This window comes from Rhipicephalus sanguineus, chromosome 2, assembly GCF_013339695.2.
Source record: "Rhipicephalus sanguineus isolate Rsan-2018 chromosome 2, BIME_Rsan_1.4, whole genome shotgun sequence".
Classification (NCBI taxonomy): Eukaryota; Metazoa; Arthropoda; class Arachnida; order Ixodida; family Ixodidae; genus Rhipicephalus; species Rhipicephalus sanguineus.
The window spans coordinates 85,227,380-85,298,490 of NC_051177.1; the positions used below are offsets into that span (position 1 = coordinate 85,227,380).

At 48.3% G+C, this 71,111-nt stretch overlaps 4 protein-coding genes across 5 annotated transcripts in view; 3 read left to right on the forward strand and 1 right to left on the reverse strand.

Annotated features, from left to right (window-relative positions):
- LOC119381711 (major facilitator superfamily domain-containing protein 6) overlaps nt 1-10,856 on the forward strand; it is an 85,014-nt gene extending 74,158 nt beyond the window's left edge. The window contains exons 4-5 of one of the 2 annotated variants that reach the window (XM_049412469.1): nt 1,742-1,891; nt 6,901-10,856. In XM_049412469.1, coding sequence (XP_049268426.1) covers nt 1,742-1,891; nt 6,901-7,028 — 278 coding nt within the window. In that variant the 3' untranslated portion in view covers nt 7,029-10,856. The remainder of the gene's footprint in view (nt 1-1,741; nt 1,892-6,900) is intronic. The other variant, XM_049412468.1, reaches the window with a different exon arrangement.
- A 16,303-nt stretch (nt 10,857-27,159) lies between these two features.
- On the forward strand, nt 27,160-50,375 carry LOC119381714 (papilin-like). Its single transcript, XM_037649480.2, has 6 exons — nt 27,160-27,308; nt 28,994-29,008; nt 31,152-31,411; nt 44,435-44,614; nt 45,307-45,486; nt 50,219-50,375. Exons 1-6 carry the CDS (start codon nt 27,160-27,162, stop codon nt 50,251-50,253), a joined length of 819 nt encoding a protein of 272 aa, XP_037505408.1. The 3' UTR covers nt 50,254-50,375.
- Nucleotides 50,376-52,455: 2,080 nt separating this feature from the next.
- Nucleotides 52,456-56,846, forward strand: LOC119383281 (xyloside xylosyltransferase 1). Its single transcript, XM_037651349.2, has 2 exons — nt 52,456-53,522; nt 54,971-56,846. The coding sequence occupies exons 1-2, from the start codon at nt 53,061-53,063 to the stop codon at nt 55,739-55,741; spliced, it is 1,233 nt and encodes a 410-aa protein (XP_037507277.1). The 5' UTR covers nt 52,456-53,060; the 3' UTR covers nt 55,742-56,846.
- Nucleotides 56,847-61,720: 4,874 nt separating this feature from the next.
- LOC119381715 (transient receptor potential-gamma protein-like) overlaps nt 61,721-71,111 on the reverse strand; it is a 28,831-nt gene continuing 19,440 nt past the window's right edge. Inside the window, 6 exon segments of the mRNA XM_037649481.2 lie at nt 61,721-64,415; nt 66,103-66,608; nt 68,780-68,963; nt 69,668-69,709; nt 69,841-70,035; nt 70,134-70,329. Of these exon segments, the coding sequence (XP_037505409.2) occupies nt 64,002-64,415; nt 66,103-66,608; nt 68,780-68,963; nt 69,668-69,709; nt 69,841-70,035; nt 70,134-70,329 (1,537 nt within the window). The 3' untranslated portion in view covers nt 61,721-64,001.

Here is a 71,111-nt window from a genome sequence, read left to right on the forward strand (position 1 = left end):
TCACGACGGTGCTGGCCAAGCAGCTGGGCATATCCGCCGCGCTGGCCGGGCTGGTCAACACGACCCTGCTGTTTCTGTCTATTCTCATGCGGTTCGCATCGGGCTCGCTCACGGACAAGATGCAGAGCTCAAGGGTCGTCTCATCGCCGTCCATCAGCGTGGAGAGCTTTCTTCCACTTCCTGCTCATATTCGTGCCGCCCATCAAGCCGAGCACGGTCGATATCGGCGTCCCAGCGACCGAGAGCGTCTTTCCCAGACGACCCACCAGGCTCCTCTGTTCTCCCACACGTACATCGACGACTGCCAGCCGTACAGTCCCGAGCCGGTGCCGCTGCGCTGTCGCTACTCGGCAAACGAGAGCAGCAGCGTAACGCAAGACATCGCGTTTCCCTTCAACTGCAAGCCTCATGTGCCACCAGGCGCGTGGTGACTGCCCGCGGACGAGCTCGCCGGCGACACGAACGGCTCGGCCTTCCTGGAGGCCGCCGACAAGATGTGCACGGTGAGTTGTCATTCGGCCCACGCAGCCGAACCCGATGAGCACGCCCAACCTTCTGGCTGTTCGCCATCTTCCGTGTGCTAGGCGGCACTGCGTTTGGCGTCGGCATCTCGCTCGCCGACGCCGCGGCGTACGCCATGCTGCGCGACCGCAAGGAGGACTACGGCAAGCAGCGGCTCTGGGGAACCATCGGCTGGGGCGCGCTGGCGCCGCTCATCCGGCTACCTGAACGAAATGGCCACGGGCGGCTCGCCCTACATCGACTACAGCCCCGGCTTTACATGCTGGCCGCGTTCACCGGTTCTAGACCTGGCCAGCCTGTGCTTCCTGGACGTGCCTCGCTCTGCGACGTCCAAGCAGCTGCTCAAGGGACCTGACCGAGGTGCTGGTGAACCCACGCGCGCTCTCTTCACTTTCTCGGTGCTCAACATGGGCTTCCTCATGGGCTTCGTCTGGAGCTACGGGCTCTGGTACCTCCAGGACTTGGGCGCCTCGCCCACTCTGCTGGGCGCCAACCTGGCGGTACAGTGCTTCGGCGGCGAGGTGCCCGTGCTCTTCTTCTCGGGCTGGATCATCAAGCGCATCGGGTACGGGAACGCGGTCAGCCTGTCCATCGCGGGCTTGAGCCTGCGGCTGGCCGTGTACAGCTTCGGCACCGACCCCTGGTCCATGCTGCCCGTCGAGGTGACGCACGGCCTGTGCTTCGGCCTCTTCTACGCCGCCATGACCTCGTACGCAAGCTCGGCGGCGCAGCCCGGCACAGAGGCCACCATGCAGGGTATCCTGGGAGGCACCTTCGAAGGGCTCGGTGAGTTCTAGCGACGGATGTCACTCCACGGCGTCACAGAAAAATGTTTGGCGTACAGATAAAAGCGACGGAAAACGGACAACAGAGACGCCTGTTTTTCTTTACTTGTGTCCCGTTCAGCGCGCCTAAGTTCTTGCTATGACGAATCTCTACAAATCAACTAAAGTTTCTGTCGTTACACACAATAGGCTCGTCAGAATGATGAATTGTTGGCAAGTTATGGTCATTTCTTTTCACTGCTCAATATTCGAGCTCTATATATTTGTTGGCATTGTATACCGGCAGAGAAGAAAGAAACAGCCGTCGTAAATAATATAGCAGCCCTTGTAGGCGTGTTTTAGTGATGAAGGAATAGTGACTGATAATATTATTAAATGTGAGCTTAAGTTACATGCCATCTTTCATCTCTTCCCCCTCCCCCCCTTGAAATTAGGAATAGCCAGCGGTACGCTCGTTGCTGGCCAACTCTACACCGAGGTCGGCGGCCGGCAGACCTGTTACATCTATTTCATCTACAGTATCATCTTCCTGGCTTTACACGTTGCGGTCGAGATGATCTTCACCATCAGGGAGGCCAGACGTGGTAAGTGCAGTATATTACGATGTCTAATCTTTTCTTACCCCTTATGGGGCTAGTGAAACAAACCTCGAAAATGTGAGGCCAAATCCGAGGAGCTCGAAACGGAGACAGGATGATTGCCACTACTAACTGTTTAATTAGAACGTCTAGCCTTCGGCTATATGCAGCGCCATACCAAGACGTGCGCAGAACCGCAGCCGTACGTGGAAACAAAGATAAAAGAAATGATTTTCAATTTCGTGCGACCACATCTAGCAAATGGCTTTCTGGCGTGTACAGCTTTAAAAACGAGTCACTGATCCAACTGTCACCAAATTGATTGATTTGGAAGGCCTCTAAGAGAGAGGAAACATTGGAAAGGTAGGGAGGTTAACTTGACTACGTCCAGTTTGCTACCCTACTCGTGAAGAGTGGAATAAGGAGGCAAAAGAGAGGCAGAGATTTCACACACGCACACACTGTGTGCTGGGTTCTCGTTTCTGCCTACAATTTCGATATATGAGAAGCGTGGTTCACACATGCGGAATTTACAATGTGTTGGCATGTGCGCACCTTCTTTATGACGGCTAAACTTCCGCGCTCGGTCGTTTATGGATCGGCCGTTTTGTCGTATGTAGAACTTGTCACAAGAGAGATGTATGCGCCAAACCACTCCGACAGCGCATTCAAGAAATTTTGAGGTTTTGCTCTTGCCACAGCCGTCTTTCCTTACTTTGTTTATAAATAGCGGGATGGATGCGCAGTCGGCGTTACGTTTCGCGAGAAATGAAAGGAAGCGCCATTTCGCGCCCCACGTGCCGGAAGCGAACGTGACTTCGAGTCTCTTTCCATTTCTCGGATGCATCGGTTTCACTAAGGAGCTATAGGCAAGACGCATTCTTCGCGTAACACAAACCGCTGGTTTTGACGCGAAGCATACCGCGTGATTTTTGTACCTGCGGCTTGTCAAGAGACGGGTTTCTTCCGGGAATGAAATGAAAGACTCGTCGGGCGTGATTACTGTCCCTGGAGTCTGTGGCCAGGGGGTAACGATATACGTCGAATTTCGTAGGCGTACTAGCCCGAACTACCGAACCTCGCCGTCAGTGAGAACCGCTCGTCAACTCTTTCGAGTAAGCCGGCGTCAATTCTCGCGAGCTGTTTACAGCGCACGAACTGTTCTGTGAATTCGACACCACGTATGAATCGGAACTTATCAAAAGATTTTAATTTTCGTTGAACAAATGTTATCATATTGCACTATCATATTTGAGTAGGTTAAACGAAGTAGCTCCATATCCTGTCTTAATTATTTCGTAGCGCTGCCCAAATATGATTTTGAAGCAGTTCACATATCGATTACAAGCACACGGGTAACTTGGACCAGGGGCGTATCCAGGAGGGGGGGGGCACACCGGGCCCGTGCCCGCCCACCCCCCCCCTCCCCCCCCCGAAATTTTTTCCCCCATGGGATACAGAGGACAAAATGACACTCGACCCCACTTATCTGCCCGGACCCAATGTCGAATCAAGCAGGAGGAGGTCCCCCCCCCCCCCCCCCCCCGAAAAAAAATTCTGCCTACGTACGTCACTGACTTGGACCATAAGAGAGCGTATTTTAGTATGTTTTCATCCTACAACAAACGTCGACACAGGTGAAATGAATACCCGCCACTGTGGTCTAGTGGTTAAGGTGCTCGACTGTTGACCCGCAGGTCGCGGGATCTTCGATGGAGGTGAGAATGCTAGAGGCCCGTGTACTTAGATTTAGGTGGACGTTAAAGAACCTCAGGTCGTCAAAATTTTCGGAGTCCTCCACTACAGCGTCTCTCATAATCATATCGTGGTTTTGGCACATTGAACCCAGCATTTAATATTATTAGGTGAAATGAATATGCCAGCCACCAGTGCGACACGTTGCAGGACTTCATTGGTCGTGACACATGACCTGGACACTCTAGCACGGAAACTGGTGTAACGTTAGCAAGTAGGAAAATAGCAGCGGGGATTAGAGAGGAAATGGACGTAATTGGTATTTAATTAATAACAACTGAAGTTAGCCAGGTCATGAGCGAGGTCATGTGACCCTTCGTGCAGGTAAATAGCTGTTCTGCTAAGTAACATAATGGGGTTACCGAAAGGAGATACGCAAGTCGAAGACTACATAGTGTAAGACGGTGCTGGGCGATAAAAAATGTTTGCAGAGATAAATCGCAGTGAGCTGACGCAGTACGAGCGTAATGGGACATCACAGGGAAAAGTCTTTCACTTAATAGGAATTAAACTGGCCGAAGATGCTGATAATCATGGTTATGGTGCTTCTTCGGGAAGTTCGGTGTGTAGCTAGTTAGGTGCTTCATGGGTATCTAGAGCGAAGACCAACGTTTTCTACTCTCTGGCACTTAGTGTTGTAGTTGTTTTCTGTATTGGCCCCGAGAAGTTGGGATGGCGCCACCTGGCGGGAGGCCTGGATGACGTCACGGCAGGGACTCTTCGACGCCCGCCGTGGCGCGCCTACATAACTGGCGCTCGCTTCGTGCGCTGTTCCACTGTTTGCGTTTGGTGTCTCTGAGTTTCAGACGAATGACGAAAACAGCATCGATAATGTTCCTAGTAAAAGGAGAAAAAGCTATACATTTTTGTTTTCTGTACAATCGCCAAGGGCGCCCGCACTCCATCGTGCGTGCACACTTCGAAAGGGGGGATCAGGTTGTGTTGTGTCGCGCTACTAACCTCGAAGATGGGTTTCATTCCTGACCACAGCAGCCTGCATTCCGACGAGGATGAAAAGCAAGAACATACCTGTGCTTAGATACAGCAGCACGTTAAAAAATTCGAGGTGGTCAAAATTAATTTACAGCATGCCTCACAATCATGTCGTGGTTTCTGACGTTATTAGGAAGCGTTGTTCACGGGTTAATCCTTAGGAGATGTGATGGTTTCGCCTCCACAAGTGTTATTTGCATTGGACGCGTCCGCGATATGCGGAGAGCATTTCTGCCGGTCTGCCAATTAAGCCCCGCGCGCGGTTACAAAAAGGCATGCAGTATCGAGTCTCGCGAAATATATTTAAGCGCTCGCCCCAGAATACCGCCGAAGCTGTCATTTTAGTTTTTCTTGTGTACTTGCTCTCTGATCGTAGTTTCAAGTTCTTCTTGCAATAATTTCGGTGCTTCATTTCACTACAAAAACAAGTTGAGGTTAATTGCGGAGACTTCTTATTGCTGTCAGATTGTGTCTTCATGCAGCATTATTGCAACGGCGCAGTCACGCAGTTTAGATGTCACTCTTACATAAATGTTCCATCCATTTCATTACCCCTGAGCAGCATCAACCTGTATGTATAGACACGACGTGCGGGACCAGTCGTCGCTACATTGAGGCGAAGGACGTTTAATTATTACGAATGTTTGAGTGCGTCGTCGGAACACTGCAGTACGCCCATTTTGCATTCTGGCGTTTGTCTGGCAAGCGATTGCTATCAGAAGTGCTCGCTCATGAAATGAACATTAACGTTTGTGACGCGGTGGTTCATCGGATCAGCAGTTCAAGCAAATCAGGGTGCACGACTACATTATCCCTGACGACTGTTAGGAAATCTGTACATATATCCAAGTATACCAACATCTCAGCATTTCCGAAACAGTTGTGTGTGTGGCACCGCGATTCTGTCGAATCGCCTAGATTATTTACAGAAGCAGACGCAACTTTTACGACCGACCGAAATGTGCTTAGTGAATTGAAAACGCCGTAATTTCATTTGTAATACTTCCGGAAACGTGTTTTAACCTTGGAGTCTATGTCGTGTTGTAATAAGGTTAGAACTAATTGGCATACATATTTTAGCACCGATTTCTTTGAGTATAGGCAGTGAAATCAACTATGCAATGTCTTGCTGGCATAACCCTTCTCAGTTTGTTTTTTCGTTCGGACGAGAGTTTGCCTATCCAAAGCTATATCATCGAAACTTTACATGACTTCGTTAACTTTCGCTAGTAAAAAAAGCTTCCACCTTCTGCCTTAGGAGATTTGCATCGTAAAATTGAGGTGTAATCGCCACTGCATCGCGAAAGAGCGGTAGACGGCGGGCTCAGGAAACTGTAATAGCCGGAGACGGAGCAGGCGAGTCCTTGCCGTGACGTCACATCGGAGCGACTGCAGCGACGCCAGTGTTCGTTCTCGAGGCTAATAGACCTTCTTTAAGCTGCACTTGCGCTTGGTGCTGACTTTATGCCACTGATAGAGTACTGACCGCAAAAAAACCAAAAAGCAAAAAAAAAAATCGACGACTTTTTATTTCTTTGATTGCTAGACTTGTATTTGCGATTAAACAGATCTGATACATTTATAAAGAGGCACTGAAGGCAAATAACCTTTTATGTCAGAGTAAAAAGTCAATGTGTCGTAAAGTCTAAAGCGTCAGTATAATACACAGGAGTGCTTTAGTCATCGAGAAATTAAGGTAAATGTAGGACACGATTCGCACCACCAGCGGAACAATCTTGAACACAAGCCTGATGACGTAGTAGGGCCTCAGTACAATTAATCACGAGTACTCAAACTGCCCATGACAAACATTTCATTTCATTACAACACGAAATGAAATGAAACTTGTGCATTTCGGTCCCATCCATGCGAAAAAGAACTTCTCGACGTTACCCTTGAGAACGACGCAAGTTGCGTTTTTTCCTGGATGTGCTCCGCTAAAACCTATTTTTTCCCGCTGCACCGATGCGCCGCTTGTCAGGCAGTGCGGGCATGGCGGCTGCTACGCCAGAAGGCCGTTCTCAGATGCGGGCGGTTTGAATTGCTCTAACGATATGATGACCGCTAAAGTGTGATTTACTTTCAAACTAAGCGTTTCCTTGGCCCGAAACAAGCACTACGAGGTTTCTGGAACCCTATTTCGACAATCGACGTCGACATAGTTATTTGCCTTTAGTGTCCCTTTACGGAGTTTTGCGCGGCCTGCCTGCGTGAACGCTTACAATATCATCTGTTTTTTTTTTTTCCTCTTCCACGCGCCTGCGCAGAATCCGTGCTGAGTGGCTCTCAGCAATCGCAACCAGAAGCGGAACAGGACCCCGTGCTGACGACGAAAGGTCGGCAGCCGGATGACTCCCGCAATTCCAAAGAGGAAGAAGATGAAGACGTCGTTTGAACGGTCTCGCCTCGGGACGCAGAGTTGTTGGCGCCGTACTCCCTGCCACGGACTCGTTAACTGGGCGTCACACTATTAGGACGCCCGTGCGAGAAGGTTGTTCTCGCCTTCTGAAGGCACCTTCTCGACCACGACTGCAGGGCGCGCGGCCTGTTGCGAAGCGCTGCGCCGCGCGCTATCTTTATTTTGCCGCCCATAGACGGCAAAGTGTCGTCGGTGGCTCAATGTATTTGATAAGCCTGTATTTTTTTGTTGTGCGTCGTTTTCGTATGTTTTAAGTGTACATTTCAATATAAAGCGTATGATTTTTTTTTCTTCTAGTTTTGGTTCGGCATGGCCGCGTTGACGGTACACAGCCGAATATGTTTGGCGGCTTTGTTTAAATGTAGAAGACGCGAGACGAGCCATACAAAAAGAGGATGTTATCTGCTTAGCGTTATATTGCCTGAGAATCGAGAAATCGGGGCATAAATGTTGTACTTAGTACATATTGAGTCAGCGCCTGCTTCTTCTGATGCCATTCTCACAAATTAGACAGCAATGAAAATCGTGCGAGGCTCGATAACGAAAAAAAAAAAAAAAACCGTGTTCAACGTCAACGTAACGTATTATATTATTCGAACGCCTTGTCAGCTTCACGGAAACTAGGAAGTGCGAGAAGTGTAAATCAAGTGTAAATCGGGTGTTTACGAACGATGGACCTTAATTGTTGAATTTTATTGTTTCTACCTAATACCGTTCTTAATTTTTACTGTTTCTTACACCAGTAGCTATTCTGTAGTTTGCACTGCTTTAGTTTATCGAGCGCATTTACCAAATCCATGTACCTGCGGCTAAAGGTGTAACACTACACGCAGAAGCAAAGTACACAGCGGATTATCTGTGATCCTTTTGTATCGCGTTGCATAGTCTGTTTTAGTATCTTAGTTGCTGTTCGATGAATGTAGATTTAGCATTTACGATGTGATGAACATTTATAGGGGACTTGTATTACCTACATCCCGACTTCCTGTCACTGTGGAAACACAGTAAATAAACATTGAGATGGCTTGTCTAATGCACTAGATTCTCATAAATGTATGGTACCATTGTTTTGAACATAGTCAACTCTGTAAGCCTCCTTTTTTATGCAGTCGCTCATTATTCGCCACCATGGGGAAGCTTCATTTTTTCTATAGTGCGACTATACTTTCAAGCGTTGCGCCGTAGTTTACAGTCTGCTTAAAGCTTTCGCCTAAAGTGTAAGCTTTGTGCCAATATAAAGTTGCTCTCGGTTTGAATATTCTTTGCAGCCCTTGAAGAGAGGGGTGGTTCTGATACTCGATCAAATCTCGTACTTTCCTGCATTATGAAATATTTTTCTTCTTTACTTCAAGGGTCGCTACGTATTTACTATTAGATATTGTCATAGGGACGTATAACAGCAAGAACGTGAATGACTGTGCAACACTGTCCGCTATGACCGAGAACACATGGGTTTTAGCCATATTTTGGAACCTGAGCGTATGCTTAAGCTGTTAAAAGGATGCTCGTCTTAGTGGCAATTACCTGCTTATAACTGTTTCTCGTAGCACCTCAGCAGTTGTAAGTACAGACAATCTATCCCATTGCAAGCATATCGCATCGCGGTCAGTTGTAACTTGTATGATATAGCCGAGAAGTTGTTACACTCAGGTTCAGTTTGGTTGTGAATTACGCTCACACTTTTTTCTTGGGCAGGCATGCACGCATTCGCCGACACTTTCGTCTCTTGGAGAGCTCGTCAGTTGCGGCTAATCGAAGCCTGCTTTATTATTATTATTATTTACACTTAGGTTTTACTGCTGCGATTTACTTGCGCGTCAGGTTTTAACAAAACTATCTTAACCTTGTGTCTGTGTGTGTGTGTGTGTGTTACGAGTGTGGGTGTTGTGACGACGGCAGTGTGAGAAGATTGTAATATATAGCCTACTTCGCACGACAGTGTTTTCAATAATCCTTGCAAGCACTGGTTTACTTCAATAGCATGAAAGTACAAGTTTAGCAGGCTTCTACTTGACCTCGCTAACGTTCCCAGAGTCGAGCAAGATTGCGATAAACATGCTCTTACAACTTGCGTATACACCATTGTTTTCTGGACTATAAGACGAACAGTGTCAGACATGCGCGTAATTTTGCCTTGCACACTTCTGCAGGGCGGTGACTGGTTGCAAAGAAAAAAGTTAAATGCAGAGCCTTAAGCGTTACTTGGTTTCTAAGCGGCACATTGGCACAGCCACAATATGTTATCATATTGCACGGTGCGCTGAAACCGCTAGTCGACGCGTACAGTGCTGATATACCTTCAGCAGATGTTCTGCGTCCGTGTGCTGACACGCTGACCTGCGTGAAAACCTACTTGACTACTTGATTCGGATTTTGTCTCGAGGAATGAAGACTAGATCTTGCGACAGAGTACTGCGGCGGGTCTCGCGTCTTAAGCCAGCCTTTTGTTTTTTATACATGGAACACTCTAGGAATGCTGAGCCCACTTTGGAAACAAGGCGATCGCGCGAATATATATCAGTTTGGCAGATCGAGGCGCTGTAAATATGTCGTCGAGGATAGCTGCACTTGGTGCCCGTGAATAGCACTTTATGTAGACTTGCACGCAACGCTTTGGGTCGCCATGAAGGAAGTCTCAGCAAAAAAGGCATTTAAGCTTGCGCTGGGCGATTATTTGCAGACTTTAATTAATTAGCTTGTCACTACGGCGTACTCTGTATACGGTGATGCATAGTGTACGCGCTCTCTTGGGGACCTTACGCGAGGCGTGCTTAGGTTTGCGTGCACAGATTTAACATGTAATATTAAGTTCCGAACAGTAAACTTTTACTACGGAACCACTGTGAAATTGTTTATCATGTCAGCGCGCTGCGCAGTGGCGCTGTTCTTGCGGGCCGAGCCGCATCGCCACTGTAATGGCGCATGTACCGCGTGATCCTTTCAGTAGTCGGGACATGCCCATTGTTGGTCTCGTTTTCTCTATACCACACCTTACCTCACATTTTTCTAATGCGTCGCGAACTGACGTAATACGAAGAGAAAAAACAAACTCGATGGTTCGTTCGTCCCGCATGGCGATCTTGTTGCAAAGCCGCGATAGAATGGAGCACGCCAGGAAGTGTCGGTGGGCGTCCTCGATTATTCGTCCCTCATAATACCACACCGCCTGTGGTGGAACGTTCAGCCAAAGATCGTTGCGTGCGCATAGGGTCAGGTGGTGCAGGACTTTCGGAGATTGATAATCGAAGACGCTCAGTGTTCGTGTGGTACCTTCAAGACAAATCCTACGAGACTCGCGTGGGCGCATCACTTTTCCTACCCAGCCAGTACGCTGTCAATATGTGCAGCGCTTGCTCAATCGACGTCTATATGGTGTAGTTGCCGGAGTGGTTTGGGGTTGGGGGTAACTAGAAATGGTCAAATCTGTGTCATACTTTCAGATCAGTTTATGAAAAGGGATGTGTGTGATGTGCGATTCTGAGATCGCGAGGTCAAGTTAAACATTTTTTTTGTGGTATATTGTGTGTGATTTGAGTGACACGAATGATCTCGAAAGGTGTCCGGCTATGCAGCAACTTATATTGCCCAAATCTGTGTAGTATTCACCTGCGAAACACGGCGTGGCGCAGCGCGCACTGCCGCGTACAATACACGTGCCTGTAGTTTCGCCTACGCAATTATCGGACCATGCTGTATAGCGAAAGAAGGAAGGAACGTTTTGGGAACTCGTGTGGTCACGAAGTCCTGTGGCGAACTTTTCGCCCGAGTGTGTTTGTACACAATAAATTTTCTCCTTTTTTTATACCTGCTGTCTCTTATTTGCTGCATCGCTCGATGGGCCTGTAAAGGCTCCTAAACTTGGATTCATCCCGCATATGAAGCAGCTGTCGGGAGTGCGTAGCGCTGTGTATCACAAGGTCTAAATCGCGCAAGGGCAGAGCGGCAACCTGCGCGCCTCGAGGCCTTTGGAAATCTAGGTGATGTGGAAGACACAATTTCCGGGGTTTTACGTGCCAAAAACATGGCATGATTATGACGCATGCCAGTAGCGGAGGGCTCCGGAAATTTCCACCATCCGGTGCTCTTTAACGTGCGCTTACATCGCACAGTACTATCGAAATGTTAGATGAAACATTCTTGAAAGATCTTCGCGAGGACATATTTTCGATAGTCATGGAAACAATAAGTTCAAGGTGAGGCTTTGTTTTGGAGTGCAGGACCTAAGATGACGCATAACGTTAATGGAGCGTGACGCATGCAGTCCGTTCATTTGGCGCTCAAAGCTATAGGTTCCTCGTCGCAATACGCAGGCATACCTTCTGCCCTCAACGCAACCGGAGTAAAGATAATTGGTACGCTCTAAGTGTTTGTGAATGCCGTCTTCAGTCGAAGCCACTGGTACAATGTGTCCGACTGAAGAAGCACGCACCGTGGAATTCTCGATCTGAAGTCAATCGACAGAGGCGATTCTTTTTTATAGGCGTAATTTTTGTCATGCTTTAGGCATTTGCCTCCGTCAGGAAAATCAACATCTTACAAAGCTTTTCAAGTATACTTTGGGCAGCCTCAACTCGGCCAATTAATTTACTTCACGAAGCTATCGCTTCGCCCAGATTCCAACTTGTGCACTGGATCTGCTCTGTTTTGCGCTTGTGCTGGAGGCTACATTGGAAAGGAGGAGGAGGAGGAAGAAGAAGAATAAATGTTTACAAGATTGCGCTGTCGCGTCCCAGAATTAAACTTTTATATGCACAGATCCGGTCTGGCTCGTTCCCCCCGGTGTTCATTTTGTAATAAGGAGGAATGAATTGAACACAGTTTTCTTACCATGCAGTGTCTTCCGTTTGCTAGGGAAAAACACTCGCAAAGAAGCATTTAATCGAACTGAATTGAATTTCGCTACTTCAAATATTTTGTCCTTGGGAACCTCCTCATTACGCCATTCTCACAGGGACGTCTGCTCCGCTGTTGAAAAATATTTTATTTTTATTTCTACATACCGCAGTCCATCATGGGCTATGTAAGGAATGGCAATAACATCACATGTCAATTGCAGACAGAAAATCGGTCATTGGCAAAACGCGAAAAATTCTGGGCAATGCATTCAACCGTTCAATTTAATTTAATTTAGTTTAATTGAATCAGGGCGGTTTGGACTCGGAGTTCGTAAATTACCACTATTAAGGCGAAAGCCTTAAATGCCTCATAAAGCACGAAATTTGACCGTCGGCGTCCTCCGGCGTCGGGGACGAGTGATGCAAATAATGATCACGTGATGACGTCACCGTATGACGTCACGTGTTGCTGTGACACGTGACATCGTGTGTTGCTGTCCCCACATGACATTTTAGCTTGGTCAAAAGGGGGCAGATCACGCAGTCAGTGCAAAACCAGGTGAGGTGCCTCCGATCCTGGAGGCAATGCAAAACCACGCTAGGTGCGCAGAGCTTTTGGAGGGTGGCGGGGCAGGATCAATCAATCGACTGAGAAGAAGAAGAAGAAGAAGAAGGCGGCTTTCGCCTTCAAGTCGTGTTAAGTGAATGCATAAGTGACCCTGTGAGTTTTCAATTTATACTCATTATTCTAAAATTTCTCAATAGCCATACACTTCATATGTGGCCACTAAAAACAAAAACTTGGAGGACGCTTGAGCTTCGCCTTCAAGAGTAGAACGCGGTAGCGTGATCGGGCCCCGTGCGCACCGCCTTCTCAACTGCTGGCCTGGCTTCGGTTCTCGGTGCATGCCTCAACTGTGTCGCAAGGAAACGAACGTCTGTGCGCGTAACAATGGTCGTTTCAAACTATTCCAGAATTCCTAATGCAAGTACAGTTGAGAAGTGCCCACTACGCCATAATTATTCGTTTTGCGAATCAACGAAGCGCCCACTACGCGTCCGTGTAAGGCAACGTGCGAGCCTGCGTAGCTGTTCACTTTGTTGATGCTTTTGCTGCTGATGATGATTAAATATGTCTGAGCGCTTCGTAATGGGTGGGCCTTTAAAACACTCACTCGTTGCGCAATACACATGTTTTGACACCTGGCGCGATTATGCGCTTCTGCCACGCAGTATTGCATACGTTAAGGAGACTCCTCCCACTACGTGACATTCATATAGTGTTTTTTTTTTTTCGAATAAGTTTCAAGCGATAGCATAGCTCTGTGGTAGAACACCTGCTTTCCACGCATAAGGCCTGGGTTCGATTCTTAATCGAATCAAAGATCTTTATTCCTTATTTTATTTGCATATTTCTCGATTTTTCGGTCACGAACAACGCTGTTTTTTCGTTCACAACCAACGACGCCGACACCGGAATTTCTGCGAAAGGAGCTCTTTAACGCTATTGGTTGGTTGGGAACAACTGTATTGGTAGTCCTGCAGAGCTTTCGCCGACCGGGCCTTAGGTCTCCCACGTGGCGCGGTCGCGTTGAAAGGTATTCGTACTTTGACCAATCCCCCAATGTGGGTGTGAGCCAGCGATGGAGGTAGTCATCACCATCAGTAGAAGAAGCAGAGAGCGTGCTCTCGTGCGGAATGTGCTAGCGGGCGTGCGCGAGAAAGGAACGCCACTGGGCTTGAGAACCTGACCGCTGTCGTCCTCACCTGGCTGTCCGATTTCCCGCAATGAGGGACGACTCGCATGATTCGTGAGAGGCGACCCTCATTAGAAGGCACGGCTTGCCATTATCGTCGCCCGTGCTTGCCTACATTTCGCCAAATACCGCCGATTCCTGTGACGCCCGCGCACCGCTACACGAACGTTCGAAGAGTACCAGCGTATATTGCTTTCAGGTATGTATAAGCCGCCTTGTTTTTCCGAGCAAGGTTCCATTGGCGTTCAATAAAACTTTCTGCTGGCGAGTTGATTCATACTTGCAAGGAAAAAAATGGTTGCGCGCAAACTATATAGGACGCAGAAGACACGGACAAGCGCAAAATGCGCTCGTCCGTGTCTTCTGCGTCCTTGTCTATAGTTAAAAAATATGCTCGTCCATGTCTTCTGTGTCCTTGTCTAGTTGGCGCGCAACCACTTTTCCTCGAAAGTGTCATTGCTAGCTGCCACGGTAGCATAGAAAAGAAGTGCTCACCATGAGCACTATTATTTTTATAGAGAGCTTCATCAACAAGTGCCGCAACGACTAGTCAGCTACTGGAAGATCACGTCAATTTTTTTTCTGAAACGCGATTATATATAGATTTCTGTTGTTTGAAATTAACTGCTCGTAAATACCATGGCGCCGTGCCAGCTGCATGCTTTCAAGGGCTGTTGTAGAATCGCAACACTGTCCATGTGCCTGTTGATTACTGTTCTATTTGTGCAGAATCGGCACGAACGGCGGAGAGTTCTGATCCCATGCGCATTGTCATATACGATGTTCAGATTTTATCTGTGACCAAATGGGTGGGAAAAGGAATAGCGGCCGTTTTGTTGGTAGAAGCGGCTGAACTGTGTTTGTTATTCCGCATACACATCATTTTAAAGTCCCATAGTCAGCTGCCTTAGGACTTTTGATGGCATGTGGGGCTTTCTGGCGTTCCCTAGTACGGGGCGACCCAGCTAACGTTAACACAGATTAAGGAAGAAACAATAAATAACTGCTACAATGCACGGTTGTGAGGCCTATGCGGTACTTGGTAACCTCCTTCCTTGTGCCACGAACACAACTTGTGTGTACTAATTATTTGGATAATAAGAAATGATTACAAAATTAAACAAGCAACATTTCGTGTAACATTAACTGGGTCACCCTATATATGGAAGCGTAGTTGAGCCTTCTGCACGCACAAACACAAGGGATAATGCATTTAGCCGGGGAAATGCACGTTCTTGCAGGGCGTGTGAAATTCTTCAAATGGATAGCGAACACATGGTTGCTTCTCTTCTTCTGTGCTGTAAGGACGGGATTACTGAAATCTCTGAATGAAGCCTTTAGTGTTCCTGTGACCTAGGACTCGCGTTCAGTGTTGTAAATAGAATCACGTTGAGCCGTGCGAGTTGATCTTCACGCGTGATTAAACACACGAGGGAACACACGAGGGACTTTAAACGGGGAAGATAATTCACTGGCAACACTTCTAGTATCGTTAAATCGAAGTTCTTTTTCTTTTTGCTTTCCGCCCTGCAGTCACAACACGCCATTCATCACCAGCATGCTGTCTCAGCAGCAAGGTTCCAGTGCCAGCCCGTCTTTTCTCAAGTTTCACTTTTTGTTGTTGCACGGCTGTAAGTATTCACCTAATCAAAATGTGTCACATTCGCGAAATTCAATGAGAGCCTGAAGATATTAACGAAATTCCACTTTCAACCTACTCCTCAGCCAGTTGTGTAGCACCGTATATGTGTTAATGTGTTAGGGGATTTAAAGGGAACTTCACGTACGGGTAAGAGTTGAAATAAGTTACTCTCAAAACTTGTCCGTATGCCAATGACGCTGTTGGCAAGCGCCATGACACTACGAACGTGCGTATAGTCTAAGAATTTGGAGCAGCGGGAAGTAATGTATGCAAATGCAGAGAAGGTCCGTGTTCATTGACAAGACTAAACGGCGTAGAGCCGGTGGTACCGTGTCTATAGAAGAATTGTAGGCGATAGTAACACTAGCCAAGGTATATATCTAGTGTGCCAGTCGCAGTGGTCGGCACGGAAACGCACATCAATATGTGAAAGCGTTTTCATATTAGTATATAAATGACCACCATTCTCTCCCCCTTTCTGAGTTTGTGTTCTGCAAAAAAGAAAAGAGCATCAGGTGACAAGGAAAAAAGATATCCTTCTTGTTTCTTTTCCAGCATTCGCCAGCGTGAAGCCATTCCAGGGCTTGTTCGCCGTCTGGCTGGGCGCCTCGCCCACGGTGATCGGCCTCGTAACCTTCGCGGTGTGCGTGGCGAGATTGCCGTTGAAGGTCGTCATCTGCCTGCTGGCCGACGTGCGCTACAACATCTGTATACTGATCGCGCTGGCCGCTTTCGCCGAAGGATCCACGAGCTTCTACATGAGCTTCATGCATCCCTCCCACTCGCACCACAAACACGTCTTCGAGCTCAGCACCAACTACTCGAACGTGGCGACCTCGCGCATCATCTGCTTCCCGCTTCGACTGAAGGACGAGCGTGCCGACTTGGGAGCCGCGGAGATGACGTGCCGGCTGCGCTGCGGATGCACCGACGACATGGCCAAGTACCCGAACATAGACAGCGTACTAAACGGCACTTTCGTATACGAGCACCAGGGGCGCTGCGTGTCGTCGCGGAAATTCGACCAACTGCTCAGCGACTACTACTGCGAGACGTCTGACGAGTACGCGTGCCGGATGCAGTGCAGGCCCGCGAACGACGTGCTCGCTGGCGGCACCCTGTGGAACTACGTGGCCGTGTACGCGGCCTCGGGCCTGGCCATGTCCTCGTTGACGTCGCTCTCGGACGCCTCGACCTTTATGGTCATCGAGAGGACCGGAAGGGAGCTGCCCGGGCTGTACAGCAGTTACCGACTCTGGGGTTCCGTGGGCTCGGGAGTCGTGGGCCTGGTCGCGGGCTACGTGAACGAGCGGAGCAGCGACTCCTTCGGAACGGCCGACTTCGCGCCGGGCTTCTACATAAACGCCAGCCTGGTCACGCTGGACATGATCACCATCCTGTTCGTCGTGATCCCGCGCCGAGCGCGCAGGGACGATTATGTGGAGGCCGTCGACTCGCTCCTCTCCTCGCCGCGCAGCGTGTTGCTTCTGGTCACCATCTTCGTGGTCGGCTTCCTCTCGCCGGTATTCTCGCTGCTGGGCTTCGTCTACCTCCGGGACCTAGGTGCGGGCCACGAGCTCGTCGGGGTCGTGGTGGCGGCGCAGTGCCTCCTAGGGCAGCTGCTGTCCCTCTCTGCGGCCGATACGTTCTTCAAGAGGCTCTCGCAGGGCGCCGTACTGAGTATCACCCTCGGAGCGAGCGCGGTCCGCTGCTTGGCGTTCGCGTTGGCGCAGAACACGTGGCACGTGATTCCGGCCGAGTTGGTTTACGGCTTCTGGTACGGCCTGTTCTGCGCCTCCAACGCGGCCTACGGCTGCAACGAGGCCCGGCTCGTCGCGCAGGCGATGGTGCAGTGCGTTCTGGGCGTCGCCTTCGAGGAATTTGGTACGCCTTTGACAGCCCCTTCACATGCTCATCGCGTTTTTTTTGAAGGTTGTCTTAATGTGAGTCGCGTTGCCATGTAAAGGGACAACAGTATAAACGATGGTTGCGCAGCCAACATGTACACGGTCGTTTTGGAGACGTTATGATGAAATATATGTCAGTTTATGAAGTAAACGAAGTGGTCGTTCTAAATATGTGCTGGAGTATGCCCTAGCACCAGCACAAGGTGTTGTCATGCTGAAGCAGTATTTTTCTTCCCCTTATCACCAAAAATATTCGATGAGAGATCACTGAAAGCTACCGACAGGCAGATAGGAAACGTGGAACGACTCACATATACGTGAGTCGTTCTACGTTTTCTTAAAGTCGAGTGTCTGAATTGTTGCAAGAGTTGCTTGATAGTTTTGGTGCTTTTTTCCGTTGACTTTGACAAATCGGCCAAATGTATGCCAAATGTACGCAGACATTGCAAAGTATAAATAAAGGAAATCGTCATGCACGCACCACGGCCAATTCAATGACATGATGACAAATGGACGATGTCTTTGAGTTATTAGTTTGGCATGCAAAAACTTCTTTCATTGATGTCAGCAGCAGTCGGTTTGAATGGGCAGAGTTTATTACAACCCATTCTTATCAATTTCCTTGCCTGTCTGTGTCTCTTCTTTTTTGAAGGATCAGGACTGGGCAGCCTCGTAGGTGGACTCTGCTTCACTCATGTTGGACGGAGGCAAACTTATCTATACTTCCTCGCCATCTCACTCGCCTACACGCTCCTGCACATTCCGTTAGAAATGTACATCACTTCCCATGAAAAGAAAGGTAAGCGAACATCGTGAACTGCATGGCACACAGTACCGAGTTCGCATTTCTGCGTCTCAGTGCTCGAGCAAGGCTGCAGAGGACCTTGCGACTCTCGGCCACTGAGATATGTCGCCAGTGGGTAGATAGAAACATGCAGTCACGGGTCTGTGTCTTCATATTGATCGTATATGACACCCAATACAAGATAGCTGTGTAAATTCACGTTCCGATAAGGTCTGAAGGAAGGTCACCCGTAAATTGGTATTAACTATTCCTGGACGGGCGCTGCCCAAGATACGGCAGTTGACCTAGTGTTTGCGTTGTTTCAGCGTGATAATGACAATATGCACAAACTTTCGTTTACGTTCGTTGGCATTATTAACATTTCATACAATGTTCATACGCAAGCTAAACATCTCATGTGGAGCTTGCGTTGCGTCTTGATTCTTACCGCTTGAGTGATGGTATAGAAGTTGGGTCCAAAGGGATTTTCCTGCTTAACACGGCATTTCTCGACCGTCTCGCGAAATTATGCCACGCAACAAAAAAGAAAGTGGAGCAGATCTCACGGTGGGATTCTATGTTATGTGAAGCTAGCTGTCAGCACCGTCCAATCATCTAGTTTTGGACGAACTTTACGGACGACCCGGTAATGTACCCTTTTCAATCGCAGCTGCCAAAATGGAGCAGCTGACGTTATCGATAAAGGCGATCGGTCCCGGCGTGCCCTCACCGACGGCCGAGTGCTATTCTGATGGGATGACGCCGGAGGTCTCCAAGATACACGACCAAGCGGGCATCATGGCCTCAGAGACGACCACGCATGCCGTCCCGGGTCGCCATTACCACGAGGCGTCCACGGCCACAAGCGTCGGTGGCACCGCGGCGCCCAGCCTGCTCACCCTGGCGTTCCCGCAAAAAACGGCCGAAGAAGACCGCACGCGCGAGGAGTACCTGAGGGACATGTTGGGCAAGCCGGAAGCGCCTCCCGAAGTCGAACAGCAGGCTCGCCACGACGATGTTGCCGCGGCCCCGTCACCAGAGGACGCACAATGTCACAAGCCGCCGCAACAGGGTCAGTGTGAGCATTTTCCACGTTAGCTTAGCGGCTAACGTGTTGTGCTACAAATCTCGAGCACGCAGCTTTCGATATCCCTGGCTCTGCGGCCATATTTCGGTGGTTGTTGCAGGAAAAACGAAAATTAAAGATCAAAAGCAATGGCATAACGCCAGACTTCACTAAGATGCCATAAAGTTGCATAAGAACGAGAAAGAGGGAACTAGGTAACATCTCCAAGCAAATAATCCCTCCATATATAGGTTCGTATACATAGAAAGCTAGGAATTCGAGACGTTATATAGAATTTAAGTCAACATCAAGCTATCTATACCAGGGCAGTGTTTATCGGCTTTTGCGATATTTTTGCTTAGTGCATCCGTGATACCGAAAAGGTGTATTAACGCCAGCTTCTCGGCGATGTAGTTCCACCAGTGGTCGACGTGAAGACCTGTCACGTCCCGAGCTCTCCGGCTGCCGACGTTGACGTCAGTGCGACAGGAGGCGCGAAGGACGTCACGAGCCCTGACGGGCCAAGCAGCCCGCAGCCCGGCGGCGCCGACGTTGCGATCCCGACCGCGCCGTTGAGCGACATCAGCGGGCGTCAGCGGTCGGCCGGCGCTCAGCATTCCAGGCAGAGGAAGTTGAAGCGCCGGAAGTCCAAGGGCGCCGGCAAGACGGAACGCCGCAGGAAGAAAGCCTCCCAGGACGAGGAGAACCGGGAACGCAGGCATCCCGACTCCTCCTACGTCAAGGACGAGAGTAGTGCGGCGGTGGCGAAGAGCAACCAGAAGAAAGTTTAGCCGTTTGATGTTTGTGTTTAATCGCCCGGTCTGCACATACAGTGCTGAACGTTCGTGCGGTTGTTCATTGCTAATGTATATGTAATAGGCGCTATGTCAGCCCCGAGCAAAAGTATTGCGCTGCGCGTTAGTAACGCGTACAAACTGTATATAGTTCCGTTGTACGGGTAATGAAAAAAAAACAGTAATTGCGTATGACGTGCGTGTGAATAGATGCGTGTGGCATGCGACAGCCTACGAACTAAAACACACGAAAATTTGTTGCATGCTGAGTATGCTCCATGTATGGTTCGAAGCGCGCTTAGCGGAAGTGCGCAAGTTTCCGGTTTCTGTGGTGGAGGGACCCAGCATTTTCTCTGTCATTCTCTTAAGGTTTACCTCATTGTAATATTGTGTTAATTATAGCGTTGTATATTACATGTTACATGCATTTCTTTTGTAGTGTCAACCATCTGTATTTCCATTTAAACCCCCCTACTGTAATGTCCACCATTGGGCATTGCAGTTGTGCACATATGGCCGCGTAGCTTCGCGAAGATGAAATATTTAATTCATAATTTAAAGTGTTAATTCATTGATTGCTTTGTTTTATCGATGGAGTCATATTTTTTATAGTGCATTCATCTCCATTTCATTTTTCATTCATTGTTCATCTCCATGTGCATTTTGAGAATGTAATTAAGAGATTGCGCCATGGCACATACTCGAAAAAAGTTGCAACAACTTCCACGTATTGCATGTAAACACATCGTTGCATGCTTGCTGTAATCTCAGTGTCTATGTCGACAGTGCTTCCGGTAGTCTGTAATTTGAACGATTTCTTTTAAAACTGCCTGGTTCTTGGCCAATCCCCCAAAATGGGTGTGCGCCACAGGTCCAAGGATATCATCCTCCTACTGTTAGGACAGAGCAGTCTGTCCCGTCTCCTCAGTGTTCTTTTTTTAGAGCTCACCTCTTAGGCGCCCGTTCCTGCGTTGAGCGGCGTCGCCGTCGGCGTCGGCGTAACCGACAGACATGAAAAAAAAAAACATTCGGCAGATCCCACGTACCGTGGGAATCGGTGTTATGCGAAGCATGAGCAGGAACCTGACTGTTTCGCAATTTTTGACATGGAACGAAACGTTACGGAATGACGCTAGAGAAATGTGCAAATGGTATACGCACATACATATTTTGAAGAGTCGCACATGTATTATATAACCAGTTGTTTACAGTTGCTCAATGATCGATGCCAACAGCAACGTAGGTGTTACCAACACCAAACGCAGTAAGCTGATGTGTAGTGCTTGTATTCTTCAATACTGGATGGCGCGAATTCGAATGGGAGAATGAAGGAACACAGATGCACAGGACAGGCGCTAGTCGCACCTAAGCTTTATTCAGAAAAGTTTCCCGAGTGGCACGCGCAGGCGCACTGCACGTACGTTAGTCACAGTGCAGTTGTTAGAGTTGCGTTACAGTTATTATGCTTATACTTATCCGTTATGACGGCGAACACACGCACGTTTCATGAACCCGTGTGCATATGTGAAAGGGGTTTTTGGCAGTTCTTGAATAAGGTCATCATCACCGTGATCAGTGAGCACCATTAGCTGCACAGCACTTGTTATCGGATCCGTTCGTGATCGCGGCTACGAACGGTCTAAGTGTAGTGAAGTGCGAGGTATAGTAGAGCTGGTGGAAACCGCGGATGGCTTTTACGAATAAATGATCTATGACGCCTTCTGTCCTGGACGTGGCACCGAGGTCTTGTGATGCCCTGCCCACATCCAAGCCGTCTTTCATGCCGTTTAAGAACCAGGCGTTGTTGCGTTTTGATAAATCAATGCTGAAGTCGCCGGTAATCATGAGGGACATGGTCCTCTCGGCAGAGTTATTGTAGGAAGCATTGACCCCGGCTTTTGCGTAATCCAAGTGGTCGACGTTGCTGACCACATGGACGAGTGGATGGTAGCCCAGCGTCTTCCAGGGGTGTTTTGTTTTCAGCTCCCTAACTTTCCTTGCGTCGGCCGCTGTGGTGTAGTGGTTAAGGTGCTCGGCTGCTGACCCGAAGGTCGCGTGTTCGATCCCGGCCGCGGCGGTCGCATTTCGATGGAGGCAAAATGCTAGAGGCCCGTGTACTGTGCGGTGTCAGTGCACGTTGAGGAATACCAGATGGCAAAAATTTCCGGAGCGTTCGCTATGGCGTCTCTCATAATTATATTGTGGTTTTCTGACGTAAAACCCTAACAATTACTATTATTATCACTCTCCTTCCGTGTCAATGTGTATGTTCGTGGTTACTGCGTTAATTGAGACTCTGTTATCACCTGTGGCACATACCCACATAACATGAACTCTGACATGTGGGTATGTGCCACACGTGACTGAGGGAAAGGGTTTGATGACGTATGCGACAGGTATTTTGCGTTATTCATGTCATCACCTGTGAATCGTTTTCGTCATACACTCATCCTATGCTATGGAAATTTTCGTATATTACAACCTATGGAGACGACCGGGAGAGCGCCCAGACGTAGGCGGCTAGATAGATAGATAGATAGATAGATAGATACGCAGATAGAAACACCCAAGGTGCCTGAGGTTCGCTAAGAAATGTTTCGCATTTGAAATGAAATTAGAGAAAAATATCCGGGATCGATTGGGATTTGAACCCTGGCCCATTGCTTGGCAGTCGAGTATTCTACCCAATTCTACCACAGAGCCATGCTGATGCTTCAAACTAATTTGCAAAAAGAGCCTGTGCAGGCGTCATGTAGAGCAAGAAATCGCATTAACATATATGCCACGCTATATTACATATAGCGTGGCAGAAGAGAAAAATAACAACCAGGCGTCACACAATGCTAATTGCGCAACGAGTGTGTGGTTTAAAGCTTCCCACCCACTGCAAAGTGCTCGGCCATAATTCTTCATCGTTATGGGCCACATGCAACATCAACACAGTGCACATAAGGCCTTACAGATGCGTAGCGGGTACCTCGATTATTCGCAGACAGACGAATAATGGCCTAGTGGGTGCTTCCCTACTTCACAAAAATTATGATTTATGGCGTAGGGATACCTTGCATGTGTAATTGTGTTAGTTGCCCCAAGAGAGTTTAGAACAGTCTCTAGAAAGGCCGCTTTTCCAGCTTTCGCTGGGAGCTGTGCTGCGCGTTCCGCGCAGGCCTGGCGTTTTAGAGCTCAGCTCTTAGGCGCCCGTTCCTGCGTTGAGCGGCGTCGCCGTTGGCGTCGGCGTAGCCGATTGAGCGAACGAGGACGAAAGAGAGCGAACGCGGAGTCTGTCAATATCACGAGCCACTGGCCTCTAACCTCGCTTTCTTCCTCCGTCACGAGCGCTAGCCCTTCGGTCGGGGCTCGTGCGTATGCAGGGCTAGCACGTGCACTGTCGTAATGCTTGTCGCAACGGTGCTGTTGGCGTTTCGCTTGGTTCGCGACGCCTGCAATGCACAGAGTGTTGTGCGTAGCACTCGAGTGCTGGCAGTTTCTCTGGAAATATGTAACGAATGTTACATTGCTACAACTGGGGATAGCCAAAAATTTCAAACACAGTTGGCGTTGCCCCAACACGAAGCTGCGCTTAGAATTCGCATTAGGCAGTATCGTAATCGTCGGTGAATTTTTGTTGCAGTACATGCACGTTATGTCATCCTTATGGACATAATAATAAACTTATTTTTTTGCACCTTGCGCAGAAATATTGTAATTCGTTAAATCCCTTAAGCGGATGCACGCTATAAGTAAGTTATACTTTCCGACAACCTTGCTTTGTAAATTGGCAGTTAATCGTGCCTTGGGGGAGTATACTACACTGACGTAATCGGCAAAAAAATTGGGGGACTCTTGAGCATCGCCTTGAAGAGTAGACCGCGATAGCGCAATCGGGCCCCGTTCGCATAGCCTTCTCAATAGCTAGACAGGCTTCGCTTCTCGGAGGACACGTCAGCCGTGGCGGAAAGGAACGTCCGTGCGCATAGCATAGGCCCTTTCAAACTATCCTAGAATGCCTACTGCAAGTACTGTTGCGAATGGCCCACTACGCCGTAAGTCTTCCTTTTAGCAATTCGCAAAGCACCCGCTACGCGTCCGTCAGGCAACACGCGCACATTCGCAGCTGCCCACTTTGTTGATGCTGTTGCTGAGGATGATGATTAATTAAGCCTGGGCGCTTTGTTATGGGTAGATCTTCAAATCACCCGCTCGTTGCGCAACTCATGTTCTGACGCCTGTGAAAATTTCATGCTTCTGCCGCACAATATTACATGTGTTAAGGAGAGTTCTTCTGCTACACGACATTCATATAGGAAAGAAGTGTTATTTTCAAGGGCTCGTTTTCTTGAGGAAAAACTGTAATGACGCAAAGAAGACGGGGACGAAGCGAAGACACGAACAGACAGACACGGGCGCGAACTTCCAACTGTTTATTCTCAGAAACCGCGCCGATTTATATACGCTGCCGAACAAGGTAATCCCATAACAGAAATTGAGTCATCGCAGAACTAACAATTCATCATGAGCCATAAATACAGATACAAGGCATGCGCCGGAACTGCACTAACGCGATCGAACTATGAAAACATGCCAGCACCTATGAACGCGTGCCAACCCTAGTGAGAGGCAAAATGAATAGCGCACAATCTAAACTCTACATGTCTAAATGCTATCTTTCAAAAAGATAGCTTCTTTCTCGCTTAGATCGAGTGAAGGGGCACTAACACTCTGGCTACCTGCCCTCTTTATTAGAAACGCTTCAATTGTCTCCCTTTCAGTGCGGCTGTTTGCTCTCCTAAGAAACGTGGTTTGGCTGAAGTGTGGCGCACAACCACAGTGCTTGCAGTGGTCAGCCAAGTGCCCGCCCATGTTGCTGCTAACCGCCAAGCGGTGCTCCCTTGCACGATCGTTGAAACACCGGCCTGTTTGGCCGATGTACACCCTACCGCAGCTTAGGGGAATATTATAAACCACATTGCTGACACACTCGGTGTATCGCGTGGCGTGCTTCTTGGAGCAAGCAGCCGGCTGCTTATCCGCCATCAAGGGCAAATCCTGGCCAGTTTGCATGGAGCGGAAAATACAATGCGCACACTATATCTGGCTGCGATCTTCTTTATATTGTGCGAGAGCCGGTGAACGTAAGGAATTACGTGCGTACTCATCTTTTCTTTTGGCTCCTGCACTTTCTTCCACGTTTCAACTTCTGCAAGAGGATTTCGCACACACCCGTGATAACGGAGGGAGGAAATCGAGCGTCTTTCAGCCTGTTAATCTGATTACTAAATCCCGTAACAAGACGGTGCTCACATGACTTAATCAAAGCTGAATTGAGGCATGTGATAGCGATGCCTCTCTTGATTAGCTTAGAATGTGCGCTATCATACGGCAAAAGGCTCTTCTTAGTCCTAGGGTTATACATCCAGCACAGGTGGTCCTTCGTGAAACTAAGTTTAACATCCAGAAATTGAATGGAATTGTCTTGAGGCAATTCCGAAGTGAATTCTAGTCCGCCAGATTCTTTTAAAAAAAATGTTAGTTAATTCTGCAACAGCTACGTCAAGGCTACTGTCGGGTAAACTTAAAAACACAAGATAGTCGTCAACATATCTGTAAATCTTAACAACACTGCTGTTGTCGGTTTTGGCATGAATGCGTTTGTCAATGGATGAAAGAAAGATGTCGCACAAAACCGGGGCCACAGATGAGCCGATGCAGATGCCGTTTTCTGAACATAATATGAACCGTTAAAACACATGATGGTGGAATGCAAATAAAATCGTAAAACTCTAAAAATTGATCCGTACTCATCCCAGCATAGTTCTGGAAGTCTACTTCACCCGACGCCTCGATGGACTCGCGAACTGCATCAAACAGACCACTCTGCGGTACGGAATAAAATAAGTCCTGCACATCAAAAGAAAAAGCAGTCCTGGCGGTTGCCAACTTGCCTTGCGCTAGATCTTGTACTAGGTCTGTCGAACTGCGCACCAACTGCGCACCAACTGCGCACCGTTTTCCACCAACTGCGCACCAACTGCGCACCGTTTTCTTTGTTATACACAATATTAATGAGAACTAACAGACAATAATGCCAAGGAAAGTATAGGGGATGTTTTTAGTAATAAATTTAAGGTAATTGTGAAGAAAGAAAAGTGGACGAAAAGATAGCTTGCCGCGGGCAGGGACCGAACCTGCGACCTTCGAATAACGCGTCCGATGCTCTACCAACGCCAACAAGGCAGAAAAAGAGTGTTCCACACTCGCCGTCATGGCTACTGGCGGCGCTGACTGACGCTCCCACGTTTAAATGCACACATATACCCTATAAAGTGGACGGGGGGATGGCCGCCGCGGTAGCTCAGTTGGTAGAGCATCGGACGCGTTATTCGAAGGTCGCAGGTTCGGTCCCTGCCCGCGGCAAGGTATCTTTTCGTCCACTTTTCTTTCTTCACAATTACCTTACATTTATTACTAAAAACATCCCCTATACTTTCCTTGGCATTATTGTCTGTTAGTTCTCATTGACATTCATATAGTGTTTCTTGTTAGGCAATTTCGAGCACGTGCTTGGCTCTATTGTAGAACACCTGCTTGCCACGCAAAGGGCCTGGGTTCCACTGCCGTATGGACTGGGCTTTTTTTTTTCATTAGCTATTTATTTGCAGTCTATTTCAATTTTTCGGTCACGGACAATGATGATCTTTCGTTCACAACCGCCGACGCCGACACCGGAATTTCTGCTGTACGAGCTCTTCATAACGCTGTCGCGTTAAATGTACCACAGGGGCTGCACCATCTCCGTCTAAATGTACAATCGCGCTCAAGTGACTTGTAATGAGGGAGCACGTGACCAAAGGAGCTCCAAGATTAGAAATGGCTTCCACTCGCCCTTCTTTCCACAACTAACGAGTGACCAGCGTTTAGTTGTTGGAATAAGGGAAAGTGGAAGCTATGCGCCGTATTGGAGCTCGTTCGCTGGCGTGCTCCCGCGCTGCTACTCGGTAGTATCAAAAGGTGTGTTCAGGCGACCACATATATACATAATTACCTGTAACTGTGTACAGAATGCTGATGCGGACAAATTAGCGTAAGGAATCGTTAAGTTTTGTTTTTATTCTATTATGGCTCATTCCCACACCGGTGGATTGCCGCGACTTGGGTGGTATCGCAAGGGAAACGGATTTACCTAAAGCAACGAAAATTTTCAGGAAGACATTAATGAGGATGACGATGATGATGATGATGTGTCTTCCCCTTTGTGATGAAAAGTAAACCTCCCCCTCGTCCTCCTCCTCCTCACGAAGAACAAGAACATTCGACAGGTGAAGATGAAAAAGAAGGCAAACGTGCACGCGCTACTAGAAGAAGAAGAAGAAGAAAGGGGGAAGGCGTACTGGTTGCTGAGTGAGCAGCTGCGCAAGTCAGCCGTTCTTCAAGGAAGCTGCAAGGATGTCGTCCATCTTCACACGCACTCGGAGTGAGTACGAAGCCGTGTGAACTGAGCGTGAAATATTCCGTACCAATAATGTTGTCGTTCGCTTACAGGCGACACCAGCACGTTAAGGTAAGTATACCTCCTACAAAGGCAAGCATCACTGCTGCTCTACGATTTTCGGAAGCACATCAGAAACAGTTACGTCGTTTCGGAACATGGATATGCGAACTCCGATGCGCCACTCGAAGGTGTCTTGGTGTCGGTGTCGTTTTGATTCACTTTGATTTGTCATGCTGTAATCTACTGCAGGCTTGACAAATCAGTTCTTCGAAATCCCGCAAAGGGGAAGTAGGGTTGTGAAAGGGAAAACTGACAGGCATTCGTTTGTAGCACAGAGCTGTACAACGAAATCCATGCGAATTTCTCAGCAAGTGAAGCTTTCTAGTGGGCGTCCTGTCCCGGCGATCGAACCCGGGACCAGTGCCTATCCGGGGCAGTCGCTATACCAATTGAGCTAATCAGCTAGCAGTTGGCAGCGCGAGGGCGAATTAGTAGGCAACTCGAACCACTTGGACTCTTCCATGGGCGTCGGCAGGATTTTGTCTGCGAGGTTGTAAACCAGTGTTGCACCGCAATGGGGAGCGGGTGAGGGAGCGCGGGTGGGGCTTGCAGGCAGTTGCTGGCGTAGCCAGGAGGGGGAGAGGGGGGGAAGTGCTCCCTTTGCACCCCGCTGCCGACGCTCCATGCGACGAATATGATTTGTCATATTAACGCGACAGCATTAAAGAGCTTGTTTCGCAGAAATTTCGGTGTCAGTGTCGGCGGCGGCGTCTTTGGTTGTGAGCGAAAAATCAGCGTTCGTCAGTGAGCGAAAATGCGAGGTAGATGCAAATAACGGTGAACTATTTATATACACACACATCTTGGAGTTTCTTCAGCGGCTTCATTATCACCCGCGAGATGGCGCAAGGGGCCCACGGGGCGCGCTTTTAAACAGCATCGCCCCGCCGCGTGGCCGTGTTTCGTCGCGCCGCATGCATGGATATTGTAGCCGGATGGCGTCCGCACTTTGGCTTTTCTTGCGGCGCGGTTCAGGTGTCGACCGCGAAGCGAATCCAGGCACGCGATTGGGAAAGGCGATACGAACACGGTCCGATTACGCTATCGCGTGCTACTCTTGAAAGCGAAGCTCAAGCGTCCTCCAAGTTTTTCAGTGTCCAAGTGCTTCGAGTTGTCCATTCTTGAAGATAAGTAATAAAAGCGGGCGTTATGTGCAAGAGTGATGGCATCCGGCCTTCAAGTGCGGTTCACGTGTGCGCAGTTTCATGTCCAACTCCGGGGACACGAGGACCATAATCGTGCTCACCTGGTCTGCTTTTATCCTCGTGTCGCTAATCGTCGTCTTGGTCTACGCCGGAAGCGCCCTGAAACATGGTAAGCTACATGGTTAATGGTACCTTGATAAAGAACAGTGCTGATTAGCGACATTGTAAAGCGCTGTAATTAAAAAAAGACTGGTTAGTTTCGTCTCGATCACTGTCTCATTCATTTTATGACATTCCCCTCCAAGAACGAGTAAGCTGTGCCGAGGTGAGATCCCCTTTTATTATAATTTATAACAGGTGGATGAACTGTTGGGTAAAAAGTGGAAACATTACAAATGAATTTAAAAATGGTTTTCTCATAGTTGCATCGTCGAACATGCGGTTCTTTTTTTGTTTTTGCAGACATGATGACACAAAGTAAGTACTCGATGTGCTTTTGTTAATACGAAGTGATCCACCATACTAAGTGCGTGCTGCAGTGCTTCAGCCATAGCTCGCATGTGCACTTTATTGTCGTACAACTAGAAATGGGAAATATCATGAAATCTCGTCTTTGTTGTGCTTAGACTCCCACTCACTCACTCACTCACTCACTCACTCACTCACTCACTCACTCACTCACTCACTCACTCACTCACTCACTCACTCACTCACTCACTCACTCACTCACTCACTCACTCACTCACTCACTCACTCACTCACTCACTCACTCAATCAATCAATCAATCAATCAATCAATCAATCAATCAATCAATCAATCAATCAATCAATCAATCAAGTACAAATTCAGGGTAGGTTAAATAAGAAAATGATTTAACTTTTAAAGTAGATAGCCAATTTTTAATCTTCTCAACCACACAGCTCTGTCCCTCAAAGCATTGCACGAGCACACGAGAATTGCGCTGAGGGGTAATTGTGCTGAGAGCATTCACAACGTCCCTTAACATATCCCTGTCGAGAATACCTCCTCACCTTCGTACAACACCCGTCTGAAGCTGGGTCAGCTTCCGACTTCAACTCTGTAATCATCTAGGAATCCCTTTTATCCAATCTTATGGCCAGGCTGAAAATATACGTTGCTCATCTATAGGTGTCAAAGGGACACTAAAAAGCAAAACGATTTTTCTCGTATTAGTAAAGTACTCTTTCACGATACCAAAAACACCACGCTTACTGCGAGAAGACACTTAGTAAGCGAGAAAACGCGAAAAAACAAAATGTGGGTGGCGACGCCACCTTGAAGTTTCCGCACCATTTGCCGTGACGTCACATGCTTTGACGGCGCCTACTATGGACTACGTAGTTCCTAATCAGTAAAAATGAATTGCATTGTCCTCTGAGGGGGTCATAGACTCAACATACCAAGTTTGGGAGTAATTTTGTTCAGCCAATGATGCCAAAATACAATAACTACGCTTTGAAATCTGTGACGCGGAGAGATTTCGGCGCGAAATTTAAAAAGGGAAACTTTTAGCTTCATTTTCTCCTCTATTAATAAACCTATGATCGCGAAATTAACGACATTAGAGTTCTCAGAGCACAATTTATCGGTCTGAACCGATTCATTGTTTCTCTTTAGTGTCCCTTTAAATAAGGAAGTTTCTTCTGTTTCTCCCTCGACTGCAGCACTTAACGAGACGCCGCAATACAAGCTTTACGGAGCGTACTCGGCAGGTAAGCGCTTTCCTTGCCTAAAGTAGTACGTGGTTATTCAGGCGGGTATTGCACATGACACGCGCACTTGTTTTTCTTTCCATTGTGAACGGGTTTTCCTGACTAAACTGCTTGCATGTGTTATCGCTCTGCGCAGGCCACGTCAGAACGCATGGGAACTTTAATGAGTGTTGCAGTTAAGGCTGGAAGTTGGGCTAGTTGGTTTTGACTTAAATACATTTCGCCAGCGAGATTAAGACACTGACGAAGAAAGGCGCACGCAGGACGCTCGCTAGACTTCAAATGAGCCTCACGTTGATGTTTAGCGAGCGTCCTGTGTGAATCTTTCTTCGTCCGTGTCCTGTTGTATATGGTAATATAATTTATGGTGTTTTACGTTCCGGATACATGATATGGATATGGTTGAGACACGCCGTCGTGGATGGCTCCGGCAAATTTCGACCATCTGGTGTTCTTTAAACTGCACTGACATCGCACAGTACACGGACCTCTACCATTTCGCTTCCGTCGAAATGCGACCGCCGCGGCCGGGATCAAACCCGCGCCATTAGGGTCATCATCCGAGCTGTTTTCGCTGGTGAAATGTGTTCGCGAGCTCAAATGTTCTGATAAGATTATGCACGCCACGCGATCACTTCTAACGTCGCGAGCATCAGCGATAACGCTGGAATGTACGATGACGCATGTACAAAAGCCGACGCGTTTCACCGAAGATCAGATTACTGACGACCGGGCTCTACGCTGTCATTGTACTGTTATATATTGAGCTTTCCATCTGCTGCGTGGATTTAGAACGACGCAACACAGGCAGACGAAAAGACGAATGATTACACGAACACAAGCGCAGTGTTCCTTCTGCTGGGCACAAGTTATCACGATAAATCAGTCTTTGCCGCTTTTACTGCTTGGTTCTTGACCGTCACAACCACGTGATAATATGCTATGCAGTTGGTGCCGGCCTGAACAGCCGCAAGCGCGAGCTGAAGACGGGCCCATGCACCGACATCAACGAGCAGAAGTTCCTGGCGTACTTCGACTACGAGCTCAACCTGTGCTCGCGCTTCCTGGGCGACTTGCGCTACTGCCTCGTCGGCGACAACCGCTTCGAGACGAGGGACGACTGCAGGCGCGCTTGTATCTCGCCCGGTAAGCATGCAGCGAGATGAGGTCGTCGTTACGTCGAATCACACTATCGGATTTGGTACCTTATCAGTGGAGACCGGATTTTAGGCAAATGTCTGTTTTGTTCCTTGCGCTCCTATCGCGCCACCTTGATATATGAGCATGAATTAGAGGTTAAGAAGGGCTTTTATAGTGCTTTTATAGTGCCTATAAATGCCTATTTTTGGCGTTTGTGCTTAAATGCTTACAAATGCCTATAAATGCCTATTTTCAACATTGGCGCCTATACGAACACTATTTAGCCTCAAGTTTCACTCCAGGGTGCAGTTTGAGACCGTTATTCACGTTACCGCGCATCACTGACTGTTCGGAACTATGGGGTTCAACCTAGTCCTCTAGTTCAACCAGCTGCCGGAAACAACCGCTAGCATCAACGAAGTGGGACAGGCCGACGAGCATTCGTCGCCGCACTGACATGACGCGAGCGGTTGACGAATGCGAGACCGCGGAGAGCCGTCAGGAGAAAGGAGAGTGAAGTGCGAAAAAACAAAGAAAGATGGGATGTGCACGCAGCTTTTGTTTTGTTTGTAATTTACTTTCTCAGGTGTTCATTGCAGTAGCGTAGGCATAAATGTCTTTCGGTTCGGAGGAGGGAGGGTTCAACTATACATCATGTATGTTCGTACGTGCGTTTGTATGTGTGCGTGTATATATACTCATGCAAAACTGAAAAGTATCGGAGGGGAGGGGGGTAGCCAGGCCCACCCCGGCCTGGCTACGCCAGTGGTTCACTGCCAGGGGCATTCGACTCGGTCAAGAGGAGGAATCCGTCTCTTCTGGTCTTTTAGCGATCTAGCTATCTGCTCCTGCTATCTCAGTCATGCCGAAAAGACACCCAGGAGTGTGTTGATTCGACAGTGAACACTTGACTCACCGTGCAGAACGCGGGAGAGACCGTGTTCTGGGAACCGAGCGAGACAAAGCATAATTGCACGGTTATGTTCAACTGTTGGCGCCCCTGTGCCCTCTTAAGGAATAACATTTTTGTTTTCTTTTGTCGTATATAGAGGTCGCGCACGTCTTCGTTTGAAATTATTTGCATTTATGTGAAACATTTATTGTGCCTATATTTACTATTTTGGAAGCTTAAAAACGTTGTTTTGCCTGCCTATTTTTTGGCGCCTAAAACGAGCTTTTTTAATGCCTAAAAAATCCGGCCTCTATTTATCGGTGAATTGCTTAACCCATGCTTATGAATCGCGAAAAAACACAGGTAGGAAGCAGAGATACACACAGGACAAGCGCTTTCCTGTGTACGTCTCTGCTTCGTCCCCGTGTTTTTTCACGCTTCAATCAGTTCATGCTAATGCATGAACTGATTCCAACTAGGTCAAATAGTTGTGGTGATGCTTTAACCATGCAAACCGGCTTCTGCGGTATCACCTGCCACGGTGGTCTACTTGTTATGGTGCTTGACCGCTGACCCGAAGGTCGCGGAATCGAATCCCGGCCGCGGCGGCCGCATTTCGATGGAGGCTTGTGTACTTAGGTTTAGGTGCACGTTAAAGAACCGCAGGGGGTCAAAATTTCCGTAGCCCTCCACTACGGCGTCTCTCATAATGATGTCGTGGTTTTGAGACAAGAATATTATTAGCTTCTGTGGTATCGAAGAGACGGGAGCGCAATGTCGCCAAAGGACATTAAAATTAAAAACGCAGGTTTTGGGCCCGAATTCAGTTGGCGCAGTAATAGCAGTAAAACTAGATCTTATATAGGCGTTTGAAGACATGGATCCGCCGTTTACGGCTCCTGGCGATTCGCTGTAATCGGTTACGCTTCTAACCTTTACGGAAATACGGTGTGGCTGAGAAGAAAATGCTGAAACTCGAGCGAGGGCACTCTGGCCATGGAGCGCACTAAGACTTAGGTGGCTTCTCTTGATTCGCGCGTTGCTCATCACAGTAAGCGCAAGCGTCAACGTATACTCCGCTTCGCTGCGTACGAAGTCGGGTAAACTTGTTCGTGTTCGAAACGTGGCCAGAGGGTAAATAGAACGACGAAGAACGAAATAAAATAATAGAACGACAAAGTGCGGGTGTGCCGAGGGATATAGTCTGTATATAGTGTAACACGACAACCACTTTGTTCCTTAAAAAAAAATTTGTATACTCTATTCTGTTGTCCTGTTGTAATATTTACGTGTGGCTGCCTCAACGATAGTCTGCGCGAGTCTTGGAGAGCTTTAAAGGGCACTGCATGTTCGCATTTGCAGCAAAGTGTTCCACATGCGGCTGCATTCCGGAAATTTGTAGCACGCGCATCGTGCTCGCGCATAATGATTCCTGCGCAAGGCAGATAGCTGAAGCGTTTTCCATCTGCAAAAATATTGACAAGTGTATAAGTACCCCGTCGTTAGCGCTGCTGGATTGTGAAGTGTCATTTTTGGACAACACGTGACGATGCCAGTAGGCCTTTTAGTTTTTGTATTTAACTGTAGGTTGTGCGCAATCATGTGTGTTCTTTTTCCGTTTGAATAAAGTGTTCCGTTCAAAGCCAGCGCTTGGCTTTTGCAGTCTCTCCTCATTATTTAATAATACTGCAGGCTAATGCTTTTGACCAAGCAGGACGGGCATTACTACAAGGAAAAACAAAATACAAACACGCGTAAATAATGACGCATAAAAGGAACATAATGCACAAAAAGAAGCAGGGATCGCATCGCCAAAACTCGCAGAGGGGGTTTGTCAAATCAGCCATAAAGTCATTTGACTCTAATACACCAATCGAATGGGAATCCCACTCGATCACCGTTCGAAGGATAAAACCGTACTTGTAAGCGTATGTTTCATAGAAAAAAAAAAAATGGGCGAAAGCAAATATTCGTGACTGTACCTTGTTCTCGTTGAGGGCTTTGTCTCGTCTTTCGCGCTGTTTATACACGAATAAGGCACATCCTCGTGAAAATTTAAAAAAAAGTAAGCCGTAGTATTCTGGTGTGTCACAAACTCTGTTTTTATTTTAGTCTCCTGTACATGTCTGTCGAGGAACGGTCCTCTGTGGAGACGCTGCTAACGTCCCCCCCTCCCCCCGCCGTCTTGAAGGTTTTAATAAACTACCGATGCATATTTTTCGGATCGTGCTTGTTCATGTTGTTTATTTGCTTGCACTTGTTATAATGTACTATCGCGATAGAAAGAAACGCGAACAGTGCGGCATGCATACCCGCTCCGCTGTTCGCTTTCCAAGTGGTTGTAACCTATCTGGCAATACAGGTGCACTAACAGAGTCATCCGTGATACATTCAAGCACGAGATTAACGTTCTTTCATTACCGCCAAGCTAAGAGCGCGATAAAAAGAGTCAGTTTCGCCGCAAGGGCGAAGCAATAAATGCGATGGCAAGAAAAGCGGATGGACTCGCTGCTACGCTGCAGAAACGCAACTACCGCGCGAGCAGACACCGGAAGGGCAAGGTTCTCCCTGCGCAAATATTAGAAGGAGCGAGCGAGTTGGCCGACGACTTTTAAACGCGCCCGTTGCGCTCCTCGCGCCATCTCGCTAGTAAGCGGTAAAGGGTATGTATATAACGCTCGCCGTTAGCTATCTGAAGGATCTGCGCTTTGTGGCGTAGTGGTTAGCGCCACGCGTTGAGGACTGAGATGTCGATGGTTCGATTCCGCTCTTCGGAAGAGTTTTTCTGAACTGTTTTTCTTTGGGATATATATATATATATATATATATATATATATTGTTAAGACGTTTATTGACGGCGAGATTGACGGCGACGATGCACAACGACAGAGCGCAGACTCGCAGACTCTCACGAGCACGAGGGGCGCGCTCTCCGAGGATAGGCGAAGAGGGTGACCCACTAGGAGGCGCTTGAGAGGACGACCCATTAGAGCGTTCCAATGCTTCTCTACAATTACCCCGGGTACGAAAAGGGAGCCGCCTGGCGACCTAACAGCTGGTCACTATGAGCGGGTCATGGTAGGGCTTGAGGCGCTCCACGTTGACAATGTCGCGCCCTCGACGGCGCATGTCGGAAGATGGTTCAATAGGTTCAATCAGGTAGTTGACCGCGGATGTGCGTTCGACGACACGGTAGGGGCCTTCGTATTTTGGTAGTAGTTTGGAAGAGAGGCCAGTTGCAGTGGTAGGAACCGAGAGCCATACGAGCGCTCCAGGGAGGAACGTGGGTGCAGAAGTGTTGGTGGCACTGCGAATGCTCTTCTGCCGCTCTTGGTCCTGCGTAGTGAAGGTCCTGGCTAGCTCGCGACACTCCTCAGCAAGTCTGGCTGTGGCAGAAATAGGCGCACACTCCGATCGATCCGGCGTGTATGGAAGGATTGTGTCGATTGTGTGCGACGGGTGCCTGCCGTACAATAAGAAAAAGGGTGAGAAACCAGTGGTGCTTTACGGGGCGGTATTGTAGGCGTGGGTGACGAAAGGCAGAATCGAATCCCAATTTGTGTGATCGGCGGCGACGTACATCGATAGCATGTCGCCGAGCGTGCGGTTAAAGCGTTCGGTGAGGCCATTCGTCTGCGGGTGGTAAGCAGTAGTTTTGCGGTGAACAACGTTGCACTCTTTGAGGATGGCTTCGACGACTTCCGACAGGAAGACACGGCCTCGATCGCTGAGCAGCTCCTGGGGTGGACCGTGGCGAAGCATGAACCGGTGGAGCAGGAAGGAGGCTACATCGCGCGCTGTAGCCGCGGGGAGGGCGGCAGTTTCGGCGTATTGCGTAAGGTGGTCTACAGCGACGATGGCCCAGCGGTTACCAGCCGACGCCAGAGGAAGTGGCCCATACAAATCGATGCCAACGCGCCCAAACGGCCGGTCAGGGCAAGGTAAAGGCTGTAGACCTGCTGGCGACTGGTGCGTTGAAGCTTTGTGGCGCTGACAATCGATGCAGGAGCGAACGAACTTCTGCACGTAGCGGTACATCCCTCGCCAAAAGTACCGCTGGCGAATGCGGTGGTATGTTTTCGATACCCCAGAGTGCGCACACTGCGGATCAGCGTGGAACGATTCGCATATGTCAGAACGGAGACTGCGGGGTATTACTAGTAGCCACTGGCGGCCGTCGGCGTTATAATTGCGTCGGTGAAGGAGGTCGTCGCGAATGGCGAAATGATGGGCTTGACGACGCAACGCGCGAGTGAATGGTGTTGCCGATGGATCAGTGAGCAAGTCTATCAGTGAAGCGATCCACTGATCCTTGCGCTGTTCGGTAGCGATGGTGTGAATGTCGATGGAAGAAACGGCATTGTGAGACATTGAGCTGTGGGTATTGTCGTCAGGCAAGGGGGAGCGCGAGAGTGCGTCGGCGTCAGCATGCTGGCGTCCGTTGCGGTACAGCACGCGGATGTCGTAGTCCTGTAGGCGAAGTGCCCAGCGGGCGAGGCGGCCTGAGGGATCCTTCAAGGATAGTGCATGGTGGTCGGTGATGACATCAAATGGGCGACCATACAAATAAGGTCGGAACTTCGTAAGGGCCCAGATAATCGCCAGGCATTCCTTTTCGGTGACGGTGTAATTAGTCTCGGCTTTGGTAAGCGTACGACTTGCATATGCCACGACATATTCAGGGAACCCTGGCTTGCGCTGCGCAAGGACAGCGCCAAGGCCAACACCGCTGGCGTCCGTGTGTACCTCTGTAGGGGCCGTAGGGTCGTAGTGGCGTAGTATGGGAGGCGACGTCAACAAACGACGGAGCTTCGCGAAAGCTTCGTCGCACTCTGACGACCACGAATTGAGCGGCCCATTACTTCCGAGGAGCTTCGTCAGCGGCGATATGATAGTCGCGAAGTTTCGAATGAAGCGCCGAAAGTAGGAACACAGTCCTACGAAACTGCGCAGTTCCTTGACGGACGTAGGTTTGGGGAACTCGGTCACGGCCCGAAGCTTGGCTGGATCGGGGAGAATACCGTCCTTGGACACGACGTAACCGAGTATTGTCAGCTGCCGTGCTGCAAATCGGCACTTCTTTAGATTCAGTTGCAGACCGGCCTCGCTCAAACGCGTCAAAACATGCCGCAGGCGTTGAAGATGCGTGGAGAAGTCCGGAGCGAAAACAACGACGTCGTCGAGGTAGCATAAGCATGTGTGCCATTTCAGGTTGCGCAGAACGGTATCCATCATGCGCTCAAAGGTGGCGGGCGCATTACACAGCCCAAACGGCATGACGTTGAATTCGTACAAGCCGTCGGGCGTGACAAAGGCGGTCTTCGGTCGAGCGTCATCAGCCATGACTTGCCAGTACCCTGAGCGCAAATCGAGAGATGAAAAGAACTCTGCGCCTTGCAGGCTGTCAATTGCGTCGTCTATTCGCGGTAGTGGATACACGTCCTTGCGAGTGATCTTGTTAAGTCGTCGGTAGTCCACACAGAACCGCACAGAACCGTCCTTCTTCGCCACAAGAACGACAGGAGACGCCCAGGGGCTGTTAGAAGGTCGAATAACATCGCGGCGAAGCATCTCGTCGACTTGCTCGTTGATTACACGGCGTTCTGTGGGAGATACGTGATATGGACGTTGCCGCAGTGGCGGCTGGGTGCCAGTGTCGATGCGATGCGTAACGGCGGACGTGCGGCCGAGAGAAGTTTGAGCGACATCGAAAGAAGAGCGAAATTCTTCCAACAGGCCCAGAAGCTGGGAACGCTGGACTGGCGTAAGGTTGTCAGCAATGGAGGAACCAAATACATCAGCGGGTGATGAACCAGACGTGGAAACAGCACCGAGCGTACTGGAACTGTGGCAGTGCATTTCATCTGGTTCGTCCATAACTTGTGCGTCTTCGAGGGGTTCCACGCTACCGAGACATTCCCCTTGCACCAACGTGACACTGTACGGGAATGGATTGATAACAAAAATAGAGGTGCTGCCCTGAGTGACTTGCACGGTCGCGAAAGGCACCAGCAAGCCTTTCCTCGTGCAAACACGGTCAGATGGCGAGAGGAGTGCAACGGTGTCGGAAAGACTTGCGCAGCAGACTGACACCGCCGTTGACGAGTTTGCAGGCACCTTGGTGTCGTCTTTGACATGTACCTTTCCCGCAGCCGATGGATTGTCTGCCGGCGTCCAATCAAGGAACGGTGAGAGCTCTATTTCGGCTGGTGCGCAATGAATGACGGCGTCGTGGAGGGAGAGAAAATCCCATCCTAGGATGACGTCGTGAGAGCAGGCTGGAATTATGATCAATTCGACGGCGTACAGGGCATCCTGAATAATGACGCGGGCGGTGCACACCGCTGTAGGGTGAATACTTTGGGCGCTGGCTGTACGGAGGGAGAGACCGGAAAGTGGCGTCGTCACTTTTCGCAGTAATCGGCTAAGTTTGGCGTCCATGACGGATACGGCGGCTCCAGTGTCGATAAGGGCAGATGCGCGAACACCGTCCACAAACATGTCTATCACGTTCGATGGGCTTCGCTGAGGGCTTTCGCAGTTCGATAGCGTCGCAGCCCTTGCCTCGTGGACTGCGACGACTAGTTTTCCTGGTCACGTGAGACCGGACGTGGCCGCATGGGCGACAGTGAGCGACGTCGTGGAGACGGTGACCGGCGGGTAGATGTTGCGGCGCGGGACGTCGGTGACATAGGCGGCGCTTGGTCATAATAAGGTCGGCTTGATTGGCTGGGGAGGGCTGATGCGACCCGAGGCGGCTCCATGCGATTGCAGTAGCGTGCGACGTGACCGGCGCAACCGCACGCGAAACAGATGGGGCGGTTGTCGGAAGTGCGCCAGCGGTTCGCGGGTCCCATCCATGTCGCAGAACGGGACGGACGAGACGGCTGCTGATATGAGGGCATTGTGGGCAGGAGTCGGGGCCTGGGGACGACGTCGACGTACGTAGGCGGCACAGCCGCGTCGAAGGCCTGGGGTCCGACGACGCGGCTTCGGCGTAACTTCGCGGTGCAGCCACAGGAATCGCTGGGGGCGGCCTGGCTACAGCTTGCGCGTAGCTTAGTGGCGCATGCACTGGAGGCGGTTGGTGGTATTCAGGAATGACCTCTGCGATTTCCTGCTGAATCGCTCGGCGGAGAGGAGGCAGGAGGGTGGTGGGCGGCTGGTCAACACGCTGCTGTGGAGCGAAAGCCAGTAGAGAGATCTGGCGGGCAATTTCCTCACGCACGAACGACTTGATTTCGGCGAGCAAGGTGGAGTGGTCGGAAATGGCCGACAAGCCCGCGAGATCAGCATCGCGTGATGGCGGTCGACGGGTCATCAAGCGCTGCCGGCGCAGCTCCTCGTAACTTTGGCACAGCGTGATGACCTCTGCCACTGTGCGAGGGTTTTTGGCCAGCAGCATGGTGAAGGCATCGTCGTCGATGCCTTTCATAACATTCCTGATTCTCTCAGACTCCGGCATGCTCGCGTCGGCTTTTTTGCACAAGTCAAGGATGTCTTCAATGTAGCTCGTGAACGATTCACCGGCCTGCTGTGCCCGTTCACGCAACCGCTGTTCGGCTTGCAGCTTACGGACGGCAGGGCGGCCAAACACGTCGACGATGGCGGTCTTGAAATCGGACCACGTCGGGAAATCGGATGCATGGTTGTTGTACCACATGCCTGCCACACCCGCGAGGTAGAAAACCAAGTTGCTCAGCTTGCCTGCTTCGTCCCATTTATTTGGGACACTCACCCGTTCGTAAATCGTGAGCCAGTCCTCCACGTCGGTGCCATCCGCGCCGGTGAAGACAGGAGGGTCACGGATGCGGGGGACACCGGAACAAGCGGTCGGAGCAGGAGGCGGCGTTTGCTGAGCGGCGTCTTGCGGCATGGTAGATGGCACGGTACGGGATCGAAGCTCCAGGGGCATCGAATGGAGACCGAAGTTGTGGTGACGGTACAGCACTCTCCACCACTTTGTTAAGACGTTTATTGACGGCGAGATTGACGGCGACGATGCACAACGACAGAGCGCAGACTCGCAGACTCTCACGAGCACGAGGGGCGCGCTCTCCGAGGATAGGCGAAGAGGGTGACCCACTAGGAGGCGCTTGAGAGGACGACCCAATAGAGCGTTCCAATGCTTCTCTTCAATATATATATATGTATACGGAGGATGACTGCGGTGACGGCGACGGCAAAAACCAGCCGAGAGTGTCCATATCGGATTGCATTTTGCGCGAAAAACACGATCACGAAGGGAAGAACCACGAGACGAGCGCAGACTAACAACTGAAGGTTTATTGTCAGAAACCACACATATAAACAAAAAGAAAAAGGACAGACACGTGGTTATATGTGTGGTTTCTGACAATAAACCTTCAGTTGTTAGTCTGCGCTCGTCTCGTGGTTCTTCCCTTCGTGTTCGTGTTTTTCGCGCAAAATGCAATCCGGAATGCATTACCAAGTCGCCCAACACTCAGTTCTTCTAAACTGTCCGTATAATTGCTATCGCAATAAAACAAATGCGAACATCGCTGTTCGCGTTTCTTTCCGTCGGCCCTGTACATCGCTTTTCCTCTTGGTTTATGACGCAGAATTCCACCGAGCGATTTTTGTGATGTTTTGACTTGTTTGGGAATATTGCCGACTGCTTCCTATGAAAAAGTGACTTATGGGGTCGTCGAACTGCTTCCGCAGAGTTTTTTTCATAGGCTACCACGTGCAAACAACTAAAAAAGTATTAAGCTTAGACGTACCTAAGCTTGAAAATAGTAATTATTTACTATTTGTAATTATTTACTACCCGCCATTGCGATTCCGCTCGCTCGAGAGTTCTTAAGTTTTGTTTTCGAAGCACTAGAGCAACCTCTCGTAGGATGAACCTGTTGGAATATTCAAGAAATGAAGCAGTAGCATAAGAAATGCGGCGCAGGTGAGGTAATAACAAGAATTGTTACACGGTGCACGTAGGAACCAAGAGTAAACTTCGCGCGCAAATAATATGAAGCAGCAACCAGCGCCATCTCTCGCTTGTCTCATTCAAAGGTGCCTGTTATTGTTTCAGCCGTTCTCGCAGAGAGGGCGCCACCAAAGTGCGGCTACCGTATTAGCGCCGCTCTAGTGACAAGCATAAAGGAACCAGATTGGCTCTTTATAAAGTTGCAGGTGCGCTGCACTACCGGAACTCGTATGCTGCCGCGCATTCGACTCTGATCTGAATTTGTTCGTTGAACATTTAGGGGGAAAGAGTGGGAAGTGGGGAACATACTGCCACATGTGCACGGATATTCAAGCTCGGAAGCTGCAAAGGGGCGGCGCCAGGGGTTTTTTTTTTTTACTTGGGATGCGGAGAGAGAGAGAGAGAGAGAGAGAGAGAGAGAGAGAGAGAGAGGATGAGATCTGGGCATCGAGGACAATTTAGTTAGTTCGCGGGATTAGGGGGGCAGGGAGCTTAAACGTAGTGTTTTGACAGCGCTGTGCGCGTCTTCTTCTGTACTGTTGTTTTTTGCGCTGTTCCTTCAAGCATGTATACGAGCAACAAGCCCAACTATCCGCAGTTTTGACGATGTCTGCCGTTTGAGGTGGGGCCGGGGGGGGGGGAGGCAAAGGGGGGAAGGCGAATATTGGGAAGAGGGGGCTGCCCCCCCCCCCTCCCCCATGCCCCCTGGCGTCGCCCATGAACTGGCAAGGCATCGGTGATGGCATCGGTGATGGGAGATACCCTTCAGACTCGAATTGCGCTTAACTGCCGAGAAAAGTGTTACAGAAATGCACATGAAGGCGCTGCAGATTTCAGGGAAAGTTAAGGAAGTTACGACAACGCTTCGTACATTTTCTCATCAGTAGTGAGTGTGTAGTCACTAGTACTGACGCGATATCAATGAATTTGCCGTAGATCTACATTTATTTACTGTACAGTAACATATAGATTTAGGGCACACCAATTCATGTCGTATTTCCTTTTTGCTTTGATAAAGCATGGTGTCCCTAGCTAAGAAGATTCGATACAAAGCTCTACAATATGGACCTGGCGTTTGCCTCGCCTCGCTTCTTTACCTTCGTCTTCTTTTCTCCCGTCCCCAAGCTCTTATGTCGAAGGGCTCCGACCTGGTCACCCTTTCATGTTTCTTTTGATCTTGTGACCCTACATAGAAAACAATTACGATTAAAAACATAAGCTTTATCCTTGGATGGCTATCATAACGACAGAATAAAAGCCAGAATAGTTGGCCCTTAGACCGCTTATACTGCCTTTCTACGTAAAACTAGGTGCGTTGTTTGAACATCTGGGTTGTGTGGATGGTGTTTCTCGGCGATTTTTTTTTTTCGTTCGTTTACGGTACATTTCCTCCTGGGGCTTTATGTTCCCTTTCACGACCTTGAAATTTTCTGAAAGGTTTAACTCATGGTCTGCCTGAAGATGCAAGCTTTTCCAAAAGAACAGAATTGTGAACAGAATCCTGAGCCACTGGAGGTTAAAGCCAAATGCCATGCTTGATCCTCTCGAGACTATCGTACGTATACTCCACATGGAAGATTCTGAATGCTCAATATGTTGAATGCATAACAAATAGTCGCTGTTGTCCGATTCGTTTTTCGATTCGAGAATTTCTTATTTGTAGTTATACTTTATTTGTTTCTCTCGTATATGCAAGGCTTATAGAATCAAAACGGAGAAAAATAAAACACTTATCCTCCGTATAACTTTATCTACACAAAACTTAAACACGTGTTCTCTAGAATATCTAGCTTAGAGGGATCTTCACTTGCTATCACACTGGATCCGCCTTTGCTTTGCTTTTATGGTTTCGTTGTTGCCTCCTGCTTCTTCACCTGTCATTCATGCAATCTCATTATATTGCATTCTTGCATTCATGTTATTTGTATTACACTCTAAGGAAACAAAAAAAAAGATTACCTGTTACACTTCTTGGTGAGCATCTTTAAAGCATCTTCTTGGTGAGCAACTATCTTTAAAGGTACTTTCTTTCGGCGAGTTTTAATTTTCTTTTCGAGGCGCTACTCTAAAAACAACAAGAAAAAAAAATAAGTTAACGTGTGTCGGTTGGTTTTCAATAAGGCTGTGTCAGACAAACAAAAGCGAGCCCTTAATAAATTACCTTTCTTTCGCTCATCTTTAATGAGAGTTACATATCAGAAGAGTGGCTTGCTGGACAAGTTGCTGGGCGAGTTGGCGGGAGACTTATATATGTGGCAAGTAGGGGCTCACCAAAGAAGAGCAACTGGTAACCTTTTTCCCCTTAAAGTGTAGGTGGATATTTCCCTAGCTTGTCACATATTCACTATAATGAATAAAATCCAGGTCAAACATCCGTTACGTACTCACTTACATTTTTGCGATGCCCGATGTGGGTGGACCTTGTAATGTTGCCATTGGTTTTCTTCCTTTTGTCATAGTCCTAATGACCGTACTCTTGTACGCGAGCTAAGGTCTTGGCTCGTCTATGCGCATTTTGTCTATGCGTTATCATTATCTTAAAGTAAAGCCAACAAAAGACAGACTGCTCAGCTCCAGATGCTAATAAATGCGCCTGCGTTGCCGGCATGTTTAAGGAACGACAAGGTTCATGGCTCCAAGTGCACAGTCGAGAGCGATATGAAAGAGAACGCTGAGATTCTTTTCAAGAGGCCACAGTGGCTAAATGCATTTGCAAAGCGCGGTAGTATTCATAAGACGAGACATTGCGCCAGATTCGCATGCGCTCGTCACGGGTAATGGCTACGTAAGCACGAATTTGGTGTTCCCTTTCACATTGCTCTCGAGTGTATTACCGCGATGAAGAGAAACGCGAACAGCGGAGCGCGTAAGTGCCAGCACTGTTTGCGTTTCTTTCCATGCGAAGAGTGTGGCACTTAACACGCTCCGCTGCTCGCATTTCTTTTCAAGTGGTTGTAACCTGGCTGGCAATAAAAAGACACTACAATCATCGTTGATGCATTCAAGGACGGCTCTAGCGTATTTTTATTGCCCCCTATGGGTAGGAGTGCGATGAAAACAAATGCGAACTGCGGAGAACAACGCGCCGCGCTGTTCGCGTTTCTTTCCATCACCACTGTATATTGTTATACTCTCCGGTGTTCCCTTTCATATTGTTCACGACTGTACACTGTTCTGTCCCTGAGCGCAGCCTTCCAGAAGCACCGCTGCAGGGAGGTTCGCTTCGGTTTCTGCTTGGGGCCCGCCGACCGGGTGTACAACGTGGTTTTCAGCAACGGCCAGTGCCGCCTCACAAAGTCCATCCTCTGCCTCCAGGGGGACAACAAGTTCCTCAACCTCGAGGAGTGCCAGCAGTTCTGCTGCAAGAACTGTTAAGTGACTACTCCACGTTGATTCAACTTTTTTTTCTCACTGCACAGCGACCTAGGTTGATTGATTACCGTCGCTCGGTTACTCGGTTCCGTGCTCCTCAGTTGCACTAAAGGGCCAAATCACCACCGATTTTTTCGAAAGCAAATACTGTTGCTCCAAATGCGCGGCTGGTCAATAGCTCGTGCCGCTGGCGCGGCCTATAGTGACCGGATAGGCATGAATTCATGCGCGGCTACCTTTAAGACAAGTTATTTACGCGTATAATCTACGTAAACCATCAAAACAATGTTTTGATTTCAATGGCTGAAACGACAAGGCGTTTCACTCAGGGCAAAGTTAGAACCTAAATAATATTTCCTGAATCTTACAATGTGGTCTTTTGTATCCTTGGGAGACAATGTAATTAATTTTTATCGACAACTAATAATGTGTGCCTCAGCAGGCTCCGTCAGAATTTGAGATCCCGGTCAGCTGATGCGCGAACCTCAAGGCGTCATCGCCGCGTGTCTTTCCTTTTTGCACGTATTCTTTCTCACCAAACGCTTTCTCGAGGCAAGAATAGTGTTTTTGGTATTGTGAACTGGTAACTTACTAACGCGAGATCAGCAATTCTTGTTTTTAGTGTCCCTTCAACGTGAGCCAAGAATGTGCGAATTCCTCCTAATCGGAGTCGACGTGCGCTCCATACAGGCAACAGTGAGCACTGCTTGGCGCCGCCGCGGGAAGGCCAGTGCCTGTCGGCGGACCTCCGCTACCGGTTCTACTTCGACAACAGCACCAACCAGTGCCTGGTGCACCGCGGTGTCTGTCTCAAGGGTCGGAACCGGTACAGGACACTCGAGACCTGCGCCGAACACTTCCCTCTCAAGAGTGAGCGCAGGCTATAGTCTCGAAAATGACCAGTTTTCTTTCAGAGTCAATGCTGTCTTTTACCACGTGTGAAACGACACCATCGTTTTCGTACGTCGAATGCTTGACAACGTTTAGCATAATGTCATATAGCTCTCATGACATGTCTTACTCTCGCACCCGCGTTTAGAGCAAGCATATATGTAATCTGGATCCTATAGTTATCACCGGTCGGCACGGCCAGCGGATTCTGTGGGTTTGTTTACGTCACAGCATATGGCGCGCGAACACTGACGGCAAACATGTGGTATGGGGTGTGTTCCAATACTCACCGCAGACCGCTAACCGGAAAGCAGCCATCTTAAGCCCCATTCCGGGCTTTTTACTTCACCAAAAGCGCCATGATATTGCACGTGTGGAAAGGCCAATGTTAAAAGTCTATGATGGCGGCACTGCGATGACTTCTCGTCGTCTTCCAGTTCTCACGTAGCCGGCAGAATAGAGAGCTTCGCGAAGGCAGCATCTGAGACAAATTCGATGCAAGCTACTTTGCCGTCCAAACAAGATGGCGGTCGTACAAAAGGCTGGAAACTCTCCGAGAAAGTCGCCAGCTCAAAGCAACACGTGGCCATGACTTGTTAGGCGGTTATGATGTCAGTTAAGTTTACGTTTTCTCAGGTTTGGCCATGAAATAAGTTAAAAAGAGAGTAATATTGTGGGCTTTTCTCAGTCTCCTCTCGTTGACTCGACGAAGCGTCACGTCATACAGACGTCGTCCAAGCGCGTTCTATTATTCGGACGACTCTGGCTCGATGCCGTCTTCTAAGCTGTCAGCATAGACTGCTCCAGAATTCGAACAGAGCCATGGAATGACCGAGCGCTATCGTGGTCTCTCGTTCCGCCTTACTCGCAACCACCTCGCCAAAGAAGACCGCCCCCTACAAGCGGTAAAAAATGGGCGGTATATACGTTAGTCTTCTCATTTGGGCCAGGTAAGCAAACAATAACATAATAACGTATGAGTGTGTGTGCGCAGATCCGAGCGCGCGAGTAACGCAGTTCGATATGATGGCACGAATAAGAAGACTGGAGTCTGCAGCCAAGAGGTGATAAAGTTAGGATTACAGTATGACAGCCATCAAGAAACCTTCGACATATGACAGTGAAAGAGCGCAGAGCTATATAGTATGCATAACACATGTAGCCAAGTCGTTTGAAAACGAATAGGTCATTTACAACTACGAACTTTTGGAACGTTCCTGGCGGATGGTTTACGAGCCCGCATATTTTCCGCGTTTACCATTCCACATCTCGCGTTGCATCCGCTCCATATATAATGACATCCCTTTTCTTGTCGTCGTAAAAACACATATAGGTCGCAGAGCAGGATCGCGCAAGAAAATTTCGGGCTTTTCATTTCGCCAACAGCGCCATGATATCGCACGTGTCGAAAAGCCAATGTTAAAAGTCTATGATGGCGGCCGTGCGATGGCTTCTCGTCGTCAAATGACGCAAGTGGTCGAGGATTAAGCTTATTGGTATTTCGTTGTTGTAACAGAAGTTTAAAAACAGAATGGCAGAGTCACATTATACTTGACACCACCGTGTTGTAGGGAATGTTGCGAAGTACCAGTTTCTTGTCAAGCCAACCAATATTTCAAGAATTATAAAGATGTGATGTTGTTTATCGGCGCAAGGGCAGAATGTGGCCACCGAACGGCGTTACTATGAGTGTTGAGGTATCGATGACTAATGGTGTCTACAATGAAAAATCTAATATGGCTGCAGAGAGGCCCAAAATCAATATGTGCGCAGAAATATTTATATGTGCCAAGTGGGGTGATCTGTGGGCACAGAATGTTTATAAATGGGATCATAACATAAGAATGTAAATATATGTACGGAGCGCTCAGGCCCGTAGCTGGGGGGGGGGTGCCCTAGCCCCCTCCCCCCTCTCCTGAATTTTGGCGTAGGTGTTTTACCGCAATTAAATAATGAAAATAGATGTTTTTCCCCCCGCCCCCCTCCCGGCCCCCGTGAAATGTTTCTGGCTGCGGGTCTGGTAGCACTAATGCCTCACTCGGACCCTTGAACCCAATGACAGGGAAGCAATTTATTTATTGCAATTTTATACTGCCGCAGCCGTGGTCTCTGTTAAGAGGCTGTGATACGGATCGTCTGGGTAAAACGAAAAATTTTAAGAATTATCAAGCAGCCTTACGTTTTTCGAATTCATCGGCGCGGCTGTTTATTCGTGTGCTTTCAAACCGGCGCTGCACAACTGCGACAGCTCGGCGTTCTATAGGATGGCGGTGGTGCGCGCAAAATACCGAAAAAAACAAGAGAAGTCACGTTGCTATGTGTGGGTGTGCTATGGAATCGGAAGAATCACCATGCGCTAAACGCATGCGGCTTGAAAATTAAGAACTGACGCCTTGTTGTCGAGAACGAAACTGTATCGTTTGAGAAAGCTGACTATAATGAACGCTAAAGAATGGCGCATACAGTAACCAACGCGTTAATGAGCTCGTTTCAAAGAAACTCCGGTGTCGGTGTCGACTTTGGTGTGGCTGGTTGTGAGCGAAAAATTGGCGTTGTCCGTGAGCGAAACTTCGAGATAGATGCAAATAAATAATAAAAAAAATCTTCGGCCCGAGTGAGAATCGAACCCAGGACTCCTGCGTGGCAAGCAGGTGTTCTACCATGGAGCCACGCCAATGCTTGCAGCTGCTTCGTAAAGAAAAAAAAAACGCTATAAGAATGTCATGTAGTGGGTGGAGTCTCCTTAACGCATGTAATATTGCGTGGCAGAATCGTAGAATCACACCAGTCGTCAAAACGTGTGAAGTGCGCAACGAGTGGGTGGTCTAAAACTGTCCACCCATTACAAAGTGCGGAGCTGCGCAGGTGCGTGTGGCACTTTGCGGACGCGTAGTGGGTACTTGGCCAATTTGCAACATGAGTAATTGTGGCGTAGTGGGCGCTTCGCAACTGTACTTGCAGTACGCATTCTATAGGATGCTTTGAAACGGCTAATGTTGCGCGCACAAACGTTCATTTTCTTGCGGCACGGTTGAAGGTGATGCGCACGTGGTCCGATACGCTATCGCGTTCTACTCTTGAAGCGAAGTTTAAGCGTGCTCCAAGTTTTTTTTTTTTTTTTGCCGCATTGAGTGAAGCCGCCCAATTATCTGCGTCCGTGCTAACACCCGTTTGTCGTGTGTGCTTGCGCCCCCCCCCCCCCCCCAAAGAATTATGAATCTACACCAACTAGCCCGCCTATCTATACTCCCATGGAAATACTCCGCTTTTAAGACAATGCGTGATGACGTCTGAGCAGAGCCGCGGTTTCAAGGAGTGCGGAGTGGCTCTTGAGGAAGCGTATCGCGTTTCGCTGTCTCGCACTCGTCCTTAATAACACCCTCTCGGAAGGCTGTCCGAGGCACGTTCTATTAGCGCAGGGAATTCACATCTAGCGCTACCACCGCACAACTCGAGAACGCTATAGTTCGGCGCCTGCAACTAATGAACTCGACCTGCGCCTGCTTGTGTTGTTCATGCGTTGTTCACCGCTTTCACGCTGATGCAAATGAGGAACTCGAAGCCGGTATGCGGTCTATACGCTCAGTGAAGAGTGGCCGCAGCTCGTGTTTACGCTCAAACACTGCGGCCTTCGCTCTGCATACGCCGACCTCGCGCCAGCCCCGCAGGCTGTGTCCTTTGATCTCCGCGTGACGCACTGTTGATCGCATTGCACCTTCGATTTCCTTGGACATGTTTGGACTTCCGTCTAGAACCGGGGGAAGCACTCGCTTCCGCAATATATGCGTGCGGGTCACCTGAAGTAGCACGGCAGTCGACGAGCCATTGCTAACACATTCATCATCATCAGCTTGACTACGCCCACTGCAGGGCAAGTGCCTCTTCCACGTTTCTCCAATTAACCAGGACCTGTAAGTGCTGCGGAAACGTTATCCCCGCAAACTTCTTAATCTCATCTGCCCACCTAATTTTATCCGTCCCCCTGGTGCACTTGCCTTCTCTTGGAATCCACTATATTACTCTTAATTAGCGGCGGTTATTTTGCTTTCTCGCTACAAACATATCTACATACTAACATACAAATATATTTCCAGCTTATAATGAAAAGTTTGCGTCTTTTTGTGACGTTATGCGTAGAAATTTTTAGCCCCCACTGACACATCTTATAGTCCACGCAATACAGGAATAACTGTGTGGCTAGCGACTGCGAACGCGCTAGTAGGCACATATTGCGACCGTTTGTTCAGCGGCAAAGCATCAGAAACATTTTCGTATTCGTCGAAAGCACATTTAAACGTTGCAGTTATGGCCTGTATAAACTGCTCTTCACAGAAACATCGCGCCGCTTCGTTTACAAAAAAACTTGTAATGTCGTACAAAAAGATGCTTGCAATTTCTTTTCCTTTAAAAGAAGCTGTATCACTTGGCGAATAAAGCAACTCGTGATCATTGTCACAACGACGATAATGTGTAGGGTTTTTAAAATTAAATATTACTGGTAGATCGTCGAGTCAGAAACAAGTGTTGTACATCAAGCATGCTCCGGTCGAGCATTTTTTTTATTCTTGTCCTCCTGAATGAAGCCTGTAGACGCAATACGTCAGCGATTGATATCGCATGGATTAAAAAAAAAAGAGGAAGAAACGCTACACAATGCAGTCTTACAAGGCGAGATCACTAACTAATACTATTTTACATCTGGCTCTCGCAGGTGAGGACAGGCTTCGATGCGCCCGAACACCGTGACGTGGAGGATTAACGTTAGTTCTACTATCTACATCGTTTTTACTATTTTACTTATGGAATAAAATGTTGGTCAAATGAAATAAAATGCGACAGGCTGGTTCTGAGTGCCTCGATATGAACGAAATATGTAACCTTTGTGAGAATTATCTTGTGTGAAGCCGTTTAGTCTTTCAGTGAGTATGGGGAAACATAGGAAACTGCGCAGACAAAACGGTTTCCAAGAAAGGGCGCATTCCCAGAAGGTGAATTGCGGTAAGGTAGAAAGTTGGGCGCGTTGGAAAGGAGGCATACATGAAGACTTGGCACGTAGGATTAGCGAAGTTTGCGCCGATTTCGTATGTGCACCGCAGTTCGAGAACTCTGAGATCGCCACCGCGGTGTTATAGTGATTACGGGGCTTAACTGCTGACCCCAAGGCCGCAGTAACGAATCCCAGTCATTTAGATGAAGGCGAAATGCTAAAGGCCCGTGTACTGTGCAGTGCAGGTGCATGTTAAAGAGCTCGAGGTGGCTAAGATTTCCGCAGCCCTCCACTACGGCGTGGCTAATAATCGTATCCCGGTTTGGCACGTAAGACCCCTGAAATTATAATATTATGACTCTGAGATTCTTTGTGGATTTGGAGGCGACATGGGATGTCGTCAAACTTGTGCAAGGTACTCAGTACCCTTTCCTTTCTTTGTCATTCTGTAAACGCGAAAAAAAGGGAGAACAATTGTCTTGATTTGTTTAGGGTATTTATTTTGCATTTCGCTTCCGTCGTGGCCGGGAATCTAACCCACGTCCTCGATCTTGGCATGCGCATGCGCCTTAGCCACTGAACTACCACGGCGTGTCGTCATACGTATTCTCAGCGTACTATACTATTTTGAAAGCGATTGTCTGCATGTGGCCTGACACTGGTGATTGAGAATAGACGCGGTATCGACCGGAAATATGTACTCTCTATGACGACAGACTCGCGTCGACCGATGTTCTTCGAATATTAAAAATTCTGGAGATGGATTTCCAGCTCTTTCTGTTTCGTATCAACCGACTTGTCTTCCAAACTACGAAGGGAACAAGAATGATGGCTGCCAGTGGTTGTCCATCATCTGTGTCTGCGCCACTTTCGCTTCTATCATTATTTTGTTTTAATGAAATAACTGATAGGACCGTGCTCTGTGAGCACGAAGTGTACCAACCGTTGGCAAAGCTGCGAGACACGCTCGTTCTTTGAATCGCCGAATATGGCGAGGAAACGGCGTACATAAAACGTGGTTCGAGGAAGGGCACGACGCCCGCACGTGTGTCGTTTCCTTCCCGATTCCGTGCTGTATTTTTCACCGTTTCCTCGCAATATATCGCGCCAACAAGGGCGAACGTGTCCCGTTCGGAAGCACCGGTTCACCGAAGGACGTTTGGTGGCCTGCCCTGACGATGCTGTGATTGGATAACTGTGGGTTTCGGTAGTCGGTGAAGTCCAAGACAACATACCACGTTGTTGCGACACAGTTTAATCATAGCGCATGACTCAATATGGGGGTGTACAGTCGAACCTGCGTTTAACGAATTATTGTGTATATTGAACAGCTGTAAAACCCTCTTTAAATATTTTCGATATATAAAATATTCTGTATGCCAAATCACCTATATGTAGAGTTTTTTTTTTTTGTCATCCCCTTCAGGTTCGATAAATCCTGGTTGTACTGTATAGTCCGCATAAGATTTAACGGAATGTCGATAAACGACGTTGTCTTGTTAATAGCCCGGTGGGGCACGTGTCGTCCGTCGGGGGAAGAAAATAAGGCTGCGGGTGGAACGTTCGTGAACAGGGAAAAAACGCTCTATTTGCAAACTCTGAGACGAACCTCATCAAAAGTGCAAGGTCCGCATCAGCCTAATTGAGAGTGCCTCGCATTCCGCGCATGCGCTCGCTCGCTCTCAGTCTCTTTTTCACGTTTGCCGTTGAGTCAAGTCGGTCATTGGACCTGGCGTGGCTCGCTTGACAAGGGCGGTAGACGGCGGAAGTCCGCCGCCGTTCGCCTGCCTCCCTGCCGACGGCGAAAAAAAAAAAAAAGTGAGCGCTGTGGGCAGTCGACGCCGCCGACGTTTTCGGCGCCTCCGCACGGTGCCGAGGAAAGAAGGTCGCGTCGAACCGGTTTACCGTCGTAGGGCCCGACCGGTCTCGTTCCTTGGCGTCGGTCACGCACGAGGATCCGCCGTCACTGGCGATCTCGCGTTCGCCCACCGAAGCACTTTCGAAGAGAGATGCGCCCAACTTTCTCCCCAGTGTGCAGCTGTTTGGCGCAAAGCGAAGTTCAGCCGAGGACCTGCGAGCCGTCGATTGCGCGCCCGTGCGTGAGAAGGCTCGAGACACCATGAAGAACTTAGCTACCGCATCGTCCAGCTGCTGCGTTGACGAGACGTTTAGGAACCGGCCCGCTTCCAGAAGACCACCCCAAGAACAGAAGCTCTTTCACGAAATCATCCACGCACGACTACTTGCGTGGTACAGCGTGGATTGTGTTTTATAGCGAATCTACCTGTTCGAACTCCTTCGTGATGTCTTCTCCCACGACAACGACGCCTTTTCGCCGTTTTCGAGGGATAGAAGAGTGAGCGGCGTTCGTTCAAATCGCAACGGATTGCATCGCCGTCTCCGATTGCAAGCGGGACCGTCGCAGGAAGCGATCGAGTGGCAACGGTTTACGGTTTTACGAGTGTGATATGGAGGACCCGATGGCCCCGATTCGTCGAGTGCACCTACGATAGGAACCTTCTGCGCGAAGCTCTGAAACGACTAGTCTTGGAAACGTGTTCAGCGTATGCGACCAAAGATGCATTCGATAGCGGCTCGCCTGATCGTCTACTCCCTCTTTGTGTTCGGCGTGTTTGTGATAATCTGGTGCAATCTGTCGGGAGCTCCCCCGAAGTACAACAGGCACCAAGTGCTGTCGAACTTGTCGCCGTTATCGTCGATAGCGCCTCTCATCGTGACGGTGAGACAGACCACTACCACCACCACCATCACCGACGCGGCGGCGTCCGCTGCTTGCGAGGCCGCGCGAACTCCCGCTGCTCTTCACAGGCCGGTGGACGTTGTGTTCGTGGCCAAGTGGGCGTATCGGAACATGAAGGTGACGCGAATCATGAGCCACTGCTTGAAGAGCATGCTGGCGCACACGAAGAGTTCAGTTCGCTTCCACGTGCTCGCCGACCCTCAGAGTTATTTGAGACTCAGCCGAACGCTGGGCAGCATCCAAGAGGAGTCGAAAAGAAAGTTTCAGGTAAGAACTTGTAAGCAATACAGTTTGGATAATGGGCTTGCTAAATTATCGGTTGTTTTTACCAATGTCATACAAACAGGGCACAAAAAGAAGATATAGACGCCACAGACGTTGTCTTGTTCAGGTTGCGCTAGTTGCACGAATGAATAGGCTGCTTAGCTTTAGAAGTTAAGGGATAGTTATGGGACTGTGGTAAACTTGTCATTTCAAGAATATTTATGGCCCATGAGATCATGTCCGATGTCTAGGTTGGGTCCACCCTGCTCTGAAAGGGGGAGGGGGATCTTTCTGCCAGTTAATGTTTGTTCATCACCATCTATAGGCACAAAGCTTAATTAGCTGTAATCGACATTCAGTGAACTAACAATGCTAAATGACTCATTTTGTATCTATCACAGAGCTTTATGCCCTTCCATTAATATTAAGGACACGAAACAAGCCTAATTGGTGTGAATAAACAGTGGACACAAGTTCGTAGAATAAAAATCTAGAATGGGTATATAAGAAACTAAGTTTGCACAAAAACGTCTGCCTCGCAAGAAGTAGCCGGTGCGTCCTAAGCGCGTCAACCTCTTCTAAAATACATTTAAAAACCTTTCGCACAAACGAAAGTTCAGGGATACTATTACTTGGCATATAGCATTGCTCAGAGATGTATGCAGTCATTGCAGAAAATTTTCACATAACGTTTTCCCTCGCGTTGGTTGAAAGCGAGGGACTCGTGTTTGCAGTATTGCAGTCTTGAGTAATTTAGCTTTGTGGGCATGCAACTCGAGCGTCTTTCCATCCACCCCACCTTTCACTGTTTGTTCACAAAATTCGTCATACCGCCTAAAACATTGCCTAATTTTCTCATTTCAAGTTTTCATACCTGATATTTAAGATCTGTGTATTTATGAGGCGTTTTTCGTTCGCCTTAGACTTACCAAAGTCGGTGTATGTTACATGTAGGCTATAGTAACATCAAGGGTCCCAGCAAGTAATGGTCTGCTGCAGTAAAATCCTTTCGTGCCAAGCACATTCGCGACGCGCACATGCGGCGCCTGTGGATCACGAGCTTCATTCAATAACACGCAGTTTTTCAACCTTAGCTTTGTTTTGTTACCTTTTCTAGCTATCTCATCGACATTCAAAACAATTTACGCAGATGCATTTAATATACTTCAGGGATTCTATTAGCGTGAACTGTATTTATGTATCACGAGTATATAAAACCTGGAAAGCTAGTAAACGTACCAAGCAGCCACTTCTGAAGACACCAGGCAAGTTCTTTTGTGAGCCGTTTTACCCGGGCATACATTTCTGCTCCGTGAAAATCCACTTTAACTGATCAATGCGCTATGTATCAGGTATTCCCTGACAGTGCATTCTTGTCGAGGAATTGTGAATGAACTAAGAACATCATTTTGGTATGGCTACTGCGAACTAATCACTCCCTCCAAACGCAGTTCTTTCTCTACAACATAACGGCCGTGGAAGCGGGCAACCGGGACGTGATCGAGCTCATGCGGCTGCTTTTTTTCACCAAAGACGTTGGCCGCTACAACGACGACATGTTCTTCATCACCGAGATCTTTCACCGCGTGTTTGACGTACCGCGCATTCTGTTCATCGACCTGGACCTCGAGTTCGAAGAGGACGTGGCGAAGCTGTACGCGCACTTCGACTGCTTCGAGAGCGAGACGCTGATCGGCATCGGGCACGACCTGCAGCCGCAGTACCGAGTCGACTTCCAGTCGTACATCGACGCGCACCCCGGTACGGACGTGGGCCTGCCGAGGCCCGGAAAGCAGGGCTTCAACACGGGAGTCATGCTCATGGACTTGGCCGCGATGCGGGCGTCCAGGCTTTACAACGAGCTGCTCACCTACGAGAAGCTGGCGCCGATCTGCGCCAAGTACGGCTTCAAGGGGTCGCTGGGACACCAGGACTTCTTCACGCTCGTCGGCATGGAGTACCCCGAGCTGTTCTTCGTGCTGGACTGCACGTGGAACCGACAGTTGGACACGGGTTGGTCGCACACCGTGAATAAGACGACGTTCGACGCGTACCACAGGTGTCCCGGGAAAGTGCGGATCTATCATGCCAACGGTGGTGCAAGGTTGCCCGAACCTGGGAGCGTGGACGCCTCGGGAACCAAGATGCGCAAGAGAAAGAAGATTCCTTTGCACCTGTACCCAAGCTTTCCGAGCTTCACGACTCCAGAGGGCCGTCAGTGACTGCACGACCCGTGTGTGCCCATGTATATAGTAATGCAGACTTCCCGTGCTCCCGCGTCACAATATGATAGCAACCCCCATTCGTCTGGGGCTAGTCTGAATACAAAACGTGTTTCTATAAGTGTTGTCTGCACGTAACCGTAAGGCTATGGACGAATGCAGAATGTTGTGTTCCTATTGATGGTACGAAGGGTGTTAAACAGGACTTGTATCAAGATCGCGCAACAACAGCAACACTGCCAACGGTCGCTTTGCTTTACGCAACCTTTATTTTCTATTACTATAGTTTCACATCACTGCGTATGGCACACGGTAATAAATGTACTTAACACCGGCGCATCCGGTGACCCCCGAGAAGAAGGAAGTGCATGGCTGTCTTGTGTGAAGCAGAGCGCTTGTAGTTCCTCGTAAAATGCTTACGAAGCGATCTGATTATTTGAGCTCAGCGTACACGGTGCACGTTATAAAGCGTCACATACATTTGAAACAATGACTTGTATTGGTCATTGTGCAGTGTTCCTTAACACTCTTCAAGCCGAGCCGCACCTACGTTATTCTGACGCTGGATAGACTTCGTATAAGTTGACGCACATATGTGAATACATCTCCGTGAGTCCTACAAACACAATTTGTTTTTGAGCGAGAAAACATGATGTTCTAGTAGTGTGCATTGTCGGATGAAAATTCTGCTGACGAAAAAAAAAAGGGAGGGGGCTAAAATAACATGTCTCTTCTTCAAGAGTGATGGAAAATTGGGGGAAATGGCTTGAAATATTGATTTGCTCAATAAAGTGACACATGCGACCTTTTCACTACTCGTGAACTGCTGCGGTCTCAGAAAACACGACGAAATTCGATTATCAGCAGAACTCTTTTTTTTATTTGACATTTGTGAACAGTCAAAAATTCTGTACATGGTTTGGAAGCGAGACAGACAAAACTTTTTAAAGAGAAGCTATGTACTCCACACCCTGACACAGTGATCGCGGCGTCCAAGTTTTCCCATGCAGGTAAGCAACGGCAAAAGTGGGAACAAGGTGATGCTTCGCTTCGTTCAACTTGGCGTCTCGCAGCCCAAACTTATAAGATGGGATCACAAAAGAAAACAACGAGAGAATAACTCTAAACCCACACAGTCTCGTATTATGCGATAACCAACATTCTCGTGCCCATCCATCTCGGTCACAGGCTCTTCCGTCAGCCTAGGAAATGAGTAAGCGGAATGGGGCCGGAGTATGATTCAAACTCTGCAATCTTTACCGTATTTTTTTGTCAGCTTCTGCGAAATGAAGCAACAAGTGGCTTCCGCTCGTCCAAACTTTTCCTTGGCAGCTGCCAACAGAGACCGGTGTTTTCAATTTTCTTGCACTCCGGAACAAAGAAATGAGGGAAAAGCCCAAGCTACTGTTTTTTTTACACTTCCCCAAAACTGCCAGCGTCGGCGCATGTATTAGTGACTGCTCAATCAGTGTAAAAGCAGAATTATAGCGGCATGTGGTGGTTACCGAATTTTCTGGCAATAAAAACATAAACCATGACATCGTGCGTGATGCCGAAAAAAGGAGCGTAATTTTGAAGCTCCCGGGATTGGACAGAAGGTTCTTGCCGTAGGTTTCTTTTTAAATTTTATTTTTTTACACCATCGATCATTACAACCGGCAGTTATCTGAGCGTAACTTTACAAAATGCAGCATCGTATCGCAAACACACACCGCTTGAAATTTACCTTTCCAAAATAGGCGTCGCATGTCACCTAGTATAAGTGCAGCAATTTCAAGAGAAATCATCGCAGGCTCGAAAACGTGGTTTACTTTTTCTCTTGTTCCAATGAGTGCGTTAAGGCGGTGTACTCTTGAAACAAACGCGTGCATTGAAAACCTACTGCCTATATTTGCGAAGGATTAGCAACACACGCAAAATGAACGGATCGCTGCATGAAATGGTGGGACTATGGCGGCGAGGAACCCGCGCGTTGAGACTTTGTGTATATACGTAGGCATAGCTCATTCTGCGCTTTTTCTTTAACCGTCGACGCCGCCGCCGCTGGTAATAGTTACTACTCTGGAGCGCCCCCCCCCCCCCCAAAAAAAAAAAGCCCACGTATTTCGAAAACCGTTCCTTTGCTTTAACCTATTGTTTTGCATTAAAGGGCCCCTTAACAATCTGTGAAAATACAAAGAACGAACGTTTTATTCTTTCCCGGCGTTTCCAGTCTCTTCGGCACAATACGTGACGCCAGCAGCCTGTTCACGTGACGTCATGATGAAATAAGCACTCGACTGGTCCATATACGAGGGGCATCAGTTGCGAATTGTCTGCTACCCTGCTTTGCCATGCAGTCGCACGCCACTTCTGCCTTGTCTCGCGTGACTATCGTGCGCGATCACCTGATTTCACTTCGTTTTGTGCGTTTTCGACTGCGCAAGCGTAGACAACAGCGTGTAGCCAGAAAGCTCGAAATCCTGAAAGGCTCAACGCTTAGTGCTGACCGTGTCCACGTGTTTTATGAAGGAATAAGTGGCGAGGAGGAGACAGCGCCTGTAGCAAGGGTACTGAAGGCGAGAAAGAAACTGCGCTCTCGTTTTTGAACTCGGAGTGGCTTATAGGGGCCGTTTAACACATTCCCGAAGCACCCGAAGTGCCTGCGAACTAATTTGGAGCCCCCTCTTGGGAGCGAACGCGTATGCATGATTACAGGGTGTGCAAAAAAAAAAAAAGAACACTATTAGAACGAGCTACGTGTACCTCTCTGCACGTCGAAGTATATGCTTCGCATATTTCAGAAAGCCAAAATGAGAGCCCTTAAAGAGGGGCGCTTGCGATCGCCTGTGCTAGGGATTAACCTATACATGCCCCGAAACGCGACCGCATGTCCCCGACACACACGTAGCTTCGGCTACGAGAGAATGGCTATTTATTAGCCACGTGACACCGTTGTACTATGTCAGATGCAGAACACGTACGAGCACGCGAGGGTACATTTCGGCTGGGGAAAGGGACGCCGGGGGGGGGGGGTGGTTTGGACAAGGTACTCCGCTGATCCCGTAACCGAAAAAAAAAGAGAGAGAGGAAAAAGGGAAGAATGAGGATCAATCTGCAACAACAAATTTAGAAGACGAACGGTCCTGGGTATAGCTTCGTGAGAAAAATATTTGCTGTTGATTAACGGCTACGCTACGATACTGCGGCGCATAACAATGTTTTCTTTTTGCATAGAATGAAAGTCTGGCTGGAAGTGTTCAGAAAGGAAATATACCGCCAGCTCATTTTTCACTCCATACGTAAAAGAGAACGTGCTAAAGGAAAAGTACTAGAAAAGGGTTTCGTGAACGTTGGCAATCCGTAATAAACGCCGCTGCTTTTAAGCGCATACAAAGGAGATAGAATTTAGAGACGGCAGTTCGGCCTGCAGTCTGGCCCAACCACTTTTTTTCTGAACAAGTTTTTATTTTTTCCTAGCTTCTTTCGATTCATGCTAATGGCGAGTTATTAGAATTCTCCCGGAGAACCCGTGTCGACACTAAGGCGCTTCTAATACCTAAGAAAAAGGGACCACGTCCTGCGTGGTCATTAAGTCTGCAAGGACGTGACGCGTCTATTCGCGAGCTGTTTACCTTGCAGGGGGTCGAGTTCTCTCTATACGCGATCGATAAAAATACCTGTTCTAAGAGAGCACTGTACGTCTGGAGATATCTTGCGTAGTTTCAGCTGGCGAGGCTACTACTGATGGGCAGGTTTCCCACGTGTAAGCACTGTACACCGTTCAGGCCAAACACCGCCTTATCGAGGCGAAGCGGCTGCGCGTTACTATATAGAAGATACGTCGCGCCTGCACCGATTCTACACCACTAATAATTCAGCGCTAGTAAAGTAAAATGAGTTTAAGCGAGTAAGGTTTGGGCGAAACGAGGTGGATTGGAGCTCAACCTGAGCGTGGTCACAAGATTTAACGGCGATGCTAGCAGCCGTCAACGAACGAGTATGTAAAGGTTAGAACGAGTTGTGGTGGCACTTTCGATTATCGTTGCTGGGAATGGTTTCGAATATCGACTATCAAAAGAGATTGCGACTAAGTTGTCTCGCTTACGTATTGTGCGCCTACGTAGTTGTTGTTTGTTTAACAATTTTTTTTCTTTACCTGTGAGTTAGAAGAAAGAATGTAGATAGCCGGACAAACTTCTAGCCAAGTGTGCTACGTAAGTGTTAAATACCCTAAGTTCAATACGTCGAAGTTTTCAGTAGCTACCTATTCGAACAGTTCCGTCTTCAATGCGAGTGCTGAGTTTTATATTCGTAGCACGGGATCTATGGATTAAAAAATAGTCCAGAACTAAGCTCGTGTAAGGCGAAGCTCGACTTTCTATAGCCTTCTGATGCATTGCAGAACCTTGTAGTCCTAATACCCACTACGGTGTTAACTTTTTTATAACCTCAAGTATCCATGGGCACGCGGCGCTCGCAGGGAGGTTAAGTATACGATCTCTTGTTTGTTCAAGCGTAAAGGGGCCATTGCCGGACGCGCAAAAAATAGGAGCTCGTACTCCAGCGTGTCTTGCGTTGTTTTTTAAAGCCGCTTGATATCTACACCACTACCGTCAATTGCTAAACTTGCCCAGTTCGTTAGGAGTGGTCTATCAGTCTAGATAAATATATTGGTGTGATGCTTCGAGTCTAGATTTAAAAAATCGTGTTGTGAAGCTTTGTACAAAGCTGAATGAGAACGGCGCTATGTTTTGACTATGTCAATCCATCCACGCTACTTCTCCTGAAGGAACTCAAGCGCCCGAGTCCTTTCAGTGCGATTCGCGGCTCGTTATATCTTGTGAAGAAAAGGGGAAAGATTTGTGCTACGAGTGGCACTTGTACAGAAGCTCAGGCGTGTCTGTTGTATTCAATATTACAGCGGGGATGCTGGTATTCGGGCAGCGGCTAAAGCATTCGTTAATCGCGACTTTGTTTCCTTCGCGACGCGGGCAGTGAGCTGAATAACACGGTATATTCGCGTTTCGTCGCTCAAGCGAGGATAAATGTGATTAGTTCAAATATTCCGCTACGCGGGAGAGTCGATGTGAATGCGACGAGCTGCGCATGTTGGGGGCGTTACTCAAATTGCGGGATATGTCTTGAAAATGTATCGGGATTGAAGGAATATTTGGCGTTCTGCTTTGAAAACTCGTTGAACCGTGGACAGAGTTTTCTTTTTTTTGTTCCTTTTTGCCTGTAAGGAGGTAGGCGGCGCACGTGAAGCAATGTTTATAATCCCAACAACTGCAACAATCCGGTTGTATATGCAACAACAGCGTTGTGAAAGGAAACAATATCAACTTGGCATCTCCGTACATGGCACGGCCGTTTGGAAAAGTTGAGTGGACGCGAATACATTGTTTTACGGTCTCAAAACAACGAACAAACATCACTTGCGAAGCACACATGTTTTGCTCAAGTACATTGCGTCAAGACAATCATGAACGGTAGTAAATACGAGAATTTTTTTTTTTGTGTGAGCCCGATGAAGGTAACTGGAAACACGGTCACGAGTGTCACGTCTTGAAGACGCGAAGCTCCGGAACGCTTTTTCTTTCCATCTAGGAACACTAAAGGCCGATTCACTGTTAAAGAAAGAAAAAAAACAAAAACTCTGACGCTTCTCTGTTTAGGGACGCTCGAAATTCGCTCTTGTAACATGGGAAATCACGTGACTACCTATAACACGATTGGCACTCTCATGAAATGAGCAACACAGATAAATAAACAAGTAAGATAAATAAATAAATAAATAAATAAATAAATAAATAAATAAATAAATATATATATAAATAGATAAATAAATAAATAAATAAATAAATAAATAAATAAATAAATAAATAAATAAATAAATACTTTGGCAATTCACCCTGCTTTGTCAGCTTACAACAACAACAACATACAACATTAAATCCACATAAAAGAAATTGCATCGGGACGGGCGTTGTAATTATGTATTCTAGAGAAAACAAAAACTATATGCGGCCACATGTAGCATTGTTACCGCATGCTGGCGTCCTGAAGCATGTACCCGGCAAAAATGAAAGTACTGACGAACGCGATTGCTGACAACGCAGTTGTGGTCCTTTGACAAGGAAGGATAACTTGCCCTCGATTATTTTCTAGTTACAGACACTTTCTCCTAAGATGGCGAACGTCAATAGTAAATAAGAAAGAAGTGGTTAAATGAACCTGAGTAGGATGCCTGCACAGAACATTAATACGTGTCAGCTCACCGTATACACGCTAGTGTGAGGCAAAAAACAAGTGCATCGAAATTCGTTCACGATTTGTTTCTTTTTGCCGAGAGCTTGCTGAAACAAGACTTCTGTGATTTTACGCGTTATGGTCTATGCCTACCCTGACAAATGTCGCTATAGAAGTTATGTCTCTAAAGAGCTTTTTTTTTCCGTGCTGAGGTGAAATCGAACATCATTAAAATAGTGCACATGTCTTGCAGAGATAGTTTCGCCGAATACTTTAGCCTTACCTCCATTTCCTTCCAAGTGGCAGAAAGACGACACGTTTCGTGAATTTTGTTCGTTCGCATACAATTTCGGTTGGTATATCGTGATGCACAACGCTCTGGTATCAACGTTGTCTGTAAAATCTGGTGCCGTAATGCATATTTCTTTGGGGGGTTAAGAGAAACAAAACTAAACAATCAAACAAACATCAAAATGTGTAACATCCGCACTCCCGTCAGTCACATCGGTCAAATTGTATACAGTTAACGAAGTTTCCGGCGCGATCAACGTATAATGAAGGCGTAGGTTGATGCCAATATTCCAGCATAGCGCGACTATAAGCTCCAACAAACGCTTTTTAGGGCTCTGCCATGTGCACAGTTTCGAGGTGATGAACAAACCATCATTGTGACCAATCAGCACGCAATTACATAAAAATAGAGCGAGTGAAACTGCAAGAGAGGAAGCTGTACATATCGACCGCAAAGTTTTCACGCTTAAGAGTATACTAAATACGCCAGCGAGCATTTTCCCATAGAGCAAACAAACGCGCGCGATGCACGAACGCAAAACTCAATCACACGCCACTTTCAACTTCAAGATTTCATCGATCCCGCAAGGAACACGGAAACAGGCGGCAGCTCTAACGGTGAGTCCCGTTCACAGACAAACAGGAAAAACACTAAACTAACACAGCGGCAAAACTCGCTGGTAACGTATAGGAGGTCCGGTTCACTCGCGAAAACGGTACACGTCAAAAAAGGAAAAAAAAAAAGCGTTCGAGAGGCCCCAAAGTCGTTTCTTTTTTTGTTTCTTCTTTGCTGCTTGGCATGGCTTGGCACAAAGTTCACAGTTTAGTTCGGCACACTTCTTTTTTTCGTGTCTTCGACTAGTCGTATCCACCAGGGTATATGTACACAGCTCTACTCCGTTGCCAGTCGAGTTGTCAGCAGGCTTGAAGAAGAGCTCTTTCTTTTTATGACGTGCAGAGGATGACGGTACGGGAGTGTCGACTTTGCTAACTGGTGAAAGTTGCCGACAGGCGGTCCTGCGGTTAGGCGGGGTGGCGGCTTCTGTTTCTCGCGTCGAGCTTATCGATCTGTTCCGCCTTTTGCCCTAGCAACACTAAGTGCAGATCCAAATTGAATCCCTCGACTAGTAATCGAATCGCTCCTGTTCCCACGTGGTCGAGCGTATTCCATAGAAATATCAGGTGATAAACGTAAAAATGAGTCAGCGAACTTACTATTATCATCGCCTATCAAACACGTAAGCCGCAGGCCACAAGCTACGAGGTCATAACGAAGGCCTGTTTAAGCCTGCTCCATCCTATGCCGACGAATTTACTTATCTCCCCGCATTCCGTAATTATGAACTGCATTCGCGAGCGCCGCAATTTCTTTGACACCCATTCGAACACTTTAATGATCCTGAATCTCTGTCGTAGGTACACACTAAGTACCTCAAAACAGGCAAATCTGGTAAAAGAAGCGAGAGGAAAAAATGTTGACGGTATGCAAGTCCTGTCCGCTAATAAAAAAGAATAGTGCAGCTAAAGGAAGATGTCGAACACACGTCGAACTGACACCAGCAGCGAGAACGGAACAGAGGCGCCATTGTGCGCGTGAAGCGCCTGGACACCCACGCCTGACGTCGTAACAGCCACTGTTCTTTATGCTTTCCTCTGGTCACCGTCAGTCCAGGCTCATGGTGTGCATAAGGAAGAGCCGTCGGCGCTTGTGGGCAGCCGACGACCCCGAGACGCTCGGTCATATCCAGCCCATGTTGGCCGGCTTGCCGACGGGTTCGATCCCGTACACTCTGGTGAGAAGCGGTATGGACCCGTTTGCAGGCGACTCGTCCGAGTCCTTGAGCGCGTCCTCGTGCTCCGACGAAGGCTGCACCACGACCATGGGCAGGTCGCATGGCTCCGTCGGTGGCGGCGGGGGCGGCGGCAAGTCGTCGGCTGTCGCCGCCATGGCCAGTGCGGCAGCGGCCACGTAGTCGCCGGCACCGCCGGCGATGCAGGCCCCGTCCGGTTCGAGGGTGCCGTTTATAGAGTTCCTCGGTGTGGGCACTTTCGAACTGGCACAGCTCGGAATGGGCGACAGCTTGCACTCGGCTGCCAGCACGTTGCTCGAACCGCCGCCCGAGGCGCCATCGGCTGCAACCTGGCGATCCGCCTGCACGGTTTAATGTCACACAGAGGTTCGTAAATGTAGCAAGGGCTGACTTCTCGCCTTGAAGGTACGACATATACTAAGCGTTTAGCACAAACTTATGAAGACGGGACAAGACGAACGGGGGCACACACAAGCGCTAACTCTCAAGAATTGTTGACAGTTAGCGCCTGTGTGTGTCCCCAGTCGTCTTGTCGCGTCTTCGTAAATCTGCGCTAAACTCTTGGGATATTTCGTAGATGTAGGCTTTCACGAGTAGGCGATTCATAGGCAGCAGTACGCAAGCAATCACTCCAGCAAGTATGACAATGACGAGAAGTGAAACATCGTACTCCTTTTGCCTTCCTCTGTTGAGCCCTTTGATATGGTGTAATGTTGTCGGAGCAACAAGCTTCTTCATGATAGGAAAAAAAATTAGAATAAATTCGTTAAAAAAGACCTTTGAGTTGATTTTCTACTAGCTCTGTAAACTTTGGAACGTGGGTCTTCATATCCGTCTCCAGGGAAATGCTCAAGTACTGTGATGAACCTCACCTATCCGCAATGGAGCCGAAGCAACAGTTAGACGCCTCTCAATGTCTGTCGACACTTCAATCCTCATGATACGGCTGCCTGAAAAGCTTCATGTAGATGCCTGGCAGTCATTCTAAGCCTGTTACAAACCTCCGCCTCCACCTCTGCACTTCTGTTCATCAGTTCCTAAGGATTATGTTTATACAATGAGTGAACTGGCTGTGGTTACTGTGGCCTTGTTCTTGCGAGTTAGAGCTTTCTGAACGACACCTTGTAAGAAGGCAATGTACACAACAATTAGCAGCCGAATGGAGCGCAAGGGACAATCACATTGGTGCTTGTCCCTTGCTTGTTCGTTTGTGTTACGTAGATGTCTTTTCGCCACGCCAAGGACTATAGGTGGAGACACTGATATGTTGTACTTGTCTGTCATTAAGGTGGCACAAGCGAGGTTCACACCACAGGCATAATAGCTGATTATGGCAGTCATTTTCAAGTAGCCGTAGCAAATCGGACTACATGTAGATATACTCCAGTGCCCTTGTGTGCAGCGTGATTCGATCGCACTGAACAGTGAGGCTTCTGCGCGTAGTCATTGAGTGGTTCGATCCGCGTAGTGTGAATCCAGCTTTAGCGCATCTTCTGACAGGCAGTGCTCGCGCATGACCACTTGAATGACTGTGTACACCAAGGAGGTTTAAAAAGAATCGCTGGAGTGGAAACAGTGCCTCAATAGTGAAGCCGACACCAGCCTAAGATGGCGGCGGCGGCCGCCATCTTTGTCGGGGCGGAATAAAACGCTCAGCGAAGAAAACGGAGCGTTTACAAGTTTAATATAGCACAATTTTCCGAATAGATACTGCTCAATGTGTGTCTTTACGTCACTAGTTTCCACAAGAAACCTCAAATTCTTGGCAAATTTTATTAGAGATCAAGTCGTCAATACTACTCCCGATAACCTACTTTCGTCGGGAGCAACGATCTCTTATTTTATAGTTAACCTGGCGTTTACATTAACAGAGCGAAGCAACTTTACATCTAAGCAGGCACCTCCCGAAGAGAGCACGTTTCCGAGATAAAGGTTGGGCTTCACTTTAACCGGTAAGGCGATGCGGAAGCTTCCGCTCCAGCACTGGTGTAGTACACGTTGTTGTAAAAGGGTTGGTGGTGGTGGTACCTGCATCGCAGCCCTCGGAAGCACCGACGAGGGCGGTGCGCTGACAGTGCGGTGCGCGCGGCGCTTCTCCGAGGACGAGTGGCGGAGCGAGTCGTGCTCGGAGAAGAAGGCGAGCCGCGAGCGGCTGAAGGTGAGCGTGCCGAACTTGCGCGAGATGCGGCCCCGCATGGAGAGCGACGTCTCGGAGTTGCAGACCGAGTCGCCCCCCTTGGGGCCTACGGACGAGCCGGACGAGCTCGAGCTCATCGTCTCCTCGCTGCGGCTGCGCGAGAAGGCCGCGCGGGCGCTGCGCGTGGCCTCCACCAGGTGGCCCCAGCGGCCGCGCTTCACCTTGTTCTTGCTGGCGAGGCGCGCCAGGCGGGCCAACCGAGAGACGGGTGACTTCCGTGACGTCACTTCCTCGATGTTGATCTCGGGCGGGCTCGGCACGGAGCCCTCGATGAGGCCTATGTTGAAACCCTTCATGAGTCGGCGCTCTCGCTGGCGGCCCTTCTTGCCTCCAATGCCTGCGTCACGGTACACGTCATTGTACAGTGGTCCTACTGTCAACACGCTCTGTATACCTTAAGCCTAGATATCTAAGTGTGTGCGGGAAAGAGAGAAGGAAAGAAGAGCCCGCTGTTGAAAACGGGATCTTAGTGACGACTGACAACATCTGCAGTGATCGCAGTCATTCTGAATAAGGGTCAGAATGAAATGATTAATTGTCTCTTACTGACAATTAATGCTCAGCATCTTTCAGCGAACCGCACGGGATTCACCGCTACTAGATAAACAAGTTTTAGGGATCTACGCAGATTTTAAATGCAGTAAACGATCTTACGGAAGGCGTAACATGTTTTTGTTGTGATTATGTGGTGTGGTAAGTTCTACAATCCTCAGTGAGGCACGTAGGTTCGTATAAAACGCATACGTATGCTGCACAGCACATCACACGATCAACGTCTCCGTGTACAAAGATGTCTCAGGTAGTACTAAGAAGCACACGAGAAACTAGAGAAATATTATGTACTCCGTCCAGAAATATTCATTTCAGTTAAACATCATCGCGTGGGTTCCCACAATGCTGCGATACCAATGTCCATCGCTCAAGATTGAGCTAGAGTAAAAAGCAGTTCTCTTGGCAAAATGTCGCATTAAATTAGCGAAGTGAAATTGACGTCGCATTCCTCGCTTAGCTTATGCGTTGATACCGATACACCGTAGACGCGCGATAAATACGAGAGCAAAGAAAATAAATGGTCGGAAAAGGTACACGAACTTTAAACCATCCAGTCTGTTTACACAGACGTCATCAGCTTTAGTTTGGGTACTGTATCCCATGCTGACTGATATACAGCCGCGTCCGAGAGCTCACATAATAAAGAAAAAGTCAGAAGCGGGACAAAGCTACAGCGCACCGTTTAGTGACTCCTTGTTTGGATCATTTTCCTGCGCTGGTTATATTTAAGAGCCACATACGAACTAGCATACCGACGTACGTTGTCGCAACTAATTTCACGTATATAACGGTGATCATTGTAAAATTGTGATAACAAAACTCTCTCGTATTTTTACAAACACTTTAGTGCGCAGACACGGTGCAGGGGTGGCGCTACTAAAATGAACAGAGATATAAATAATCAAAAAAGAAAACAAACAGGGTTCGCAATCTTTGGAGAAATCAAGCGGAACGTACCCTGCTTTCTAAATTTACGCCACACATATGCCGGAGTTCCCGAGCGTCGCTGTGGTATATTTATATACCGCCATATTAATAGTATACTGAGTGAAAAAAAAAGTATGGTTTTATCTGGCCTGATAACTTCCGATGTTTATTGCGCACTGGAAATGTGTTCACCGACTTTGTTGCAGAGATTTGTTGTTAATAAGACTTCTTAAAAGTTACCGCTTCCTCTGGGCTACGTCACATTCGCCGCTTGCACACGAGGAGCTTTTTATGAAGAAATGTAATTGGCAGAAGCCTGAGTACTGTAGTTCTGGCTTCAACCTGCAGCCACGCCTGATCTTAGCCATAATGTGATATCTTAGTCCGAATCTTATATGCAGCATTGACATGAAAAAGGCAAAAAAAATTGGGTCTATATTTACAAAGCTTTACTTTCGTAAGTTATATTAGCCACTGATCGTCCACCTTCGCTAATGGTATGTAGAGCATCGAGATGACCGAAGCTTTTTCTTACGAAAAATATTAGCGTTATAGATTTTCGTGTGTGCGTGTCTTTGTGAATTCGGGTCCTGCATGGAGTTGTTCCTGGTGCGTGCATCATCTTGCTTCGGTTACTCTCTGCTATTTCAACTCTACGAACGACGGATGCAGTAATTCTTTTTGTGACTGCTTGCCTTTCGCGAGTGAAAATCGAATAACCTGTGTTCACGCGGTTTGAGCATTTTACAAGCTTGACGAAACACTGGCACCGCCGCGACAACAATCGTAGCAAGGTAATAATAAACAAACAATTGGTGTTTGACGCTTTCAAATAGCCAAGGCGCGTTGCAGTGAGGGCCCGCACTCGATGACGCAATACGCCGGAGCTGCGCGCACACGAAAAAGGCGGGGCGAAAGACGTCTCAAACGTTGTGATTTCTGCAGGCGGTGCAACCTCTTCACATCGCAAGGACTACGTTGCATAGGCTGCTCAGATCCGGCAATGAAAGCGGTTCGTGGGACTCTCACCTTGGCTCTGTCCACTGGCCCCAGAGGTGTTGAAGCCGCCAATCTTGAGCACCTCGAGTAGCTCGTACCGAAAAGACGAGATCTCTTGCTTGATTTCGTTGACGTCATCTTCCGTCACCCCCTGGTTGTCCGCCTTGCGCTGCTCGCTTGTGATGTAGCGCCGTACCAGATTACGCATGATAGTCTGCACGAATGGCGGTTTCGAAACAGCGACCGGTTATGAATACCACTTCGCATAAGCGGCATTGTCTAGCTTTGTACAGTCGAATCTCGTTATAATGAAGTAGCATTGGGACCGTCGACTAGTTCGTTATATCCGATATTCATTGTAACATAACAGATAGAAGTGGCCTCTAATAAATCGGCAGTCAGGCTCGCGCAAAAATCATAGATACAAAAACGTATTCTTGTAGGATTCAAGACCACTATAAACGAGGTAATCCTAACCTGTCTCTTTGCGGCATTTCAAACTACATAGACTGCATCATGAGAAGATAAAATTACAACAGAACAAGGTTTGTTTGGCAAAAAAGGTCTGCGTTCACATTTATGAAGAAGGATGTGATCTTCGTCTGGTGGCTTTTCACATTTCACAACCGGATTTAATTAAAGTGGTTGTGTATTGACTTTAAATCTTTATTTTGCCTTTTATGCTACCTTTCCAATTTCGAGCCTGGCGCGGACCAAATATTTCTTCGTTATAGCCGATATAACAGCAGGTCTCCCGTTTTTGCTTTTGTTATAAAAAGAAACAATGTCACTTGCATAAAACGTGACCAAACAATGTTTGTACTCAGTTTGCTATAACCGATCATTCGCTATATCAGTGTTCGTTGTAACGAGGTTCAACTCTATTATCTACCTTAAAAAATATAAGTAAGCCCTCACCTGGTACTTCATGTCTCGCTCGCTGGCTTGCCTGGCTTTTCTCTGTTGGCAAATACATACATGGTGGGAGAAGGTCAACAGGGTAACGCACTCGCGAGAAGTATAGCGACGAAAACACTCGCTTGAGAGCGCATGCGCGCAAGTATCAATTCGATCGTGGCAGCAAGCCGTACCCTGATAGTCTTGAGGTGTTCCTTCTTTGCCGACCGGGAGTTGCCGCAAAGCTTGCGGTAGCACCATCGGAGGAAGTAACTGACGGTCTTGGGAGTCGGGATCACGTTGAAGGGCGGAGGGACCGTACCGCCGTCCTCGAAGTTGCTCATCCAGAGCTTGCACCGGGCGAATTTCCACTCCACGTCTGCGTGCTCCTGCGAATAGGCCAAGCGCGGACGCCGCAGTGAGCTCCGTGACGGCAGCGTTGGGCGAAGCAACGAATGGTATAACAGAAGGCGAGCTATCACGATACCGATATCATCTGGTAGGAGTGGTTCATCATGGCGATGAGTAGATTGAGGAGCACGACCACGTTGATGACGCAGTAGGAGCCAAACATCAGCAGTCCCCAGAAGCGAGTGTAGCTCTGGATCCCCGACAGTTCGAAGTTGTCCAGGTCGATCAGACCGAAGCTCGCCCAGAACAGAGTCTGCGATGACTCGAAGAGGCTGCGCACACCGTTGGCACACAACGATCAGAAGAAGAAAAAAAATACATTTCAGTGTACAAGAAATTACGGCTTCAGCGGCAGCGTTAACGTACCAGTGTGTCGGGACGGAACGAAAACCAAAAACGAAAAACGAAAAAAAAAAGTACCGATATTTTTTATCCGAACGAAAGCGTAACCAAAACTATGTCTATTATTTCGTTCCGGAGTGAAACAGATGATGATAATAATAATAATAATAATAATAATAATAATAATAATAATAATAATAATAATAATAATAATAATAATAATAATAATAATAATAATAATAATAATAATTTCTGGGGTTTAATGTCCCAAAACCACGATATGATTATGAGGGACACCTTAGTGGAGGTCTCCAGAAATTTCGACCACCTGGGGTTCTTTAACGCACACCTAAATTTAAGTACTCGGGCCTCAGGCATTTTCCAGAGTGAACCCGAAATATCTTTTTTTTTTGGCTTCGGTTAAAAAAAAAAAAAACGGAAATTGGGAACAGCCGAGGTCATGCAACGTGAGCGTTAACGCATATCTTAGGGGACAGTTCGAGTATATTGGCGCGTATCTCAGGCAGGGATTCCAAAGTGAAGACTTGTTGAAATTTTGCAAAAAGCGAAAAGAGTGGCAACCGGAGCTGTTCATACTAACGCAAGTGGACCTTGGTGTGCCAGTAACTGAAGCCAGCTTGGAGAGGGCATTCTCGGCGCTGAAATGTCTTTTATCAGAACAGCGGACTGGATTATCAGAGACTACACTCGA

What these genes read in the sequence shown, in the direction of transcription:
- LOC119381714 (XM_037649480.2), top strand. Translation starts at nt 27,160, where the DNA reads ATGAAAAAGAAGGCAAACGTGCACGCGCTACTAGAAGAAGAAGAAGAA. An exon ending in GCAGTTCTGCTGCAAGAACT is followed by an intron (nt 44,615 to 45,306) that starts GTTAAGTGACTA and finishes CGCTCCATACAG; the next exon opens with GCAACAGTGAGCACTGCTTG. An exon ending in CGAACACTTCCCTCTCAAGA is followed by an intron (nt 45,487 to 50,218) that starts GTGAGCGCAGGC and finishes TGGCTCTCGCAG; the next exon opens with GTGAGGACAGGCTTCGATGC.
- LOC119383281 (XM_037651349.2), top strand. Translation starts at nt 53,061, where the DNA reads ATGCGACCAAAGATGCATTCGATAGCGGCTCGCCTGATCGTCTACTCC. An exon ending in AGTCGAAAAGAAAGTTTCAG is followed by an intron (nt 53,523 to 54,970) that starts GTAAGAACTTGT and finishes CTCCAAACGCAG; the next exon opens with TTCTTTCTCTACAACATAAC.